Source organism: Suncus etruscus, chromosome 13 (genome assembly GCF_024139225.1).
Source record: "Suncus etruscus isolate mSunEtr1 chromosome 13, mSunEtr1.pri.cur, whole genome shotgun sequence".
Taxonomy (NCBI): Eukaryota; Metazoa; Chordata; class Mammalia; order Eulipotyphla; family Soricidae; genus Suncus; species Suncus etruscus.
The window spans coordinates 90,800,536-90,872,624 of NC_064860.1; the positions used below are offsets into that span (position 1 = coordinate 90,800,536).

A 72,089-nucleotide genomic window follows, 5' to 3' on the forward strand; every position below is an offset into this window, starting at 1 on the left:
TTAGAAGAATTACCAATGATACCAATAGGGACATTGGGCTTTGGGAAATATCACAAAGATCTAGAGAGCATATCTTGCATATCTCTCCCACTTTAATCTCTGAAAACCAATGCATTTGTTTCTGTTGAGCCCCTAGCTCTTCTTATTCTTAAGTGCACTGTACCTTCAGGTCTGAGTATTTTCATGTCTGCATGATGAGCCAAGTATAATTAGCAGAGGATGTATGCTCCCAGAAGTCTTTGAAGACCCCCACATTCACTCAAAAGAGGGCATTCTCTAAAGAATAAGCATCTACTTACACCAACTATGGTGTTTTTCTTGCATACACCTGACACCAATACAATCTTTGTCTCCACATAGGGTGTCCCAAATACTACCAAGAGTGTTCCCTAAGCAGATTTAGAAGTAAGTCTTGATTACCCTCAAGAGATATGAACATATAAAGTATTTACTATCTGAATTCCAGTGACATTCTTCAAAGAAATGAAATTCAATTTTTTTAAAGTGACAAATTATTCTCCAAAATAAATTGATAATAGGAAGTAAGCAAAATTGATAGACAGAACTTTTTTAAGCCTGGAAAACAAGAGATATTAAGACATAATGATCTTCTTTAAATTGTTGAAATGAAACCAACATGTTAATAAATGGAACATAATTAAGAGACTAATATAAAATGACTTACACACAAAAATTGACAGAGAATTAATAGCACCTGATAGAACAATAAATGTCTCACTATATATCTATACTGGAAAATTTTAAATCTACTTCCTCCACATTTTTATCTTGCCAGCTGATGGTATTTATTTTGGGGGAAGCGATTAGGTCATACCCAGCAGCTCTCAGGGGTTAATCCGGGCTCTGTGCTCAGAAGTTGCTCCTGGAAGGCTCGGGAGACCATATGAGATGTGAGGAATTTAACCCAGGGTCTTTCCAGGGTTGCCCACATGCAAGGCAAAAGTCCTACTGCTGTGCCATTGCTCTGGCCCTGCTGATGATATTCCTGCATGTGTATTTTCTTTATATATGTATACATATGTATATGTATATATATGTATATATATGATGCTTAAATAAAGCTATATATATATATATGTATATGATTATAAGCATGATTGTAATTGGCTTTTAGTCATAAACAGAATACCCCCCTTCACCAGTGTAAAATTCCCACAACCAATGCTCCCTCCTCCCCTACCCCTGCCTGTATTTGAGATAGGCATTCTACTTCTTTGTATTTTCTACTGAGAATTAAAAATTGGAAATATCAGAGTACATAAAACTCTTGCAAAACTCAAAAAATGTAATAATTATAACATCAAGAAATAAAAAGTGAAACAACATACACTTTCATAAAGAAGATATATAACTAATAAGTATACATTTTTAAAATCAGTGTTTCACACCATGTTACCAGAAAAATCCAAATCAAAATGACAATAAGGCATCATTTTACATGAATCCTGCATTGATACCTTAGGTCAAGTTTGTCAATGTCTCGCTCACACACATACTCCACATTTATATTTATATTTTATTATTTTTTTATTTTTTATTTTATTATTTTTATTATTATTTATATTTATATTTCAGTTAACCAAGATGGAAAAATTGTCTTAGCTTCTTGACTTGAAATATTGATATTTTTGACTTCCCTATTTTCAAGTGTTCTCAAATAAAAATGAAAATATTAGCTTAGAGTATTGTTCTAAAACTAAGTGATAGAAAATATTTAGAGTACTTAGTATCTGACATGCCATATATGCTTTTGTTATATAACATTATCAAATGCAATAGATGTATACTTTAAAATGTGTAGAATTATTTAAATTCATATAACTTATCTATAAAATATTTTAGAACTTTAAAACTATTTCTTTAAATAAATAATATTCACAGAGGACATGAGAAAAAGAAATGATTAAGCACATTTCACAAACAGTTTTGATATCTGAATTTATAGTTGAATGTTTGCCTAAACATCTCTTTCTATATAAAAAACAATGAAAAAGTTAAATAACTAAGGCAATCAGAATCTAAATTTTTATGTGAATAAAGCAATTTAAAACATATAAATGCCAAGCTTTAAATAATTGCTTTGAAGAAAAGTAATATATATCAGGCACTGCAAAATAAAAAATATGACTTCAAAGAAATTGATATGAGAATCCAAAGAAAATTTATATAATTAGATGAGTTGAACTTACAAGAAAATTTGATGAGTTGCATTTTGTTGGAGTAGAATAAAACCAATATGCTAGAGACAGATTTTATAACATGATTTAGAAGTTAAGTGCGTCTTGTAAGCTAATTTAACACTTATAGTAATAACTTGAATAATGTGTATTGGACATATTTAGAAATAATAATTAATTAGAAAATGACTCAAAAGAAACGTTTGGATATTTTAAATGAAATCAAAGAGGTTCAGAAATAAACTAGGTTTAATTTCAAGGAAAAATAAATATGGCTGCCTTTATAATCTTTGTTAAAACACAAGAGTTTATATTATTTTCACAATCAGAGCTTACAAAGTAAAATTTGTGGACGTTGTTTTAATGGTCATTTGGCTGGTAAACATACTACTGAACAAGCTGGAGTTTCTAGAGAAATTTCTGATCTTTCCCAGAACTATGTTTTTTTATATTCCAAAGATTGACAACAAAACGTCATGTTTTCCTATTCTTCAACAGAGGGTTTTTTAGGGTTATGAACAAGATATTTTCCTTTCTCTGGAGGATAAAATGTTCTGTTCTTCGGCTGTTTCTGTATAAACTGCAAACTCAATGATTCTGGAATTCTCACCTCATATTCTGGTCCATATTACTTATCACATAGCCTCAAGGAGTACATGCAGGCTGAAAAATTTGAGCAGCTACTGTTATAAATAATAACTGTCTCTGCTCTCAAATGTTTGTATTAAAACATCAGTTATGCTGTTTAAGAATATAAATGCTAACAGCTTTACTTGGAGAGTTTGTTGTGCTCTTAATATTATTCAACTTATTTATGTACTTTTATAGTCATAATTAGTAGAAATATTATAAGTTACTTGTATTATAGCATGGGCGCTCTGAGAATTGTATGTCTTTAGGGGCTACCGCAATTTTCTAAAGGGAATTGGAAAAAAATAAAGGCACATAGACTAAGAAAACAAAAACACTTTGAATCCTTCTGGGATTTAAAGCAATAATACTTACCAACATTTAATAGGCTGAATTTGCAAGGTCCACAGAGAAATGGTTTCTAAATAGACTTTGAAAACTATTCAAGGATGAGAAGAGAGAGAGTTAAGGGCAGGTTAATTGTATTGAGTTTGTTCCATAATGAGAAATTAACTCACTCTTTAGATTTGCTTTATACTTTTTGGAGTTAAAACTTTCTTCTTGTGCAGGAGAAAGTACAGAAGGGAAGGCATTGCATTCAGCAATTGCTGCTGCTGTCTTGGGACGAACCCCTCCAGGGTAATTTCTCAACATAGAATTGGAAGTACTACACTAGAATCACTAAGTATGCCACTAAGAACTAGTCCTCAAGAAAAGAAATTTAAAATGTTTTTGTGGGAACCAGAGCTATAGTACCAAAGACAGGATGCTTGCTTTGCACGTGGTCAACCAGATTTAATCTCTGGAAATCCCATATGGTCCCAGGGAGTGATCTCTGAGTGTAAAAGCCAGGAATAAGTTCTGGCTTCTGACACAGGCAATTGTGAATCAGAATCTCTCTAAAAATATTTTGACACTAATGGTAATTGCAATTTATATTCTGATTCATATCTGATAGCAAAATACGACCATTATTATTTAACATTGTATTTACTGTGAAAACATCTCTTGGACACATTCATTTAAAGAATTTTTATTTCTTACAAGGTATAGTATAGTATCTATGAATGAAAGAAATTGTTTTGAACTAGGATGCAGTAGGATGAAACTCAGATTTGGATAAATTAAATGTGATGATATTATTAAATGGACCAGTAAAACAGTGTAGCAGACAACGTTTGCCTTACAGGTGGCAAATGCTTTGTTTGAAAGTCCTGTCACCACATATAACCCCTGAGCACTGTTAAGAGTTCTCTCTATGGACACAGCCAGGAGTAGACTCTGAGTACATCTCATTTCATTCTAATAACTTTCCAAAAATATAAAAGAAAAACAAAAATATCATGATTTAAATGTATAGTGAAATGTGTTACCTTATTAATATGTACAGCTATATTTAAATGCCATTTTAAAATTATAATCAGGGAGACTTATCCTGAAGTACAGAAAAATTAAATCCTCAATAAGTTTATTTAAAAGTTATTGACTATTTTTCCTAAATTTGAGAAATATCTTAACAGTCGATCTCTGAAGCGGTTTCACAAAAATTCCCAAGATTACCAGAGTTTCCAGGTAAGCACCCAGGTCCCCATGGCCACAAATAAATGGTTCATGTGCCAACCTCAGACTCACCCAGTTATCAGAAGTCAATACTTTGGTAACAAACAGTCTCAGCAAATGAGTTTCCAGGCCATACTTCCCCGACCTGTGGGACAGCGGCCCATTATCAAGTTCCAAACTCCACCTGTATATCAGAAGCTGGCACCATAATTCCAAGCTACTGCTGCTAATGTTGCCAAAAGATAATTTCCCACCCTTTAGATCTACCTCAGAGATCTCCTTGGTATTAAGGGGGGACCAAACAAAGTGAAAAGAAAACAGCCCCAGATTATAAAAGCAACTATGGTAAAGCATCACGGAGCTTCACTATACATAGTGGATGAAGATAATAATCTCAAGGAATCAATCAGTAACAGCTATCTATAAAATTTTTTGAACAGAACTTTAGAATGAACATGACTAGATGTTAAAAAACTCAAAGATTCCATGAATCCAATGTGCAATAAAACACAATAGGATATGATGTCAATGAGAGAACAAAACAGAAATGTCAGAAGTGAAAAACTTGGTAGATAAAATAAAGAAAAATCACTGGAAGGTCTCATCAGCAGAGTAGTACATTCTGAGAATAAGATAAGAATAAGAATAAGTACATTCTGGGAATAAGATAGTTCTAAGATGAGGTCCAGAAAGCCTCTAGGCAACAGTGGAAGATGGAAAAAAAAACCCTCAAAATTAACAAAAATATTATAAGCAAACTTTGAGATGAATTTAGGAGGAATAACATAAGAATCATTAGAGTCCCAAAAGGACAGGAAGAAAATCCATAAGAAGAAGAAACAGTCAAAGATATTATTGTTGAGAAGTTCCTAAAGCTAGAGAGTGCATGCATCAATATCCTGAAGGCATGAAGGGTAAAAAATAGGAGACAACCAAATAAAAAATTCTCTAAACACACCCTTATCAAAATGATAACAACTATAGTGATGGAGTTAATTCTTAATGCAGCAAGCTCAAAGGGGGAAATTATATATAGAAAAGCATACATAAGATTTACAGCAGATTTACCAAATGAGATCCTCCAAGCCTAAAACCAAGGATGAGATATTCTAAAAAAAAAATAAATAAAAACAAAAACAAAAAATATCAAACAAAAAACACTCAAAGAAATGAACAGATCACCAAGAATTCCTTGACCATATAGACTTGCATTTAGATTCAAAGAAAAGAGGTACAATTTTATAAATAAGCCACAGTTCAGAAAATTTATAGACTCAAAATTATCTGAGCTACTTTAAGACAAGATAAGGATTCTAATTCACTGCTAATGGGAATAGACTGGTCCAGTCTGGAAAACAATATGAACAGTCCTCATAAAACAGAATTTGAGCTTCCATTCTTAGAAATACCATTCTTAGGAATGTTTTCTAGGGCTCAAAAATACAAGCAGAAATGTATCTGCACTTATATTCATTGCAGTACTTGATAAAATTGTATACTTTATACAATCGTCAAAATCTGGAACCAACCCAAGTGCCCAAGAACAGATAAGGGAAAAGGAAAATTATGGTACATCTACACCAAGAAATAGCAAGCACATAGTCCTTGAAACCACAAAAATTGCTTATACTGGCATAAACATGGAGATTATCATGCTGGGTGAAATAAGTCAGAGTGAGAAGAAAGACATAGTATAAGCGCAATCATTTTCTTGATATAAAAGTAATATGATAAAAAATGCTGTGAGTATAAATAAACCATATATGAGCTTCAAAATGCAATTTGGACAGAGACAGGAAAACTATGATAATATTTGGGAATTATTACAAATATTATTTTTGTAAAAAGAACTTGGTGATAATAGGAGCTAACTGATGTGTATGATATCCTTTTAGTAACAGTATTGAGAATCAAGGGGCATAAAAGGAGAAAAGAAAAAAAGAAAGAGGAAAAAAAGGTATCTGTCATAGAAAAACTGGGGAAGGGGACATTCGGGATCCTGAGGAAATTGGTGGCAGTTAATTAACACTGGTAAAGGGATGGATGTTGAAGCATTAAATGACTGAAACTTAACCATCAACAATTTTTTTATTCTGTATCTCAAAATGACTCAATATCTTTTTTTGATTTCTTAAGATTTTACTTAGTTACATATTGAATTCCTGAGGACTCAATGATTAGATCCTAAAGCTGAGATACTGAGAACACTTAATTAATAAAGTCTAATAAATAAAATTTATTACATTTTGTATTCTTACTAAGTTAGATACAAGTTTCTTTTAATTTTGAAGCTCTATCACACTTAAATCCATTTTATTAATTATTTAATGTTTGTAGAGGTATTTGGAATGTATCTATGCACTTCAAAACATTTTTAGTCATATCTGTTCTGCTCGGTGAATCTACCCAATGAATTTTATAATAAACCAAGAGCATGATCAAATATTGAAAACAAATATCCATTAAACAGTGGTCATACCAGTAACAAATTATAAACCTATGAAGTTGAAGTTACAATTCTGATTTCAAAAATATCTCATGTGGAAATTTATATCAGGGGATTCATATCAGTCAGTGAAAGAAAAAATCATAAAGAATAGAATAATAGCACTAAAACTCAATTTCAAAACCCGAAAGAGATCACAGTTTGAAGATAATGTCATCTACAATATCTCTTGCCTTTCACATTTTTATCTAATATTTTGTATTTCTCAGAAGATACTAGCAATGTAGAAACATTTAATAGTATATCTATCGTACATGTGATCAATGATGAGTATCTAAATTGTATGCATGTAATTAAATTATACAAAACTACTAACATATATTATTTAAGAAAGTCAGGTATTTGTGGTTGCCTCAACAAAATAATTGGAATTTGTAATCTGAAATTGCTCACTGAGTCATCCGTATTAAATACAGGTTAAGATTGAAACACATCATTGAAAAAATCTTAGGATATGCCCTCATTAGTTCAATCCATATATAAGGATAAAAATTTACTTCTACCTGGTAAATAATATTTATGCTATTTTAAGATAATAACAAATTAATTAATAAAAGGTATTGAACTTAAGGTAGAATTTTATATTAGGTCTTATCTCAATTAAATATCAGATTCACATTAAAGAGATTGGGAGGCACTGTAGTTTCTTTTTTTTTTTTTTTTTTTTTGGTTTTTGGGCCACACCCGGTAACGCTCAGGGGTTACTCCTGGCTATGCGCTCAGAAGTCGCTCCTGGCTTGGGGGACCATATGGGACGCCGGGGGATCGAACCGCGGTCCGTCTCCTAGGCTAGCGCAGGTAAGGCAGGCACCTTACCTCCAGCGCCACCGCCCGGCCCCGCACTGTAGTTTCTTAACTCTAAAATTGATCATAACTTATGATAAAAAACTATAAAGTGCTTAAATGCAATTATTACATAAACATCTAAAACTATTAACTATCATTTATATTACTATGATAACAATAAACAATAAAATGTTGCATATGGCTATTTAAATATAAGTTTCTATTCATTTTTGACTGTTGATAAAGTCAAAAATTAAAAACATGGGGAAAATTATCTAAGAACCTAGTCTCTTTCTATCATCAATATTTTCCTGTCTTCTCCCCACTAAAATAATTTAAAGCCAATTAAGTTATTTTTAATATGTGTTTCACACTGTGATTTGGTTTAAGAGCCTTAATATTTAGGAGAAAAGCATATTGAGTTTGTGGGAAAATCCAATCAATGCATTAGAAACTGTCTCTTCCTCTTTCAGTATTTCCACTTTTATTCCTTATACTGACTTCAGCGATCTGATGCTAGAAATTGCATTTATAGCATTCTCAGGGGAAATTTTTTTACAGCTATGTTTTGAAGAAGGCAGTACATTAAAAAAATAGTTGCTCACATATGTGTGAAAAGAAATAGCAAGTGTGTTAAGATATTTGGGGAAATGTGTGAATGCTGTATTTCTTTAGATGGAAAGTGAGTTAGGTCAACTATATTTAGGATTGCAACTAATTGTGCCCATTTCATTCAATTACAATTCTAATTAAAATCTTATCAATCTGAGAGCTCTTTGGGTAAATTAGGTTAACTCTTTACAGCCACTAAGGGTAATATTCACCCCACAGAGTAACACCCAATATTTATATATAAAGACTGCTCGGCAGTGAATTTTCTCTCACAAGTTTAACCAAATGAAAAGAACATAATCATTTAATAATTATGTATCATTAATTCAAACACATTAAAACCCTACAATATAATAGAAATAAGTGGGATAGAAAAGAGCAATACTGAGAAGTAAATTAGTGAAGATCCTATCTGTTTTTATACTTATTGACTAGTCAATGGAATTTTTGTTTGCATTATAAAACTAGGAGTCTTTTTAATTTGCAGATGACTGCAATGTAACAAAAAGTATTTTAGAAAATCAAAGTAATGCACTGACTGGCATAATGTAACTGATCCAAGGACAGGATGAAGCTCATTCATATTTATACTCATACTAATACCACCGGTTTCTCACTTCACTTCTCTTTAACTCTTTTTCTATGATCAACTCTAATTTCATCAATTTTACAGCAGAAATCACATACTATATCTGTTGGCTCTAATTAGATAGACAACAGTGGAAAAAATGGACCAAATTGACTATCAAATATCTGCATATAAATTCAGTAAGATAAAATTATATAGTCATTTGCATTACTAGGTGATCATGGAGAAATGAAGTGCATGTCAGACAAAATGATGAATGAACCTGACTTTTTACCTCTAATGAACTTCCTTAATTTGTAGGTAAACTAGAATTACAACAGAGATTCAAAATCCTTTAAAATTTTTTTGCTCAATAAAAATAGTTGGTCTTCAAGGCAGTAATATTACACAAGCAGATTTGAGATATAATTTTTTGCTGCTGACTAACTCTGTGCCCTAGAACATTGATGTTTTCTATAGTGCCTCATTTATAAAATGGGTACAAAGTAATTTTGAAATAAAGTAATTAATAATAGCCACTAATTATTTAATGGAGTATTTAAAACATTTGGTAGCTATTATGATGAGTTTTTGGATTTCTTTTCCAAGGACCCTGACATGCTTCACTATTCAAACTTGATGACCTAAATATTTTGAGTGAATATTTACACAAAATACCTAGAGTTTCCTGAAATATTAGCAATTTTACATCACTTTAGTTTAGAAATGAAGCAACAATAATATAAAAGGTAAAACTGTCGCTTTCCATGTCACCTATTTCAGTTCTTGCCCTCACCCCAGATGACCCTCGATATTGCTAGGAGTAACCAAAACTACATACCCAGGAATAAACCCCAAGAATTGTTAGTTATGGTTCCAGAAATTGATCCTACAAAATACAAAAAAAAAAAAAAAGAAAGTAAATTGTTTTAATATTGGTGGAAATACTGCCACACCAAGACAGCTATTAAATTAATAGCTATAAAGTCTAAATCTGAACTAAGTATGTATTAACTCTTTAACAATAGTTATTATACACTGGGTCTGGAATATGAAAGAAATAACAAATATGCATATTATGTTTTCTTCTGGTGCTTAAATTAGTCTGGGAGAGAACTATTAGAAAAAAATCAGTAAGAGTCAAAAGCCAAACCAAATCACAATCATATTTGTAATCAAGATGTTTAAATAAAAAAAAAAGTTAAAAAAATAGTCAAAAACCAAGCCACCTGTGTAAAGTAGGTTGTTAAGATCTTGTTTCATGAGATGACTTACTAAAAGGCATCCAGATTACTAAAATGTACAACCTGAGGTCTTTTTTTCAAGACTTTTCATCTAAAAATATTGGAAAATAGGAATATTCTAGGCATAGAATATTCTAGGACTCAACATGTGGCTCATCTAACAAGAATTTTAGTTCTAGCGCTTCTTTCACAAAAGGGAAACCAAAAATTTTTCTAGGAGTTCACTAAAATCTGAAGCTCCTCTTAACCAATCTTCCTTCCTTTTTTCTTCCACGTCAGTCAAACCTGCATCTAGGTATAAAGCCTTTTTTTGTTGCTCATCCTGTATCTTTTTCTCCATTATATATTGGTGATTCATCCATAAATCTCTTTAATAATAAGTTTCATTTTTGTGTTTACTTATAAGAAAAACATTGAAAATGTATGCAGATAGCTATTTAGATAAATGTCTTTAATGGCCAGAGAGACAGTAGAGCACTTCCCTTGCAAGTAGCCACCTAGCAATTGATCCCTATAATCCCATATACTTCATTGAGTCCTGAACTCTACAATGAATAGTCTCTGAGCACAAAGTGAAGAGTAAGCCAGTTGTGGTCCACAGCAAAATAACTCTATTATTGCTATAACAATCATAAATTGGGCCATATAGTGATTTTTGAAAACCTAACAAAAATTACATATTTTTGTACTAGTTCTGTTTAAGTTAGCTAAAAATAAAATTTTCAAGAATATAAGTTGAAGCAGTATTTTGGACAGTTTTCCTAGTTTTGGACTACTTCTGTATTTTGTTGATACATCTATCCATTTACTGATGATCACAGAAACACCAAGAAATATTTCAATGAATATTTTGTATGTCAAACATTACCCTCCAAATTTCAGTGCATAAAAATTATCTTAGATCTCATTGATAACTAGAAGGAATGATCATTTCATGAAAAAAAGTCTTCTTGTTTTAACTGTAGAAAGGGGCATAGAAATAGTTTAAGTTTAGTATTTTCTTTGCTTTGGTTTCTAGCAATAATTTTACCTGAAAACTATTACTTATAACTACCTGGATTGAAAGGTAAAGGGAATTAAAAGATAAATTCTGTAATTGGTTCCGAGGAAAAAAGCAAAAGAGCCATTTTTTATTCCATTTCTTACTTTCCATGTTCATGTGCGCAATAATATAGGGCAAAATATTTTACATTAGTTATTAGTCTAATGCATCCTTAGTTCCCTGTAATGCAGTGTTCTGATCTGGAAAATATTGTCCATAATATGGTACATTACTTGAGACTTGTAATTTAATTATTTTAGGGTGTTAGATTATATACAAACAGTATAACCATCCCATTTTGTATGCTCATTATTCCTTTATAATTCAGAATGAGAATAAGACTCTGTAACAAAACTGTATGAAATTCCATATCCAAAAATAATATATTTTATCATTAAGTTGTCTTATCAGTGGCATTGTGAACAGAAAAACAAAACAATATTCATGGTATGGGACCAGAGCAATAGCCCAGGAGGTAGGGTGTTTGTCTTAAACTTGGCCTACCCTGGATGGACCCACGTTTGATTTCAGTATTCCATATGGTCCTTCACGTCTGTCAGGAGAGATTTCTGAGTGCAGAGTCAGGAGTAACCCATAAGTGCCACCATATATGGCCAAAACAAAACATATATTCATAATAGGAGTCAATTGAAATTTGAACAAAACTGGCTCAACTAGGTTATCCAGTATAACACACACACACACACACACACACACACACACACACACACACACACACACACACGACTGTCTTTAAGGCCTGAGGCAGATTGAACACTAGCCTTTTGTGCTGCTGACCAGATTCAGTCCCCATCAACACATAAAGTCCCTGCCAGGAATGATACCTGAGCATAGATTCAGCCAGCAATGATCCAAACACAAATGAAAAAAAAACCAGCAACAACAACAAAGATTGCTTTTAAAGAATGAAGTAATATCAGTGTCTTCGAATGAGATTCTCGAGTGTCAAGTCAGGCTTAATGCAATGTCTTTAAATAACCATGGATTTAAAGTTAAAAGGAGCTCTTGGTCTTGGTTCAGGTATCTTCTCTACTTCCCTCTCTATAGTGATTCTGTCATTTGCAATGGCATCAGGTGAGTAAAGAGAACTTGGTTATGTATATCTGAAATGACTCAACTTATCCATGTTGTAAATGGTTTTCAAAACTTAAAAAGTTTTGGTTGGAGAAATAATACAGCAGGTAGGGTGCTTGCTTTGCATGACGCTAGTTGGATTCAACTCAAAGTACTCTATATTGTCCCCAGAGCACCTCTAATCTTCAAATATTTTAGTCTTGTTCCTTCAAGTGTCTTTAACATTATCAAAAGTTATTCTTCCCCTGAATGGAATTCCATCATTAAAGTGATCTTTTCTTATATTATATTATCTTCCCACAACAGTTATATAATGATGATCATTAGGGCTATAATTCTGTAGTTTAAGCTACAGAATTTGTAATGTATGCTAATGTAACAGCAATTAGAATATATATTGATAAGTTTTAACACTACTCTATCACCTAAGCTAAAATAAATACAAGAATACAACAGATACATATTTCAGAGTAAAAATATAAAAACATATTATATCTATATATTAGCCATAGTTATATTTTTGGTGGAAGAAGCATAGATATAACAGAACTAGGTAACATGCAAATTTGAATTAACTATGTAAATAATCTATTTTAGCCTTCTGGGAACAATTCAAAATATATCATTTTCGATATGCAATGGTTATTATGCCTATTGACTTCAAGATACAGAGAATCAAATAAAAAGTTAACCTTCTGTTGTATAAATTTATTTTCATTGTCATCTAATTTTATAGCTAAATTATCAACAATTTTAAACTCCAGAGAACTTGTTTCAAGAAAACATCCAAAGTCAAAAAAAGTATCCAACTTTATGTTTTTGGAAAATCTAATGACTAAATGTTGCCCTTAATACTATTTTTGTTTAGTCTATAAAAGATCTTTCAGGTAAATATTTTACCCTCTTATCTAAGGAATAACATATGGTCAAAGGTAATAGAATCTCACTGGCCCACAGAACTGAGTTGGGAACAAAGGAATGTGTTTGAGTTGAGGAAAACTGAGATGGAAAGAATAATGGTGGAAAGAAACTTACACTCTAGAGGAGATTGAGATGCTAGAAATTTACATGCATGAAATCCTTTAATTAACAATATGATAAATTATAACCTGTCTAGAATTATATTTAAAATTCTAACCATTGTACTAATTTAACATAGCAATCATACCAGAATCATTTGATTAATTAATTAATCTATTGAGCTTATCTAATTCTAGACCCTTATTTTTTTCCCAGAAGCAATGAAGATGAATGTCTTTTTATTGTAGTCTTCTATAATTTTTTTTTCGGTTTTTGGGTCACACCCGGCAATACTCAGGGATTACTCCTGGCTCTATTCTCAGAAATCACTCCTGGCAGGCTCGGGAGACCATATGGGATGCCAGGATTTGAACCATCGACCTTTTGCATGCAAGGCAAACGCTTTACCTCCGTGCAATCTCTCCGGACCCTAATTGTAGTCTTCTAAATAAAGCTATCTCTGTAATTGTCTACTATATTTTCTCTTTTATAGAATTTAGTCTTTCAAATACTTTCATAGTATTCAGGATATATCATCTTACAAATCAAGAGTAGTTCTTCATTAGATACTTAATATTTTTAGTCATTTTCTATTTTTAGATTTTTAGTTATTTTTACATTAAGAGTTTTGTTGATATTAAATAATCTTTACTATAAATATTGAGATATTATTTTTCTACTAATTTGATATGTTACATGAATATATATTTATATTATGTAAAATTATGAGTTTATACTTATGTAGATTAATCTTTAGCTGAATCTGAATTCTTAGCATTATCATATTCTTGCACATGCCAATGATTTTTTGTAAATGATCACATTTTTATCAGGCCAATGCATTGGAATAATTGTATTAGATTCATATGTCAAATTGTGACTTTTGCATTCTGATTAAATGTTATGTATGTAAATTTATTAATTTCTCAAGAACATTAAAGAATTAATATATATTTTGGCTATTATATTGTGTTTTCAACTTGATATTTTTCTCTTAAACATTATTAAAGAATTTTTCAATACTTTTTACTAATTGTCACATTTTGAGGCTATTTTTCAATATAATTTATAGATCATAAAACATTTATAAAATACTAAATACATACATTTTAGTGTACATTTGTCAGTACTATCAGATGTCTGTATATGTCTTTGCTTATTATCAGGAATATTAGTTACAATGTTAAGTAAAATAATATTATATTGCAAAATTATAAATATATTTAACACTTTGGCACTGTAGAAATGACTATTAGGTTACATAAAATATATATTAGTGCATATATATAAGTTTTCACCAGTTAAATATACTAATTTGGGCACTGGATATACTATATAAAGAGTGTAAGGTACTAGCTTTGCAAATATGAAAACTGTATTTGATTCCTGCAATTTCATTTGACCACCTGAATAGCTCCAGAATTGATTCCTGAGTTCAGAGCCAGGAATAATTCCTGAGCTTTGCCAGGTAAAGCCTTAGAATAAAAATATAAAGAAATAAAAGCCTATTAAAGGTTGTCTAATCACTCAACACATGAGTGGAAACAAGACTTCTCTTTTTAGTAAATATATTTTTTTAAATCATTATAAATTGCAAGTCCTCCAAAGTTGGATTTCAGGCATACAGTGACAGTGAATTAGGGCCATTTCCACTACCATGTTGACTTCCCTCTACCAAAATTCCCAGTATGCATTCTGTGCTTCCACCCTTGGCCTGCCAGTGTAATAGGCCCATTTTAAGTATAAATTGTTATCGTTTGGATCTCTTGCTTTTATTGTTGTCAACTTTGGCTTGGGTATTTAGTCCTGTTCTTTTTTATCTCCACCAATGCACCCAAGACCACTTGACACTTGGTTCACCTCCTCATATTTTTTCTTCTAAAATTCGTAGAAAAATACAGAAATATGATGTAAAAGTACTTCATGCTTTAAGGTTCTATGAGAAAGTCAGGAGCTCCTATCCATAAGATACAGATAAAATTTAAGGAAAAAATTTTTTGTTTTGTTTGCCTAAGTGAAGAAAATGTTAGGAAAATTAGAAAGTAAATACCTTTGGTCTAAAAAAATAATCAGGGTGTTCCTACCCATAAAGTATCCTGTCATAAGACCAAATACAGGCTGTGGGCATACTAATAGTTCAAACCCAAAGTTCTTTTTTTTTTTTTTTGTATTCCCAGAAAAACTTTTCCTCAACTAGGGTTGTCACAGTCAAACTACTGTAATCATAGATTTAGGGTTCTGCACAGATCCTATATTGAAGCTGGGGTGTCACAGAGCATCCTCTGATTTCATCTCATCTCTAGGTGGCAAGGTAGGGCAATCTTCCCTGAAAGCAAGTTTTTGCTGTTTCCTACTCATCAGTGTGTCATATGAGCCCATGCTGGATCAAGTCAGTGCCAGGGCAGTATTAGGGCCTCTCCTGGTGGAAGTTTGATTCCTGGTGTAGAAATCCTTGCTGGTTACTAGCATGGGATTCAAGGTTCAGGGTTGGACCATCAATGTTTGATCAACTGAGGCCTAAATTGAGTATCTATGACAGGTGTTCAGGGTGAAAGGTCCCCCTGTACTATCAAATTTGAGTTCCTATCCCTATTAGAAAAGAACTTCGGGGACAAAGCAGTGGCGCAAGCGGTAAGGCATCGGCCTTATGCATGCTAGCCTAGGATGGAACCCAGTTCGATCCCCCAGCTTGATCCCCCAGCATCCCCAATGACCCCCCAAGCCAGGAGCAATTTCTGAGCCTATGGCCAGGTGTAACCCCTGAGGATCACTAGGTGTGGCCCAGAAACAAAAACAAAAAAAAGAAAAGAAAAGAACTTTCTATACTTAATATTTTCCCCATTTTAATGTGTCTATGCAAACAAACAAACAAACAAATAAAACAATGCCACATGATAGTACTGGTGCATATAGGGATAAAAATAAAAGCTCAAAAATCATATAACCCAATTCTAACCTGAACTCAGATTCCAAGAGAAACTTATCTACTAGAATTTCTGCCTAAGCAGATGCAAAAAGGAAATGAGGAAAAGCTATTTCTCTATAAGAAAATATACACTAAGAATTATAATTATTAAAGAAATACATCTACAGAAATATACAAAGAAAACATACATATCCTGTTTAAGTCTTTTGAAATAAAGAATTTTCTTTCTGACAAATTTCCTGACAATGACACCCTGCAATCGATCCAAGTGGCGGCACACTGCAAAGTTTCATCTTCATTCATAGCTGAGTAGAATTCCATGTGTACATAGGCAGTTTCTTAACCAATTCACTGATTTTAGACCTCTTGGTTGTTTCTAGGATTGGTTATCATAAATAACTAAAATAGGTGTGCATATAATCTATTGAAATAATATTTTGTGCTCTTTGTTTGCCCTCCCAGTCATAAAATTACTGGGTCGTAAGAAAGAAAAATTTTGGTCTTGGTCCTTGCACTGATCCTAGGATGGAGCCTGGGAAAGCGTCTTTCGTTATGTTACCAGAAGACCCATTTGTTGCTACTGTCTCACTCATACCTCTGGAATTGAAGATCATGGTTGTTTTTTCTTGGTCCCAGGATACATACTGCCCGGTCATGGTTCTATCAGCCAGTCATCTGTAGATCGCGATCTTGGCTTTTGCACAGACCCAAGAGTGACAAGTCTTCTGATTTTTGTCTCATTGTTAGCTGGTGAGGTAGGGTAACCTGCTCTTAGATCAAGTTGTTCCCAATTTCCTCGTTGTCAGGAGATCCTATTAGAGTTGGGCCATGTTGGGGTTTGAGCAGTGTTAAGGATGTCTCAGATGGGATTTGGTTCCTGTAGCTGTTGTGAAGAACTGTATCGTTTCTATACCTGGGATCCAGGCTGGACGATCGGCGTCTAATCACCTGGGGTCTAACTTGGGTCCACGTGACATATATTCAAGGTGGGAGATGCCCCTGTGTTGTAAAAAAGTATGAGTTCTTATCCCTAGTAGATAAGAGCCCGTTTTTTAAATTTTACCTTACCCCTTTATTTAGTGTGCCATTGCAGGAAGAAATGGTGCTACATTATATTGCCGGTGTATTTGGGGGTGAAAAGAGAAGAAAACAGAAGCAAGTCACACACCCAAAAAAGATAAAAATATATATAATATATATAAAGAAAAAAGTGTTTTTAATAAAAATAAAATAAATAAAATAAAAAAGTAATTAAAGAAAGAAAGTGATGCAGGAGACTACCTTATATTTGGGAAGAGCAGGTAGTGTTATATAGGACTTATACTTATGATGGAACTATAGGTTTCCCCATTGTCTTTTGAGATTTTCTTGTGGGCTGTGGGTTTCTGGGTGCCTTTTCATCACAAACCCTGAACTTCTTGAGATTGGCAAAAGATTTACGGCAGGGAGGTCTTGGGTAGAGTTCTTGCATTGGGGGTCCTTTTAGAGCTAAGTCCTGTATCGAGCAACAGTCCACGTTAGGATGAGACGGATTAAAATGACACTAAGGGAACAGAAGTTCTAGAACCACAAAGAAAGACTTCACCATAAATTCCATCCTTGACCTGTGCAGAGACAGAGATCTCCAGGTACAGAGACCTGATTTTACCACCCAGGACGGAGCAGAAGTCTTTCATACACCACAAAAGCACCAATGGGAGAGTAAGTGAACTAGAAAGGAGTCTATAGTTAATCCCATGACAATATACTCCAAGGATGGAGAAACCCTGTATCTCTTGACTTAGGCCAAGGAAATTGTTTTTCGAATGACTCCAATGTTTACTGTGCCTATGCAGGAGAGGGGGGGGGGGGAGAGAGAGAGAGAGAGAGAGAGAGAGAGAGAGAGAGAGAGAGAGAGAGAGAGAGAGAGAGAGCACAAAATAATCCTTTTTTAAATTTTATTTTATTTTTTTAAATCTATCTAGCTTCTGTCGATTTCTTTGATTTGGTGTGGATATTGAACTGGTTGTCTCCATTTTTATTTATTTCTTTTCTTCTTTTCTCTTCTTCCGTTTTGTGCTCTGTCATATTTTTTTATCTCAATGTCCACGGCAAGTATGTGGTGCCTATCTGTATTGCTGTAGTGCTCACTGGATATTTTATTTGGTACTACTTTTTATTTTTTAATTTAATTTTTATTTTGATCATAGCGGTTTACATATTGTTGACAATAATATTTTAGGTACATATTTACATAAAATCAGGGGGGATTCCCATCACCAAATTGTCCTCCCTACACTTCTGTTTTTGTCCTGCCTCCCATATGCTCTTCCCTCACCCTTAGGGCTGCCAGAATATGTTGTTCCCTCTGTATCTAGCCTAATACTTAGTAGTCTTGCACCTGTTTGGTCCTGGTGCCTCCCTTATTTCCCCCTCTAACTGAGGGGCAGGAGTAGCTAGTTCATTTTACGTGGTTTTGTTTGAATAAGGGAATAGTAGTAAACAGGGGTAAAGGTCTAATATGCAGAAAATAAGTGGAATTCTTCTAGAGGGTCTCCTCCTCAGAGAGACGAAGGAGAAAAAGGTGAAACACTCCACCTCCACCAGTACAAAAAGAAGTGTCAAATATCCAGTGAGGACTCCAACAATAACGCTAAGCACCACAAAAAAAAAAAAAAAAAAAAACTGCCACGGTCTTGAGATCAGAAACATGGCAGAGCATATAATGAAAGAAAAGAAAAGAAAAGAAAAGAAAGAAAAGAAAAAAAAAAGAAAAGAAAAGAAAAGAAAAGAAAAAAGAAAAGAAAAGAAAAGAAAAGAAAAGAAAAGAAAAGAAAAGAAAAGAAAAAAGTGTAAATGGGGGCAACAGCTTCAATAACCACACCGGAGTAAAGAAGTCAACCAAAAATAGGTAGGTAAATATAATACTGATAATAAATGAAGATAAAATAATATATATAAAGAGATGAATAATATTTTGTGTTTTGTTTCTTTCCCTCCTGCCTTGGCACAGTAAGCATTGGGGTCATTCCAAAAGGAATTCACTTGGCCTAAGAGATATGGGGTTTCTCCGCCCTTGGAGTATATTGTCACTGGATCAACTATAGCCTCTGTTCAGGATCCTTTACTCTCCCAGTGGTGTTTTTCGGTACTTCTTTTAATACTGATGTGGTGTTCCACCTTCTTTTTCCCTTTCATCTCTCAAACCGAGGATGAAAGCCTCTCAAAGGACTCTGCCCATTTTCGGCATATTTGATTTTTCCCCCATTTTATTACTTTTCTCTTCTTCACATAAAACCACATAACCTTTACTATCTAGTCCCGCTTCCCAATTAGAGAGGGATATAATGGAGGTACCATGGCCAAACAGTTGAAAGATCACTAAGTAGTAAGCTAGGCACAGAGGGGACCACTCATTCTAGCAGCCCTGGGGGTGAGGGTGGAGGCTATGGGGGCAGGACGGGAGAGGAGGTAGAGGGAAGAAAATTCAGTGGTGGGAATTTCCCTGATTCAATGTTAATATGTACCTAAAATATTACTGTGAACGATATGTAAGCCACTATGATTAAAATAAAAATTATATTAAAAAAAGAAAGAAAAATTTTGAAAATTTTTGAGACGTTTCTAAACCCTTTGAGCTTAAAGCAGAACTTATTTTTTTATATTCCACCAATGCTTATTGTTTTTAAATATTTTATATGGAGCATTTGTTAAGGTATAGGAATGTAGTTACATATCTTTGAATTTTGATTTTTAATTTCCTGATTACCAGGATGCATTATAATAACCATCTTAATGTAACTTTTGAGGGATTGTTTATTTATCACCTATTCTCACTTTTTCAGGGTCACACACAACATTGTTCAGAGATTACTCCTGCTTATGAGCTCAGAAAACACTACTGGAGTGGTTTGTGGTGCCAATGATCAAACTTCTATTGGCCAAATGCAAGGCAAATGTACTAGACCTACCCATTTAACTAATTCTTTATCTCTCCACCAGCTTTGAGATTTAGTTGGGCTATATTCCAAATTTTTAGGGTCTTCTCATGAATAACTTTGTGCTCAGAAGTTACTTCTATTGCTACTTGTGGGACTATATGTGATGCCAGAAATCAAATGAGGTTGGCGAACTGCAAAACAGACACATTAAATCGTAACTACCTCTGTGACCCTACTGAGTCATTTTGAATAATTTCCATGTCTTATAAATCAGTTTTTTTCCCTAATTTACTACGTGATATTATTTTCTCTCATTCCATATTTTAAGCTTGGTTTTCTTAGTATTCTGAATATGTTAAGTTTTACATTGTATTGTTCAATTTTTGCTTTGAATTTACAATTAGATCATAATATTGAAGCTTTTTGATTATTATTTATTAAAGCTTTTTATTATTATTTAAATAAATAATTTTTTATTAAAATTATTGTAATTTACAAAGATCTTCATAGTTGGGTTTTAGAATACTACGTTTTAGGATTCACCCTACAACCATTGTTAATCTCCCTCAAACAATATTCCCAGAGTGTATCCCATGTTACTACTCTCTGCTTTCCAGACTGCTGACCATAGTAGGAAATTTTTAATTTTGTTTGTTAAAGTTTGGATCTATTGGTTATATTGTTATTGACTCTAGCTCGAATATTTAGTTTTGTCCTATTTATTTTCTTATTAAACTATGTTTTAATGGGCCTCAAAATTCTGTGGCAGGTTTTTGGTCAAGTTGTTTATATTAAAAAGTATTGATTTTAAAAACTAATAACAAACTGCAATGCACACAGAAATAAAAAAAGTTGGTCCACAAAACATTATTGTTTTCTTTTGAAGGTTTTATGGTGCATCATTATCATTAACTAGAACTGTACTATTAAATTGAAATGGCCAATTGAGTTAAATAGTTCTTTTTTTTTTTTAAGCCACACCTGTTGGTGCTCAGGGGTTACTCCTGGCTCTGATCTCAGAAATTGCTCCTGGAAGGCTCAGGGGATGGAACCAGGATCTGCCCCAGGTGTGCTGTGTGCAAGGCAAATGACATACCACTGTTCTATAACTCTAGTCCCATATTCAAACAGTTCTGAGACTTTTCTTCCATCACTGATGAAGGCTATTTATTTAGTCTTCTGAGCCTTCTGGGCTAACATTTTTTGAAACAATTTCAGTTCAAGGTGCCTTCTTGTCTACTGCATTGATGACACCCACAGCAACAGTCTGTCTAATGTCAAGAACAGCAAAACGATCCAGGGGAGGATAGTCATAGAAGTTCTTAACACACATGCACTTGCCAGGCACCATATCAACAATGGCAGTATCACTGTACTTCAGAAATTTAGAGCCATCTTTCATCTTTTTCCCAGAATGATAATCAGTTTTCTCTTTTCCTTTAGCTCAACAAACATGCAAACAACGTGAGATGTGTGACGACCCAGTGCAAGTGCATAGCAGATACTGATTTATTCTGGATGCTTCAGACTAATCACCTGAGCAATAAAGTCTGCTGCTTCCATTTGACGGTCATTTTTTGCTATCAACAGCCACATTGCCAAGATGAACATCTTTAACAGATATGTTCTTGACATCGAAACCTGAAACTACATTGCCCCACTAACCTACATTGTTCACTAAGAGCTTCTAGGAGCATTTCAACAGACTTTACTTCAGTTGGAATATAGACTGGAGCAAATGTGACCATCATGCCAGGTTTGAGATCATCAGTCTCATTTTGGCTAACAGAGACGGTGTCAATCAATACCTCCAACCTTGTACACATAGTTAAGGGGTAGGCTCAGGTGTTTGTCATTTGAACAAGTGGGTGGCAGAATGCAATCCAAGACTTCAAGCAGTGAAGTTCCACTAGGACTGCCATCTTTATGGATGATTTTCCATCCCTTGAACCATGGCATGTTAACACTTAGTTCCATGCCAAGTCACAGTTTCAACCAGAAATTGGCACAAATGTTACAGTGTCTGGCTTTTAGCCAATTTTCTTAATGTAGGTGCTAACTTCCTTAACAATTTCTTCATATCTCTTTGGACTGTAGTCTGGCCCAGTGGAATCCATTTTGTTAGCACCACCACCAACAAGGTGCTTCACACCTAAAGTGTAAGTCAGAAAGGCATTTCTCATGGGTCTAACCTTTCTAGGAAATAACAGTCTCAAATTTACCCACACCAGAAGCAACCATCAAGACAGCACAGTCAGTCTGAGTGGTGCCCTTAATCATATATTTGATAAAGTCTCTCTGTCATGGAGCATCAAAGATTGTCACATAACACTTGCTGGTTTCAAATTTTCAAGGGAAATATCAATGGTGATACCATATTCATGCTCAGCTTTTAGTTTATCCAAAACCGAGGCATTTAAGGAGCCCTTTCTTATCTTGTCAGCCTCCTTCCTGAATTTCGCAATGGTTCTCTTGTTGATGTCGCCACATTTGTAGATCAGATGGCCAGAGGTGGTGGATTTGCTGGAGTCAATGTGCCCGATGATGACGATGCTCACGAGTATTTCTTTTCCCACTTTGTCTTGTGTTTAGTTGTATAGTTTTCATGAAAACTGTATTTTGGTGGCAAAATTTTGTGGAAAAGGAGTTCTGACTTTTCTTAACACTACAAATGCACCTGAGATTTCATGGTCCCTACCACCCATCTTTTCATATTTGTGTTTTTTCTTCACTCAATTTGTTTCCTTCTTCTCACTATATGCCATGGGGCCAAGAGTGTTCTACACAACCCCCTTTATATCATCACTTATATCTACATATAAGTGATCCCATTCTGTTTATATCCTTCATATTCTCCATTATTTCATTTAACATAACTTCCATTTACATCTATGTTGCAGCAAATTGCATTATTGAGCTATTCCTTGAAGTTATGTAGTATTCCATTGTATATATGTCCATATCTTCATGACTCACTCATTTTTTGTTGGACATCTAGGTTGATTCTAGCTCTTAGCTATTGTACTGAGTAATTCCATGAATATTGGTATGCATACATCCTTATGCATTGGTGTTTTCCTTTCCTGGGAATAGACACCAAACAACCTAATTGCTGGATCATACAGCAAATACATTTGAGTACCATCCATACTGTTTCCATAAGATTTGGAGCAAGTGACATTACCACCAGTAGTGGATGAGAGTTGTATTGCATGACACCCCACCAAATTGTTTCTCATATTTTTAATATGTGCCACTCACACTTGTGTAAGACGAAAGATATCTCATTGTTGTCTTGATTTGGAATTCCCTAATGATAAATGAGGATGAGTAATTTTTATGTTCCTTTTGTCAATTTGTTGAACTTCCTCAGAGAATTGTCTGTTCTTTTCCTCTCTCCATTTTGATGTTTGGGTTTTTTTTAGATTTTGTGAGGTTAACCTTTATGAGTATTTTGTATAGCCTATAGATATCAACCCTTAATCTGACGTGTTGAGTATAAATATTTTCTCCCACTCATTTTGTTGTCTTTTAGTTTTATCGCATGTTTCTCTTGCCATATAAAAATGTTTAGTTTGTTATATTATCCAATTTGTTCAGATATTATATAACACTTGCCTTTGGCATTCTGTCATTAAAAACTTTCTTTGAGGTCTATGTTTTTCTTAAAAAAAACTTTATGGATTAAAGTCTAATCTTAAGGTTTCTGACCCACTTTGAACTGACTTTTGTGTGAAGTGTGAGCTATAGATAAATCTTTAATTTTTTTTATCATGGTTACCCAATTGTCCCAATACCATTTGTTGAAGAGAATATTTTTATTCCACTTCATGTTCTTGTGTCCTTTACCAATGATTATTTTACCATAGACTTGAGTATTTGCCACTATTTATTCTATGCTGAACCTATGGTCTGAAAGTATGTCTTTTTTATAACACCATGTTGTTTTGATTACTATGGTTTTATAGTAGAGTTTCGAGAAAGGTAATGAAGTGCCTCCCAATATCTTATTTTCAAATATTGTTTTGTATTTTATGGTTCCACACAAACCTTATAATTGATTGTTCTAAGACCAAGAAGAATATTTAATGAATTGAATAGGGATTTTATTGAATCTGTATAGTAATTTAGGAAGATGATAATTTTGAAAACATTGATTCTTCAGATTCATGGGCATGACATATTATTCCATTTCCTTAGATCTTTTATTTCTTTGAGTGCTTTATAATTTGTATGGTATGTATGGTTCCCTGAACACTACAATAGGTCTTTCCTGAGAACAGAAGCAAATGTGATGCCAAGTAACTTCTCTCTCAGTAAAGATAGTTTTTAATATTTTTAATAAAGACCTAAACTGTTAGCCTCTTCAATTTCTGTATATGCAGAAGTTAAGTAACAGCATATATAATATTATTATTTGTAATAAAGAATGTCATGCTTACAATATAAAAAATTTGTATGGTATAGGTCTCTTGCCTCATTGGTTAGGTAGATTCCTAGGTACGTAGTGGTTTGGACACTATTTTAAATGGGACAGACAATATGACTTCTTTATTCTTTGAGTAATTGTTTGCATAAATAAATTAAAATATCATTTGTACATTTATTTATTAGCCAGCTAGTTTTCTGTATTGGTTTATTGTTTATAGAAGTATTTCTGTGGACTCTAGGTTTTCTCAATGTATATCATCATATCATCTGCAAATAGAGATAGTTTGACTTTCTGTTTAATAATTTGGATTGCTTTGATTTCTTTCTATTTTTTGATTGTATGGTAGAATACTATGTTCAATAAAAGTGGAGAAAATGAACATCAATGCCTAGTGCCTGACCTCAATGTAAATGCTTTCAGTTTATGACCGTTAAGAATTATGTTGGTGGGGACTGAACACTTGGTCCAGGAGACTGGGACCCCCCAGGCCAGGCGGGTCTTAATGGCCGGTACTGGCAACTTGGGCCCTGGGGGGGCAGGCGGAGGAGGGAAACCCCTCCCTTTCACTTTTCAAACTGGAGAGGGAGCTCGAAGTTGGACCCAGCAGAGCGCACATGCCAGGAAAGCCGTCCCTCTGTTTTTCTGGTATGTTAGGGTCGCTGGTCAGACAGCGGGCTACAGATCTCCTGGTCTGAACATTTGGTCCAGGAGACTGGAACCCCCCCACACCAGGTGGGTCTTCATGGCCATCCCTGGCAACTCAGGCCCTGGGGGGCGGGGTGAGGAGGAAAACCCCTCCCATTCAATTTTCAAACTCCCCTATGTATATTGGACCCCCTGTTTTGTTTGCTAGTAATAGTATTTTTCAAAATCGCGCATGCCCGCAGGACAAATATACTTTTTAAGCATTATCCAAAAATGTTCCTGATCCTAGGAATAGAACCAGGATGCCCAAGATTCTGATAAAATACTAGACAATAAAGGTACTTTATTGTCTAGTCTTTTATGTATTGCCTCTTCCCTCACCCCTTTGTCTCTCCTACCTCCTCATACCCAAACCCTGAAACATTATCTTCCCCTTATTCAACCCTCCTTATCCTCAGTTCCTAATTGGGTAGACACCAAGACTGACCTTCTGCCCCAACACCACCATCCAGCTCCTCATTGAATGACACCCTCTCAGTCCCCAGCTCATGCTATACTAACAACTACAACCAACACGCCTGTTGACCCATGCTTGGTGGCCCCTCATGCCCCCATCAAACTATGGACTGTTGCATGATACCGGAATCAGCTTCAGCATAACCCCTAGTTCAAGGACAATATAGGGTTCTGTAATGCCACAAAACTTATCACCTGTTGTCTTCAAATACCCTTGTTTTCATTCTTTTTTTTCTTTTTAAAACGTAAAAGGGTCACATGTATCTCTTTTGTATATCTCAGATGTATTCCTTTAACATCTATAACTCTTTTCAAATATCCTCATATAGTGACAAGTTTGCCCACTAGATTAGTTATTTGATTGTTTGATTTCCCCCCGTGAGATCTGTTTTATGAGCAATACTGGTAGGAGAGTAACTCTGTATAGATTTCACATTTATACCAAGTTACGGGAAATGTTGGACTTTATTTGTTGGCCCCCAGATGCACAAAAAATATCTTGTGGCATTGCTTCTCTTTTGCATAGGCACATTAAAATGGGAAAATAATACATATGCAAACAAGTTCTTATCTAATAGAGATGGGAACACAAATTTGGTAATGTAATTAGGCCTTTTAACCTGAACATTGGCATAATGATTTGGCTCAGGCCTCAGAAGAATGGGCATCGCCCACACACACATGAACTACGGAAACAACCACAATTGTCTTTAACATTCCCAGGATCCAAGCCTCTACCAGAGAAGACCTACCACTGCTTTGGCATTGACTTAATCCAAAGAGTACTCCCAACATCCAGGCGACTCAGCAACAGTCTGCATACAGAGCAGATAGCTCTGCATTTAATGATATGCTGAAACTAGAGGACGCTCCACATCAGTCTGACATTGACAAAAGAAATGCACAGAATCCAGAGTCTTTAAATATAAAATTCTGATACCAACTATAGCTAAAGTGTGAAAAAGTTTCACTGGGACCTTGAGAATGACTGGAGTTGGATAGACTGGTATGCCTGGAACCCAGAGTCTGTCTTATGCCAATAAATTTCTGGGGTGAGGTCTTTGTGTAATCAGGTCAAGGATTTTTTTTCCATTTTCTCCATTTTTCTGGACCTATGCAAACATTGGTGATTGCCAGTATCACACCTTTACTATATATTTTTTACTCTTATCCTTTAAGGAAAAAAATACGACCTACTGAACTTAAAAACAAATTACTGTAGTAGAATGCCTGTCTCGAATACAGGCAGGGGATGGGAAGGGGGGAGGGGTAATGTTGCACTGGTGAAGGGGGGTGTTCTGGTTATGACTGTAACCCAAATATGATCATGTTACTTAAATAAAAATATATTAAAAAAGAATAATGTTGGTTATTGGCTTTATATATATATATATATATATATATATATATATATATATATATATATATATATAATTTGTTACTATCTTGTGGAAGCTAAGGATTTTAATCATGGATGAGTGTTTAATCATGTTGAATGCTTTATCTGCGTCAATTTATATGATAATATGATTTTTATCATTTCTTTTACTGATGCAGTGTATGATGTTGATTGATTTGCATGTAATGGACATCCTTGCATCCATGATGTGAACCCACTTCATAATAATATATATCATATATATTTCTGATATGCTGTTGGATTTGGTTTGCTAAGATCTTGTTAAAAATTTTGTATCCCCCAAAATAAAGAGAGAAAAAAAGAGGAGCTGGAGTGATGTAACACAGCAGTAGGGCATTTGCCTTGTACGTGGCTGACCCAGGACAGACCTGGGTTCTAACTCTGGCATCCCATATGGTCCCCAATCTAGGAGCAATTGAGTGCATAGCCAGGAGTAATGACTGAGCATCACTGGGTGTGGCCCAACCCCCCCCCAATTATTGTTGCGTCAGTGTTCATCAGTGACATTGGTCTATAGATTTCTTTCTTGGTAGTATTTCTGTGAGCTTTAAAAATGAGCATAATGCTAGCTTCATAGGAAATATTAGAGAGCATTCCCATCTCTTCAATATTTTGGAAAAATTCAAGGATCACTGGTAGTAATTCTTCTCTGAATGATGAAATATACTTGTAAACCCGCTGGTCCTGGATTTTTATTATTGGGATGATAATTAATTACTGTTTCAATTTCTTTGTTTATTATTGGCCTGTTTAGGCTATTTTCTTCTACTTCATTTAGATTTGGGAGATTACATGTTTACAGAAATCTGCTCATTTCTTCTAGTTCCTGCTTTCCTCAATTCTTTGAACTGATTCTTTGTTTCTATATCATTGATTACTGCTCTGGATCTTACTATTTCTGTTTTCCTATTTGTGTTTGTGTTCCTTTGTAGTTGTTTTTTCAGATGTTTAAGGTCATTGATTTTTATCATTTTCTTCTCTTCTTATGTAGGCCTGTATCACCGAGTTTGCCCCCAAATCAGTGCTTTTGCTATTTCACACAGTTTTGTGTAATTTGTTTGTTCATTATCATTAGTCTCAAGAAATTGTTTCATTTTTTCCTTGATATCCCCTTTGATCCAGCTCTTATTGACCAGTATGCAGTTTAGTCTCCAGGTGTTAGATTTTTCTCTACATCCTCTTTTTATAATCAATATTGATTTTTGTGGCATTGTGGTCTGATTGAATTCTTGGTCTGATTCTTATGTTGTTGAATTTTTTTAAATTAGAATTATTTCCTAAAATGTAATCTATCCTAGTGAGAAGAATATATATGTATATATTTGTTGAGGATGAAAAATTCCAGTATAAATCTATTAGTCCCAGCTCTTCTAATTTCTCATTTCGGGACCTTACGTCCTTCCTAATTTTCTGCCTAGTGGATCTACCCAATGGAAAGAATGTTGTGTCATTCCACTCTTTTCTTTTTTGGGGGACGGGGGCACAGCTGTTGACTCTCAGGGTTTACTCCTGTCTATGCACTCAGAAATCACTCCTGGTTTGGGGGACCATATGGGACGCTGGGTGATCGAACTGCGGTTCATCTTAGGTTAACGTGTGCAGGGCAAACACCTTACCACTTGCACTACCACTCCAGTCTTTCCATTCTTTTCTTGCCTAGATCATTTTATAAGGGAGAAATTTTTCCTTATTTTTTCCCTTTATATTAAAGTTGTCTATTCTTCCATAATGCTTTAAGGTGTCCTTCATTCTCTTTGCTTTTTTATTGTTCTTGTTGGCACATTTTTTGCCTCTTGAATTTGTACTTTTCAGAGTGGAATATCTCTCAGCTGCTTTCTCTCTCTACTTGTTCTTACCATTTCCCTTTTTCCTCCCCTTGTGGTTTTCTATGATTAGCTTGTTTATCTTGTCTTTGTTCATTTATTACCATATATTTTCTTTCATCTTTTTTGTCTCTCTTTTCTGTTTTGATGTATTTTTCAATCAATGTTGGCTTGAAAGTTGTTTTAAAATTTATCTACACAATTCTCCACTGTATAGTTGGCTATTATAGCTTGCTAACAAGTTCTTTACTTCCATTGATTTCATTTGTATGGATTCTATCATCTTCTGACAAGGTTTATCTTTGAGTTGGTTGAATTGTTCATTTGTTGGCTAAATTTCACTAGCTAGTGCCTCCTTAATTTCTGCTGTTAAAGTACTAGGTTTGGATTTCAAGTTGTCATCTACCTCATTGATTAGGTTCAGGACTTAAAGATTTGCCTAGATTTTTCTCCATATCCTCAACTGCTGTTGACCTCCATAGTTTCTCATTGTTCTTTGTGTTTTGTGGCTTGGAATGACAGAGTTCCAGGTTCCCTATCACTTAACAAACCTGAGCTATTGTATTTATTATACAAAAGGTGGCTACAAATACATCTGTCTTATGGGTAATTTTCCTAAACATGCAAGGTTTGTTAGTATGAAAAAATACTGACTAATTACTTGGTTTGGTAGACTGAGTTTTGAAGCTATATATCATCTGAGATAAAGAAGTGCTAAGACCCACTTGCCATAAATATTTAATATAAACTGTGCAGTTTGGGTATAGGATATTAGATTGGTTAATAGGTTGCACCTAGATCTTGGGGGAAGATGATCAACAAGTCTATTAAATTTCTTTTGAGGTCAAAATCTTGGGCATTCCTGTTTTCCCCAATGTGCTTTATAAAAACAGATTTGATATTAAAGTCTTTAATATATTTTGAATTCAATTTGTGTTTTGTGTAACACAGTGTTCTAATGATATGATCAAGAGAGCTGTGTTCATATCAACACTTTTTCTATCATGTCATAAAAAATAGCAGTAAAGTAGTTTTTTTTATTCATACTACTGAATTTTATCCATGCTAACTTTTCTTTTTTTCCCTGCCAATAAATTCCCAAGGTAACTTTTCAGATGATCACTATTTTAACATTTGTGCATACAACTATTGCCCTTACATGAATGAGTGAAAATTTGAGACCTGCAAACATTTGGCAAATACAAAAAAGATAGATTGTATATTGAAATATATGACCATTTATGCTCTCTATATATTTGCACTTGAATTTTTAAAGAAAATCACATTTTTATTCCTGATAAAGCAATTGTATAGTAATATAGAAAAGAGCGTGATGAAGCAGAAAAAGCTCACAGATGCTTGTCAGAAAAGAAGCCCTTTGGTAGAAAAAAATGTCAATTTTGCATTGCAATTCCAAGGACATGAAATCCACTGTGATTGGCCACATGACTCCCCTTAGACCCAGCTGAGATACCGTTGCCATAGCATTGAAAGGTAAAATTTAGCAACTAGCAACTCTCTTCAAATACTATCTGCAAAATGCCATCTACCTTTAAAAAAATCTAAATATATATGTCAAACAAATCTTGTATCCATTTAATATTGATTACTAAGTATGCATAGTTATTTAAAATAAATATAACATGACATTTTTGTTTGCTACATTTATATTGTTTACTATAATAAAAGTGTATTTAATTGTGAGTGGATTTGTTTAATGAGAAAAAATTAAAGGCCATGTGTGCAAGAACATTTATAAAGCAACTTACTGAACCTTTCCACTATCCCTAAGTTTAAAAGTTGTCTAATATTATTTAGGACATAATGAACACCAAATAATTATTTTTCCTTAGTTATAGTGTTTATAGTTTCTCTGAAACTGATAACATATTTAGTATTTAATGCCTACTAGCATGAATTCTAAAAATAATTACCTAAAGTTAGATTTTCAATAGTGTATATTATGTGAATACAATTTGATTTTATCTTAAATTTTTGAAATGGTCATTTCTTAACTAATACAAAACTGTTTCCCATACTATAAATGAGAAAAAATATGAGCAACTTAAATATCCTAAGATATTATAAAATCTCTTCTCTCCTCAATGGTTGTGTCTAATCTGTCTTACTAGTTGCCTCTAAGTAATTTCCAATAAAAGAATGTCACTCTCTGAATTTTTTAAGAATTTGTTGATATTTAATCTACCTTTCATACTTTGGCAATTTTATAGTTCTCAATACAGTTATAGTCATAACTATAAATAGTCAGAAGTCAGATGATTACATTTAAATAAAGTAATTAACAGCCTAAGAATCAGCACAGATAATTCATATTTTTAAAAATAGACCTTCTAGACAAAATTAAACCACAGTAAATTTTATTTTTTCCTCTTTTAAACTAGGTAAACAATTATATTAGTTTTCTGGCATTTTCAGAGTTGTAGCATTACTTTATTTTTACATATTTATACATTGATTAAAGATTTTTTAATTTTTTGTCTAAGAGAGCAAATAAAATAGTATTTTCTTCTAACTTATAATACAAAAATAATTTTAATTAGTGTTATTTTCTTATAAATTTTAAGTTAAATGTATAAGTTTGACATTTGCATTTATGTTGATAAGTTTAAGTACTTTGTGTATTACAATCATCATATTGAAGAGTAGTAAACAGTTCAGTCTTAATTTGAAATAAAGATGAAGAAATATTACATTATTTACTAGTTTGTACATAATAAATTTTATATCCAAAACTTGTATATACATTCTTTAAAATATATTTTGGGCACTGTGGTTTACAAAACCGTTAATGATATGATTTCACACATAAAACATCCCAGCATTACATCTTCCCCCAGAATGTCTACTTCCTTCAAACATGGTTCCAATACCTCCTTCCATTTCCTACTGGTAAACTTCCTACTGTAGCCCTTTATATGAACTGATTGTCCATATATTTAAAGATCTGATTTTCAATTCCATTTCGTTCGTTTGAGTTCTATTCTATTACAGTGCATGTGGTTTTATTATTAGAGTTTTAGAACATACTGTATTATATATATCGCTAATATATATCTAATATATTTCAGACTTTTAGAATGTAGTTTGAAGTTAGCAAAATAGAAGTCTTCCATATTTTTTCCAATACTTTTTTAGTATTGCTTTGTCTATTTGGGTAATGGGTTGTTATTGGTGGCTATAGTTATTACTATATTTAAATTTCAACAGAATCTATGTTTTAAAATATTACAGGTACTTCATAGGTATTCTGAGATATGGGGTTACGGTACATAGCAACAAAAGATCACAATTAGTAACATATTGTAGGCATCATTTGTATATAACTTTTTATAAGGCTTCAGTATATAAAATCTATTGATTCTGCTCTATTTATTAAACAGTTTTCATATCTATAAAATACACTGTGATTTCATGGAGATTATGATTGCATGAATCATGAAAACATGTTATCTAGACATTAGATTGAACTTATGTCATATCAAAAGGAACAACCCCACCAACTGTAAGATAAATTAGAAATTAACCATGATGAGTATGGGCTTTCTAGACATTTGATTTTGCTCTTGTCATATAGGAATAACCAACTTCACAAGTTGTAAAATAATATAGATTTTAATTAATAATCATGAATAACCTAATTTTAAATTTTCTTAGTACTATGTTATGGGATAGATAGTACAGTAGGAAGGTTGCTCCTTGCATCCAACCAAACACTGTAAATTCCCAGTAACAGGTATTATGTTGCATCTGCATAATGATTAAGATTATTTTGTATATTTTTCAATATTAATGCTTCCCGTCCATTATCAGAGAGTGCATTTGTATTTCTTCACATCCTCTTTCATTTTTAATACTGTCTTAAAGTTTTTTTATGAATATTTAACTTTTTGTAAAACTGATTCCCAGATACCTAAAGTACCTTTCTTTAAGCAAATTATTTACCTACATAGTTATTTCCTTGCCCATTCACCTACTTATCTAACTAGCTAAATAGCAAAGTAACTTTCTGAACTTACCATTATTATAGTACATTCCACATAAGCACCTACCCTTTCCTTAATTCTACTTAAGAAATCATAGTATTGAGAACAGTTTTGTAAAAACTTCATTATAAACTCATTTTTTCAAATGTTTGCTCATATAATATTTCAGTTAGATAAACAAACATCATAGCACAATATCAAAGAAAGCTAATGCATTGTAACAAATACAACATACTAAAATGATCATTTAAATACTATAATTTTTAGACATAAATGCAAAGTATTGCAAACAGAACGTTACTCCTAGAAGTTCTCTAAGGGTCGTCTGCAGTGTTGGTGATAGGCCCACTTTGCATCTTGGAAGTTTCTTAACCCTTGTACTATACCTCTGTAACAAACTTTAAGAAGTGTCAATATTTATTACTTTAATAATGAAGTTACTGTGTTTCTCACTATCAAAGTGTCAGAGGCCTTCCACCACTGGTTTTATGTCACTTTTAGTTCACTTATTCCTTCCAAACCCAACCCTCCTGCTGTGTTAATTCAGTTATATTTTTAAACTTCAAAATTTTTAGTTGATAATATTATCATCTTGCTTTGTTTTGATATATATATTATAGATGAGCAAGATGATCTGGCATTTGTTCTTCCTCTGACTTACCTCATTTAGCTTGGTAGTATACATACCACTAAGTGATATAAATAAATAAAGTCATGTTAGGATCAGTAAAAGCTTGTAGGCAAAATCATTTCTAATTTTTTGTGTCTAGAGAAGGAAGCAGGCTTCTGTGACTTTTCAGGGCCCTCGGGGTATTTTAAAATGTAATACTGCAGATCCATACAGCTGTGTTTTGAAAGTATACGTCTGTTGACTTTTTCAAATATATAATATGTTATCTAATTACATTTTTACAAATTTTCTAGGATAGTATAATCATGATGATGATTATAATTATAATCATGATCTTTCTTTTGTAGATGATGAGACCATGGCTGAGTACACAAACTAACAGTTAAGTTGTTATTGAATACATACATACTTGCCGTTACAAACCATATGATATAAATTTTGGAAATTTGACTGAACATAACAGCTTGACAACTTTTCACCTAATTTGTAGTATTGGAAGAGTAGTAGTGGTAGGAATTGATATGCTGAATTCATAAATTTCAGAATTATGTATGTGGAATGTATTGAATACAATACTGAGCCAAATAGAGCATTTGAAACATGAAGGTCTCCAAGCTGATCAAATCAGAGATTTATGAGATATGGGATTAAGGTACATAGCAGCAATAGATCACAATTAGTAACATATTGTAGGCATCATTTGTATATAACTTTTTATATGGATTCAGTATATAAAATCCATTGATTCTGTTGCACACTATTCATTAAACAGTTTTCATATCTATAAAATACACTGTGGTTTCATGGAGATTATGATTGCTTGAATCATGTTATCTAGACATTCGATTGAACTTATGTCATATCAAAAGAAACAACCCCACCAACTGTAAGATAATTTAGAAATTAACCATGATGAGTATGGGCTTTCTAGGCATTTGATTTTGCTCTTGTCATATAGGAATAAACAAACTTACAAGCTATAAAATAATATAGATTTTAATTAATAATCACAAATAATCTAATTTTAATTTTTTCTTAGTATTTTATTATATGGAATCGATAGATAGTACAGTAGGAAGGTTGCTCCTTGCAAGCAACCAAACACTTTAAATTCCCAGCTACACTGCGAGTAAGCCCTGAGCACCACTGGTTGTGGCCCAAAAACTAAAAGAAAATTTTAATTACCTGGTATTGTCAGTTTTAGAGGGACATTACACATATATATTTATTTGGTAAAAATATAACTGGACAATTATTATATAAGTATATTTTATATTTATAATCCCTCAATTACTTATGATGTACTTTACATTATGATTACATATCTTATATTTTGTATTTTATTTATTTTACACTTTATTAACAAAATTTCTGAATACTTTATTAGCTTAATATAATATGTAATCTGATCCATTGTATGCTTCTGAGAAATTTAATAGAAAAAGTGTATAAAATACTAGAAAAACAAAAGCAGTACTTATTAAAAACCATAACTATCTTTGAAGTATATTACTTAAAGCAATAAACAAAAAGATATGTAATGCAGGCTAAGACACAGAGGCTTATGAATAGATGAAAAATCATGGTACATAAGTTTTTGGTTACACAATGTTCAAATTTACCCTTAGCTACTAAGTGCTTTCCTACTGAGAACTGATTTTGATCATCAAAATGTAAGTATATTTATACATGTTCCAAAGCCAGAGATACTCACTACTCTGTCAAAGACATATAGTGACAAATGTCTTGTCAAACAATAAAATTTCTATCTGTCATCAGTCATTCCTAAGAAGAATTTATCTGGGTCCATGATGGACCTACAACAGGGAGCAAGAGAAATAAGTGAACAGGTTGAGCACATTATAAGCCTACAGGAGACTTAGGTTCTATCTCCGGCAACACATGGTCTTTTAAGTACTACCAGAGTAACTCCTGAACATGACACAATGAATAAGTCCTGTTATAATAATTCTTTCATTTATTGACAGGTCATAAAATATTGACTACTTATATTTTAGCTTATTAATTCTGTCTCTATCTTATATGGTACTTTCTTATTCCGTGGATTTTGCCTACATATCATTGTCCACATATTTATTATCTTGACATTACTTTTTATTAGTAAAATTCATGCAATTTATTCTTATTCTTTATAAAGTTTTCTTATTCTCTATATATTAAAAATGTTCCCAATGATAAAACTCACGTAGTAAGATATTTTGAACTGATACTCTGGCATCAATTTGAAGACTAGATTTCTCACAGAAAATTATTATGCTAAATGTGAGTAGCTCAGCTACTAGTTTACTACCACACTTGGCTTTCTATTAGCACATATTGCCTCCTGAAATGGTGCCCAGATTCTGCTTTTCATGTTTCCCCACATCAACCTTCATAAAACATTGAACATTTGAAACACCATCATCTTATGACCAACCAGCCCACCTACTTCCTGTTGGTGGGAAATCCACAGAATCTTTTTGGCTGAGCTAATGTATAAGTATCCTGCTCCTACTGAAATAAAGGCACTCTCTCTCTAATGCTGCTATGAAGGGTTACTCTATGACTCCTCATACCCGTCCCCTCCATCCACTCATTGCTACTGCAATAAGAAAAACTAGCCAGAACCAGAAGATAGCACCAATGTATTCATTAGCATCAATTCCTATCTCTATTGTCACTTCCAGACTTACTTTCCTTCCATCCAAATTTTTCCATCTTTTTGATTGACATTGATAGTTTTGGTGCATATAGTCCCTCCCCTAGCTACTAATAAGATATTCCAGATCTCCTATTTATGTTCACATAATATTTTATGCAGTCTAATTATTCCACTACACAACCCACCATCCCAACAACCAACCCAACAAATGTGGCTCACTCAGGTCTGTAATTCATTGTTCAGTTGATTATTTACTGATATTGTTCATTTATTTTTTACTAATTTTTCTATGTTTCACAGGTGACTCCTTTCACTTTGAGCTTGTGCTTTTATGAGTCTAGCGTATTTTTCTCAGCACAATACCACCAATTACATCTGAGTTGCATGACATTTTTACTTGTGGCTGTATTCCTTTGTGCAATATCTGGATATAAGAGCAACCTAAATGACAAAAAATGACTAGATGGAGATCTATTATACAGTCTTACATTTGCTGCTTCATAACCATAAACTTACAGATTATGATATTCAGATTTGATGTATCCATTCCAAGTGTTAATTTTGGAGAAACATGAAGCAATTTCTGTGAAACGGCTGTAAACTTTTTCTGCAAGCAGTCCAATTAGCTGGAATATTTGATCCATTTCTCTTGCCAGCTTTGGGAATAACTATAAAATAAAATTTTATTTTACTGCTTCAAAAAAGCAGGGGTCAAGAATATCGTAGTATAGTGGTGGTACAAAGGAGTAGTATATCTAAATATCCAAACCAAAATCAACAACACTGAAGACAAAGATCAAGAAGTCAAAAAGAGAAACTTTTAGTGAAAAAAAACTTTAGAAAAGAAACTAAAATGTATCTGTCAATGTGGAAATGAGTGGATGTTTGAGAGTTGGTAAACCTGGGAACCCTATTGGAGCAAAGAAGACTCTGGTGATGGGATTGATATTGAAACATAGTCTATAGCTAAAATTCAACTATGGAATGTGAGAGATAGCAGAGCATGCAGGGCATTTGCTTTGCAGGTGGCCAACCAGGGTTCGATCCCTGGCATCCCATATAGTTCCCTGAGTCTTACAAAGAGTACTTTCTGGGGCCGGGCGGTGGCGCTAAAGGTAAGGTGCCTGCCTTGCCTGCGCTAGCCTTGGACGGACCGCGGTTCGATCCCCCGGTGTCCCATATGGTCCCCCAAGCCAGGAGCAACTTCTGAGCACATAGCCAGGAGTAACCCCTGAGCGTTACCGGGTGTGGCCCAAAAACCAAAAAAAAAAAAAAAAAAAAAAAAAAAAAAAAAAAAACAAAGAGTACTTTCTGAGTGTTGAACTCCTAAGAGCCACCTAGTATTGTTCCCAAAACAAATCAAAACAAGCCAAAAAAAAACACCTCAGCTATGAATAACGGTAAATAGATCAATAAATAAGTAAAACTAATAAATCAATAAAATAATGCTCTAATAAAATGTATTAATTAATAAAATAAATAATGTAATAAATAATAAAATAATGATATAAATCTTATGAAATAAAATCAATAAATGAAATAAATCTTATGAAATATGAAATAAATCTTATGAAATAAATCAATAAATAAGTAAAGCTAACATAATACACTGGTAGTGAGATTGCTATTGAAATACTTTATGCCTAACATTAATTTACCAATAACTTTGTAAATCATGGTTCTTTAGTTAAATATTTTTTAAAAGAAGTATATCTTCAACTTCCAGTGTACTGCTAAAATATTAGTATATTTTCTTCTATTCCCTGTCATTAAAAAGCAAATTTTTATGCTTTACTTTCTTTTAACTAAAATTTCTATTTTAACCTGAAACTGTCTCTTACCTTCTACTTTCCAGGCTGAGCCAATTTGCTCATTTCTTTTTCAAGAGAGTATCACGTACTTAAGTGTTTCCCTAGCATGCTTTTCCTTATTAGTATTCAAAACTTGATGAAATTGTACTATGCAGTCTCAGAGTCTCCTCAGGTCATCTTCCTGCTTGTACTTTTCAATTTTACTGTAACCTAATTTAAAATATATATTTCTTAATATTATTTCTCTTCACTTCCTTTGAAAACAGGGGACTTTCAGCTTTGCTAAGTAATAACCCAACTTATCAAAAATTCATTTAATACAATTATGTCAGATCAAATATTGGTTATTTTTTTCTTTATAATTACCATGACTATATGATTTAAATATCTTCTTAGGAAGAAGGAATTATTTTTATTTGGTGGTTCAAATGTTCTTGTTAAGAAAGAAATTTGTTATACAAAGGCAATAGGACTATATAGGCTATCATCACCAAACCATCTTATTACATTAATTTTTATTTAATTTAATTATTTTAAATACAATAATATTGTAGAAAATCAATATGTTTTGATTAGAAAGAACTTGATTTAATTGTATATGTCTACTCATTGGCTATGTTGCTTATGGATTTCACTAAATCTCATTACAGATAGTGACTAGTATATGCACTTTGTCAAATAATTAAAAATATATTTAAATAGTTTATATTAGCATTCAATACCATTTATAAATCAGCTTTAAACTATCACAATAAAGCTTTCACAGTAATAAAGGGTAGTTTAAAATGGTAAATTAGACAGCACATAAAATATATTCAAAATAACTTTTAAATGCAAATTGTTAAGTAATATCTAAGACATTAGGAGCAAGGGCCGAAAGTATAGAACAGTGGTAGCATGCTTACTTTGCACGTGGCCAACACAGGTTGGACCCTGCTTTGATTCCTGATACTTCATATGATTCCCCAAGCCAGCCAGGAACAATTTCTGAGTACAGAGCCAGGAGTAACCCCTGAACACTGCTTAATGTGACCCTAAAACCAAATTAAGAAAAAAAAAAAAGAACAAAGAAATAAGGAGCCAAAGTTCATAAATGTTTTATTTCAAAATTAATATAAGGTAAATTATAAAAATAAAGATATAATTTCTCAAAATAAAAAAGTATAAAACTATATAAATAAATATAAATATATATAAATAAATAAATGAATTTGAGAAATTATCTTGGAATTTTAGTTATAAAAATAATAATAAAAATCAATCAGATGTCTCATAAAGTAGAGAAATGTGAGAAAATAGTGAAGAATGAGAAAAATGATTTTTGTTTAAATAATATATACAGTCTTTAAAAATACTACTTACAGTGAAAGTACAGTAGCTTTATGTTTTTTGACTGAAATAAGTAAGTTGAATCAGCTTTGACCAAGGCATATAGTCTTTCAAGAAGTTAGTCATCCATATCTATTACAGAAAATGTGGATGCAAATTTTGATTTGCTAACTTGTAACTAGTTCTTAATTTCAGATTATTTGTGAATTGCTTTAAAACTAAGCTTGATTTTAATAATACCTAGAGGCATTTTATTGAAGCATAAAAATAGATGGAATCAAAAATCATGTTTAACCTTATTCATCTTGTAATTACATATGAATAGTTACCCAGAGTACTTTCAACATATATGCATACATAACCCTCTATAATTAATAAATACCAAATGAAGCACACTTATGGCAAATGAAATACTTGCAATATTATGCCATCAGGTATAATTTTTCAGTTTAAGATATTGGTAATAAACTGAAAATATATAATAAAAATACTTTGAACATCTAGAATAGGTTATATGAATAAAAATGTAAAATTTGAAGACAGAAATAAGAGATCTTACCAAAATAAGGCTTCATTGTTTCTTATGATTTTGTACTTTCAAATATTTTCTAAATATCGTACAAAAAAAAACAAACCAAAAATTCATGTATCTTTAGAGAATTGGATGAATGTTGTGATGAAGTTAATGTTAAGATTTTAGGAATTTGATATTTCTAAGAATTCATATAACTGGAATCACTTGGTGACAGAATAAGTCTACTGAACATTGGGAAAGCATTAAAATTCAAAATTTCTGCTTCTCTAGAGAACAAGTTTTTTGACCTGAACATTCTTGCATATTAGCATCACAGTTTCAATATGGTCCCAAAGTAATATCGGTAGGTTTTACCACTTGAAACTTAATAATGCATGCTTTACATTTGAATCATATTTTATCAGTGATAAAACACAGTGATCACTGCAATTTTTTGTGGTAGTAAGTCACTCTTAAAATAGTAAAGGAGAATTATTTGCAAAAACAAAGTCAGTGACAAATGGCTTTATTTTATTTTATCAAATTATCTGGTAGGAAAATTAATATCTGAACTCATAACACAAGAACTTTCCTGACATTATTTTATAAAAATATTAAAGCTAAGAAAGTATTAGAAATCACCCAAGAAATCTTGTACATAGAATTATCACATTTTCTTTGAGAAGAAAATGATATTATTTAGATCTAGATCAATAGTATCATTCTTTTTTTTTTGGGGGGGAGGGTCATACCTGGCAATGCTCAGGGGTTACTCCTGGCTCTATGCTCAGAAATCACTCCTGGCAGGCTCAGGGGACATATGGGATGACAGGATTCGAACCACTGACCTTCTGCATGAAAAGCAAATGCCTTACCTCCATGCTATCTCTCCAGCCCCAAAAAGTATCATTTTTGAAACAATTTTGTTTAAAAGTATTTTGCTTGACATACATTTACATATGCCAACATTTATAAAAAGGAAATATTAATTATTTGAATTTATTTTATTTATATTATACATTCTAGGTAATTTTGCTTTCATAAAATTTATATATACATTATTTCCTCTGTAAGCACTCCATTTTTTTTTAAATGTAGACCACAGGGGCCAGAGTGGTAGCACAGTGGTAGGACATTTGCCTTGCACTCGGCTGACCCAGGATGGATGCGGATTCGATCCCAGCACCCCAGATGGTCTCCCCAGCCAGGAGGATTTCTGAGCACAGAGCCAGGAGTCAACTTTGAGCTGGGTGTGCCAAAAAAGAAAAAAGAAAAAAAACGTGGATCACACCCAAAAGTGGTCAGGGCTTACTTCTCACTCGGCTCGGGTATCACTCTTCTCATGCTAAGGAAAACCATATGTGAAACTAGTAGTTTCAAGAGTGTCAGTGAGGTGTAAGAAATTGCCGTAAACCCTGTGCTATCTAACTGGTTTCAAAAATATATTTAAGAATGAAAGTAATCACTCTAAATCCTATTATACCCCTGTGACATAGTTATACACAGTAACCTAAGATTCATAGATTGTGACCACTATTTTATTTGTCAAATTTGCAATTAAAAATCATTTCTAAATTTAAAAGAATTTAAAATAAAGAAGAAAAAATAAAATGCATGAGATAGAATTTATTAGTCGGGTGGGGAGGAGGGAGATTTGGGACATTGGTGATGGGAACGTTGCACTGATGATGGGTGGTGTTCTTTACATGACTGAAACCCAAACACAATCATGTATGTAATCAAGGTGTTTAAATAAAATATATATTAAGAAAAAGAATTTAGTATATACAGTGGAGAGAGACAAGAGAGAGTGATAAAGGGAAGCAGGTGAGATCATTTGGGCTTCTCTAGATATAAGGGGAAAAACCCAAGAATTTAAAGAAAGAACTTTTCATCCCAATTCCAGACTAGAGTTACAGTTAAAAATATGAGCAAATTTTCATGTAACCTACATTTTGCTATTTTACATATGATTTAACTCATACAGTGAATTAAATGGCACTGAAACAAACACAAAAAAATTCAGAGTTCTTGTAACCAAATCAGTAATTGTGTAGTTTCATAGATGTGAGAGACTGATAATTCTGTAATTTACTAGGAGAAACATATATTGTCTAAACAGATGGTGATTTTAATGAAACATGTACTAGTAATATAGAATATTATTTAAAAATTAAATTAAAGTAATTAAATATAAAATATCCATTTACCATCTCCCTCTCCATATGTAGTATTCCCATTTATTTAGGAATGTGATGCTCTGCTAATAACAAGATTGTAGATTCTCCAACAACCTTCTTCACCAACTTGTACCTCAGGTCTCTGCACCATTCCCAATTCAATGTAAATATATGTATTCTTACCAGAATACCAAAATATAGTTTATATATAATTTTATACTATATACTATATAATAGTATGATATATAAAGTATACTATATACTATGTTATTATGATAAATATATTCAAATATATATTATATATATTTGAATGATCTGTTATTTTAAAGATTTTTTTCTAAATCAATAAGAGCAATGAATGGAGCAGAAATACTGAAAAAGATATTAGCGTTTTTATGTTATTCTGTTACTGATGTAACTCTAGTCAGGCAAATTTGGTAATGCTTCAAGTTTTAGAATTTACTGGCAAAATCTTTAAAGAGATTAAAATTTGGTAGCACCACTGAAGAATAGTTTCCAGTAATTCTTCCTTACTGTATACAGTCTTGAGGGTCAAAGAGAAGCGCAATATCTGTCTCTCATTTTAGGCAGGATGTAAAACTTTATAGATATTTACATGAAGCGTTAAAAAGATGTTTTACCTCCTTGTTACACTTTTTTTTATCTCACATGGAAAGATTATCTCAAAGAACTACAGAAAATAAAAAAAATTACAAGCACAAGAAAGCTATCATATATAACTTTTTTTAAAATTAAATGAACGTCTTTTGGCAATGATAAATGTTACATATGTCTGAAGCTCTCTTGACAGGCAAGGCTGCTGTGTTTTAATATAAATTATATGAGGTATTGCTTCTTATTTGAAAACTGGAAAAGTTTTAGTCAGATAATAGTCCTTACTTTCTGTGTCTAGAGAAAGATTCATGCAAAAATGAAAAATAAAAGCCAAAGGTAGCATTGTAGTCTAAGGAAAATTACTGCTGGATTTGTCTGCTTTTAGCTCTTTATATTCTTTAGAGAGAGACTAGAGCACACATTGTATATTGTGTCACTATTCAGAAGGGATATAATGTTTACGTAATTAGCTGACTAAGACTAGAAGCTAATTACAAACTATTTTTAATTTGGGGGGTTTATTTGGGCCACACCTGGTGACGCTCAGGGGTTATTTCTGACTCTGGGCTCAGAAATAGCTCCTGGCTTGGGCGACCATATGGGACAGTGGGAATTGACCTCAGGTCCGTCCTGGGTCAGCCGAGTGCAAGGCAAAGTCCCTGCCGTTGCGCTATCTCTCTGGCCCCTATTTTTTTTTAAACCTGTTTGAAGTTATTATGGTAATATTTTCCCCTGTTTTCTAACACATATACATCCTCATAAACACAAAAGTGAAGTACACAAATTTATGAATAGTAGTAAATAAAATATTTTCATTCTATTTATTTTTACATTTTTTTTTTATTTTGGAGACGTATTCAGCTGTGCTCAGGGAACCATATGTCATACCAGTATGTTGTTTGAACAGCAAGAAACGCATGCACCTAAATCTCTGTATTATGGTTATGGCCCTATTTTTAATAAATTTTTGAGTCCATGAACCTTGAAGAAAAGCACACACATACACACACATTTAGAAATAGAAAACAAAATTTCTGGCTCCTGATTTAATGCTATACATGAATAATATATACTCTGGATTTAGATATTACTAAAAACTAATCATTTTCCATACACCATGAAAAACTTGACAATTGTAGATTACAAAATCAAAGAAGACTAAAATTACATATTAGTGTTAAAAATCTGTGATGCATTATGCAATTACATACACTCCAATTCCCCTCCCAGCATCATGTGAGTTTGGAGAATTTGACTGCATATTCACAGAAGAAAAATAAACTTGAACAACAAGAAAAGGGAGAGGCATTTGGGAATATATAATAAACAGGAAATTTTGGAGAATATCTGTTTACTGATTTTTATTAATTAGTGGCCCATTTTCTTTTACTACATCCTGTTTAGAAATCTATAAAATAAGTTTATATCCAGCATTTTTAAAGTGATAATATTTTTTATTTCTAAAAAGAAGCTAAAATTTTCTGTTTTAATATAATAAAATTTAAAGAATTCCCAAGAATAAAGTATTTATATTATACTACAGTGAATGCTACAAGTTAGCAAACTATGATTATTCAGAAAATTTCTAAGAAATGCTTTTTTGTCTCATTCCTAAATACAAATATAGAATTTATTTCATAACTTTATGTTACAATTTAAGTTCAATGACTTGTTAGGAACGACCTGAGGGGCTCCTCTGAGCAATTTTTGGCTGAACAGAAAAATATTTAATTGCAAGAACCTAAGAAAGTAGTTACGCAGTTCCCTCTCTACTGAAGATTATTCAGTTCAGGCTAGCAATGCTAAGTGGTTCAAGGCCTTGCCTTGTGGTTCTTGGACTCCTTGGCTGTAGTGATTATGTTTTAGCAACTATGTGGTGCTTAGGTTAGAACTTGGGTCAGTCCCATGCAAGAAACACAACTAAACTACTATTTTTATTTGTAGCTCTAATAGGGTAACCTTTAGCATTTCATATTAGAATACCTTCTCCATTATAATATGGATATTTTTGAAGGATACATCTGTCTATGTTCAGGACTTCTTTCTGACTTTGTATTTAAGATCACTCTTGGCAGGCTTGAGGAATTATAGTTAGTACTCAGGATAGAACATGAATTGACAACTTGCAAAAAATAGTGTCTAACTACTGTACTATTGTTTCATCCCCATCATTATTCTTGCTATATCATGAATATATTTTTGCTTTACTTCTTAGTCAGGAAATCTAGGAGACATATTGCACTACTCAGTTAAGATCAGGTTTTAAGACTAAAAGCTAACAATGGTAAACAGTTCTGCAATTTTTTATTTATGTTTTTCCTATGAGGAAAATATCACATGGCCTCATATGTGAAAAAACAACACCTCCTAATTAGCAGTATTAGCAGACCAATAGGAACACAGCAAATGAGCATGAAAATTCTATGGAAGTACTCTAAGTTCAATGAGAAAAAAAAATAACACAGAAAGTTCACCTAACAGTTCAGTAAGTACTTAGACAATGACTTTAGTTAACAATATTGTGAGATATATGTCATAACAAGCTTTAGATATAAAGAAAATCATTTAGTACCTGTTAAGAGGATAGACTGGGGTGTGAGAAAGTGGTTACATTGGTAGAGGGAAGATCACACTGGTGGTGGAAATTGTGCAGAAAACTGAATAACTGAAACAACTTTATATGAGCAGCCTTGTAAATCAGGTGCTTAAAGGTTTTAAATATTAAGAAATAGAAATATGTGATGAGTGCTATGAAGAACTAATATTCCTGGTTTTAAAAAATATGCTCTACTTGCTTCCTCTTAGCTAGAAATTCTGCAAGATGGACCTTATCTGATGAGACTGTTTTATCTGACTGCCAGTTTAAAATATTAACACAAAAAAACCAAGATATTATTTAAAGCTATTCCTCTTAAAAACCCTCCATAAGAATAATAGGCCAAGAAATATTTAAAGGACCAGTCACTCAAAATAAATTTAAATATTACTTGTGTTTAAAGAACTTTCTGTACGGAATACAGACACCATTTTAGGGTTTGAATCAGAAATTAATTCCCTTCTCTGATTAATATAATGCATCTTCAGTTTGTTTTTAAATCTAGAACATTCAAAAAAAAGACTGTTACATGTTTTTCAATGCTTTAGCATAAATTTTCCAGGTAGTCTAAACATTAACAAATAATTGAACCCAGGTAAGAGGAAGTGACCATTTGCAAGTAGAAATGAGTTTTCAAATGTTACTGCAATCTAGTTTATGTTACAATAATCTTCTGAAAATTGCCACTCGGACCTTTATATGCCATTTATAGGTAGTATATGTGTGAAATATATAACTAAAATAATAAATAAATATGTAAATATATTTATCTGTAATTAATTTTACATATTTTCCCACTGTTGTTGAACAAAAATTATAGGAAACTATTGTTCATTGATTTTTATTATCTATACCAGCTTTACATTCTTTGATTGTAAAATTTTGTAACTTCAAATAATTTTCCTTGCTTTAATCAACAATTCAAAGCATAACACTAAGTTAATACTATGTTAATACAGATTTGCTGTATTATTCACAATATCCAGAATCTTGAAACAACTAAAGTGCCCAGAAAAAGATGTGTGGACAGAATAACTGTACTGTATCTACACAATAGTATACTATGCACTGTTAGGAAAAAATGAAATCATAAAATTTGCTTATATATGATGGATATGGAGAGTATTGAGCAAATTTAGCCAGAGGGAGAGGGATAGACATAGAATAATTGTACTCATTTTTGGAATAAAAAGAAAAGATAGTATTGTAGTAATATCCAGAGACAATAGAAACAAGGGCAGAGAGACCAGTCCATAGTAGGAAGCTTAACACAAATAACAGAGAAGAGCAGTAAGGACAGAAAAGGGAGCATATTACAATGACAGTTGATCACTCTGGACAAGAATGGGTGCTGAAGAAAACAAAGTGATATGCATGATACCATTTCAATAATTATATTGCTAACCATAATGTCATAAAAGAAAGAGTGTTGCCAGAGTGATAGCACAGTTGGTAGGTTTTGCGTTACATGCTGCCAACCTTGGTTCGATCCCCAGCATCCCATATGGTCCCCTGATCTGCCAGAAGTAATTTTTGAGTGCAGAGCCAGGAGTAACCCTTGACCACTGTTGGAAGTGGCCCCCAAACAAAAACTAAGAGTGAGAGAGAGAGAGAGAAAGAGACAGACAGACAGACAGACAGACAGACAGACAGACAGACAGAGAATGTCTGCACAGCACCAGGGAGGAGAGCAGGAGAGAGAGATGGACTGTAACTGGGTATGTCCATGACAGGAAATATGCACTGATGAAAGGTATTAGGCATTGTATAAGTATAACTTGATCTCAAAATAAAATAACTTTGTAACTGTGTATCTTGGGTGATTCAATTAAACAAGTTTTAAAAATCTCTATAATACAATCTAAATTGAATTAGAATTGCCCCATATATACATACATACATATATATGCTCTTAGATTAGGTAAACACAATATAAAAACCATAACTACAAGTCATGATTGAAAATAACTACTGTATATTCTATTACTTTATGCTGACTAATTCACTTTAGAAAGGCCACATCAAAAGGATGTGACATTCTTAGCCCAATGAAGACCTGTGTTGATATATAATTTCTAAATAAAAAAGTTTATAAATTCTAAGTTAGCATAAATTTCATATATACACATATGTAAATATATATTTATTTACATATGTGTAATATATATATTTGCAAATATATATTTACAGGTTTAAAACTGAGATACAAAAAAGATAGATCAGTCACCTGATTTCTCACAAAAATATACTAAAATGACCAGATATTAATTATGTTATCTTTATTTCCATTTTAAAAAAAATTTTTTATCAATTTTATAGGCCTTTAAATCAGCAACAACTCTGAATTTTGTTCATTTAGGGATTTGAATTTTGGAAATCAGACTGATTGCAAGATCGGACCAAAAGATGCATTCTGGCATCAGCGTTTAACATAATGCTAGAGACATGTGAGAAAGAAAGAAAGAAATGATTTGGAGGGTGATATGTACACAGAAATGCAAATGAAGAAGATCCAGGCAAAGCAAAACAGAGTGATTCTAATTCAGTGTTCAAATTAGTTTTGTAGATAGCTAGACACTTGTCTCTCATTTTCAATCACTCCTCTGTTTGTAGAGTACTTTTATGGCATGTCTTGATAGCAAAATTATACGCAATTAAATTTAGAGAACTAATCTTTCCAATGATTTCAACTTCATAAAAGTAAAATAGGAGATAACTTAAATACATTTGATGCAATTAAATGGCATTTGTTTAAAAGACCCAAAGTATTGTCTCTAAGAAAATCAAAGGACCTAATCGAAGAATAAAAATTTTCAATTTTTTAGTTTTATGGCAGAAAAAGCATTAAACTATCTGCAGTAAGGTGTTCTCTGTGAAGAGAAGATGGGAAAGTGTTTCCCAACAGCTGCTAAATCATCTGTAGAAAAAAACCTCTGTCTTGCTTCATCTGTTGAATTGTTCGCATGATGCAGAAAAAAAAATGTTTACTTGCTTATTAATTGTAAGATACTTTCTAGACTTCAGAGATTGTTTGAGCATTAAGGTCATTAAGGTCATTGAACAGTATGGCATCAATGATAGTCTCACATATCTGTAATGCCTATCCAAAAATTGTTAATTTAGTACAGAATGTAAGGCTTTTGTCTTGCATGTAGCCAACCTGGGTTGAATACCTGACATTATATATTATGGCTAAAGTACAGCCAGAATGGTTTCAGAGTGGCGTCAGAGTGTAGAGCCTGAAGTTACCTTTGAGAATCACTTTGAGGTGTAGTCACCTCAGCTCCCCCCGCAATTAAAATAAAGAACATTAAATTAATTACCTGAAACAAAGTGAAAATGCTTAAGGATAAGAAATTCTCGGACACCTCTGTAGTGACCATTTCAAATGCTGTAATTGAACTTATTTTATATAAATATTTATTGAAAATCACTGTGATATCAAAATGAATTTCTAAATTTTTTTCACAGATTTCTTCTGTTCTAAAGAATGTGCTTCATAATATCTGCTGATACCAAAATCTATTGGCCAGAGTCTCTTTTATCCTAAAAATTAATTGCATTTATAGTGGTGAAGGAGGGTGTTCTTTACTTGACTGAAATCCAACTATAATCATGTTTGGAATCGAAGTGTTTAAATAAAGATATTAATAAAAAATAATTGCATCTCCTTGTATTTCATGTAAACTAAGACTATATTCTTTTTTATGATAGAAAATAACACAACTGCAAAATATACCAAAGAATATCATATATCTTAAAACTAAAAGGAAGTGGCACATGTTTTAAATAGAAATGTACTGGGACAAGGACAAATCAATATCTAGATGATCATAATAGACAGTTACATAATTAACATTAATAATAATAAGAGGAAATATATTTATAATGGCAAAGATAATAAACTGCATAAATTTAAGAATATATTTATAATTTAAAAGATGATAGATTAAATAGATTTAAATGTATTTAAATTAAAGAAATGGTAGATATACCATGCTAAGTTTTCCTGATATAAAAGTTCATGCAAGGGGCCTGAGCGATAGCACAGCGGTAGGGCTTTTTTGCATTGCAAGAGGCTGCCCAGGAGGGACCTGGTTTTGATCCTCGGTGTTCTATATGGTCCCACTAGCCAGAAGCAATTACAGAGTACCACCGGGTGTGACTCAAAAACCAAAAAAAAAAAAAAAAAAAAAGAGGATATTTTGATTTAGGTGACAGTGTACATAAAGCCTGCAAGCCTGCGCATTACCAGGTGTGTCTCTCCACCCCATAAAATGTTCATCAATTATTTTACTCTAAGAAGCATACAGCATCATCTGAGATTTATTTTCTTTTTTTTTATTTAGCCATACCTATCAGTACTCATTGCTTACTCCTGACTTTGCTCTTAAGAATTACTCCTGGTAGGAGACCAAATAGGGTAGTAGAGATCAAACCCAAGATAGTTGTATGCAAAGCAATCTCCTACCAGCTCTACTATTACATAGGTTTCTTACTCTGTGTTATTATATATTATTTTGTTTAAATACAAATCAGTTTAGTCTATCTATTTAAAATAAATTTTATTTTAAAGCATTATATATTCAGAGAATAGTTAAATGTTTTCATAATTTCTCTACCCATATTTACCTTCCATCATTATATCTTCCACAGAGTAATATATTTTAAATGATCTATAAACATATTAACATACATATTAACAATTCAATGTTAATAGTAAAATGCATTATTGATTTTGCATATTCTGAAGTTTTTTACAAATATATATTGATTAGTTCCAAAATACAATATCAAAAATAACTTTACTTGCTTTACAAATTTTTTGATTCTGCTTACTCATCTCCTTATATCTCAATATTTACTTTTTTCTTGTTTTACTATTCATATTGACCTCTATATACTCTGTGAAACACTTTTAATATGACTTATATACTTATATGACTTATAAGGCATATTATCACGGAACTTGAATATCTGAAAGGAATTTTTTTCTTCTTGAGCTATCAGAAATAACAAGACCTCTAATGCAAGATGAGTGAGACATTTGTTAAACAAGGAAATTTGAATATTTGCTAAAGAACAATTGCCTGGGTTTCTTTGTAATTAATGTATAATATTTGGCACAGCATAGTATGATTTGGTATACTTCAGAATTACTTTATAGATTTGTGCATTCACATATATGATAAATTTATGTTTTAATTATGTATAAAATGTGATGGTTGAAGTTAGTATATTGAAGGATAGCTGCAGTTTCAAGAGTAAATCAAACCACACAGTATTGGGGCCAGAGAGAAAGCACCGTGGGTTTGCCTTGCACACAGGTTTGATCTCTGGCATCCCATACAGTCCCCAAGTCTTTCAGGAGTGATTTCTGAGCTCAGAGCCAGAAGAAAACCCTGAGCACCGCTAGGTGTGACCCAAAAATGAAATAACAACAAAGAAAAAGCAGAGTAGAAACATATAGAACAATATAGACATAACAATATTAAAATATCCACATATTCTGGTAACTTTAATATTTTATCTTGCACAGCTAAAGAGACTTTGTAGCTATGATTATGATTATGTGCCTCTCAGAATAGAAATCTTGTTTCTACAGGTGGACCTTATCTATCACAATAGTTCACATTAAATGCAAAAGAATTTTTAGATTTTGGTGAGAGAGAGAGACATGAATTAAGATAGATTGGTCAGAAAAATCACAGCTTTATAGCTTCTTTCTTTGGTTTGTTTGGGGGCCACCTCCAGCAGCTCTCAGGGGTTGCGTCTAGCTCTGTGCTCAAAAATTTTTTCTGGCAGGTTCAGGAGACCATATGGGATGCCGGGATGCAAGAAAAATGCTTTATCTGCTGTGCTATTAGTCTGGTCCCAGAAAAATCCAGCTTTGAAGATGAATGTAGTAAATCTCTGGAATCTGGAAAATATAAAGAAAAAATGTTTTCTTCCAGAGGTATCCAGAATAACACAATTTTTAATTTGATATGAATATACCCGTTATAAAATTTTTTCATAGACATGTACACAAGGAGGATATCATGTAAATATTAGAATTACTCTTCCACAAGCAAAGGATCTATCAGAAGGTCATAGAAAGACAGAACAGATCTTTTTTCTAGAACATTCAGATGGAACATAACATTGCTATCATCTCTGAATTCTAGCTTTCAGAATCACAAGGAATACACTCATTTTATTTAAGCAACTAAGTTTATGGTGTAACACAACAGAAACTGCAGAAAACTAGCACAGAACATTCTCTGAGTTATGCTGTTATGGACATGATTACCATTGTATTAATGGTAACAGATTTAAGACAATCATAACCACATTTGTCTTCCAAACTCCACAACTTTCAAAAGAAAAGGAAAACCATATTCTAGTTTCCTGTTAGTCTCAGCTTCTTAATAGCATATATGTAAGTTTATTTCTGTCATTTAGCTTTATATTCTCAATATTTTTCTAGCACCCGCAGAGAGCATTTAAGATCCTCACAAACTTATTAATGTTTGATTTACCTAAAAGCAGTAATTAAGTAGCTAGTTAACACTATTAAATAATATTATGTGGAAACACATTTTAATCAGCTACTAATCTGTCATAATTATTTTAAACAAGGATAGTCCAGCAATAAATGAATAAATTATAGATTGTCTCACACCTCAAGAATCATTAATCTATTCACAATTGTACACTGTACCCTAAAAGAAAAATTTCTAATGACAAATATAAAAAGGCAAAAGTATTTTGAATAACAAGCTATTAAAAAAAGAGGAATATTATGCTAGAACAGAAATATATCAATATTATACAGTTAAGAGAACATATTTAAAATAGAGAGAAAAGAGTATAAGAATTATAGTCATTGTATTTCAATTTTAACCATTCCAATTTTCATGACAAGTTCTAAAAGAACTCATAAAACATTCTAACATTACATTAATATAAAATTTATTTATTCTATTCATGATAATTAACATGTATGAGGCAGAAACAGTTTTGAGTAAAGAACATTCACTCAAATGGACATATGCACACCATTTTTATCTCAGCACTTAATATAATGACTAACGTTTGGTATCAACCTAGATATCTATCAACAGATGAGTTAATCATGAATATGTGATACACAAAATGGAATTCTACATAGCTGTAAGGAATTATGAGATCATGCAATTTGCTACATGAATACAAATAGAAGATATCATGTTAAATAAAGTAAGCCAGAAAGAGAATGATAATATATGTGGCATTTTGAATGATTACATGAAGGAATGGAATTTTTTAAATGGGGATTTCTGAGAACTCTCTAAGACTCCAAGTACAGTAAGGATGAAGGAAATAGAACAGAGGGGGGAAAAACAGATGGCAAATAACAGAGAAAAGGGGTAGATGGAATTCATGTACATTGGTGGTATTTAGGAAGGAAAGAACTAAATGCCTAAACCACACAGTCTACAACACCAAAATTATAAGACCAAACTTCAACAACCAAACTTAAAATGACACATGTATAGATGGCAGGCTAGGAAGAGGAGATATGGGTTAAACACTAGGAACATTTGTGAAGGGAATTTTATATTGGTGGTAGAATTGGTGCTGAAACACTCTATGTCTAAAGCTCAACTATAAATAACTTTCTAAGTCAGCAAGTTAAATAAAAGCTTAAAAAATTTTCTATATGTTTAACACACTAACATCTTACTTTAGCTTTATCCATACAACATCCAATTTACCAGAATCATCCATATTGAACCTTCTATTTCTTTTTTTGTTGCTTCTACTTTATTTCAAGTTAACATTCTATTTTCTTACATTTTATGACTTTTTTTTAACTGATTTATCTGGGTTTTTATAGGTAATTATCTTCTTCTTAGCAGATCACATCATATAACTGGATATCAGGAGTGTCATACAGTCATGTATGCAGTCATGCAATTCAGAAGCTTAGAAGTTGAAACTGTTTATGCTTAAATAACAAATGTGGAGGTGGGAGGCCTAGTGAGAGAGAAAAATGGAAACTGTTCATCCCAATTCCTAAAAGGCTAGAGATTTCTCTCTGTAGATTTTGTGAACTGATTTTATTTTAGACTTTTCTTCTAATACTTAACATTTATTCTTAACAAATTTTCAAGTATTTATTACTGTATTATTATTTATAGTAACCTTAAGGCACACTTGACTATTACTGTTAATTTTTTTGGGGGGAGGGTGCCACACTCAATAATGTTCTAAGCTTACTCTTGGCTCTACACACAGAGATCATTCATGCTGACCCAAAAGATTTGGTGCTAGGATCAAAGCTCCTTGGTCTGCCCTATGTAAAGTACGTGTCCTACCCAATGTATAATCTCTTGTTATACAAAAATTCATCATATTATAACTAAAAAGGTATGCCTTTTGACTGATGGCATACAACCCAGTATATGCTAACCTCTATTCTAGTCTCTATTTCCATGAAATTGCCTATTTCCTCTTCAAATCTCTATAAGTAAGATAATACAGTATTTGACTTTGAGTAGTTTCTCTCACTGATTTTCTAGGTTCATCCTTATTGCCTCAATTAAATGGATGTATTTCTTTTATATCAATGCACATTTTAGTGAGTGTGTGTATGTGTGTGCATGGATTTTCATTTATTCTTGAAAGTATATTGAAGTTACTTCTATTTCTATACATTAGTAAATTTCTGGATCATAAGCTACTTCAATTTTTTAAAGAAAGTCACCTACTGTTTTTCATGGAGTAATCCATATTTTATTACCATCATTAGCATATATTGCTTCTTCCCAACTACAGATTTTTTATTTCTTCTTTATAATAGCTATTCTAACAGGTATAAGGTTATGTCTCATTGAGTTAGAGGTAGATTTCATAAGTTATTAGTAATGATGAGTGCCCTTTATTATATGCTGTTCATTTGTATGACTTTTGGAAAAGATTAGCTATTTAGGTCAATTTTAAAATTTTATTTGCTGGGGCCGGTGAGGTGGCGCTAGAGTTAAGGTGTCTGCCTTGCAAGCGCTAGCCAAGGAAGGACTGAGGGTTTGATCCCCAGTGCCCCATATGGTCCCCTCAAGCCAGGGGCAAGTTCTGAGTGCTTAGCCAGGACTAACCCCCGAGCATCAAACAAGTGTGGCCAGAAAAACCAAAAAAAAATAGTAATAATTTTATTGTGTTATATACTATTGAGTTGTATGTGTTCTTTATCTTTTTGTATTAACTATTTATCAAATATACAATTTAGAGATGCTTTTTTAAAAATTCCTTTGGCAAACTTTTTAGTTTTTGTTGTTGACATTTATAATGCTAGTTCGATTTCTTTATTTTGATATTTTGTTGCTTGCAATTTTGATATGTTTACCAAGAAAAATCAAATAAGAACAATATCATGATCTTTTGGGGGACCACACCTGTTGACACTCAGGGGTTACTCCTGGCTATGTGCTCAGAAATCACTCCTGGCTTGGGGGGACCATAAGAGTGCCAGGGGTTTGAACTGCTGTTTGTCCTAGGCTAGCACTTGCAAGGCAGATGCCTTACCTCTAGCACCACCATTCCAGCCCCAATATCATGATCTTTTATGTTTATTTTTTCTCCTGGGATTTTTTTTAATTTAAATTACACATACAAAAATTTTATATACCTGGAAGGTATAATTTAGGATTTGAGTTTGATTCTTTTTGTGAATATTCAAGTTTTAAACACAATATATTAAGTTCTTTATCTAGTTGGAACTATTGGCATCCAGGTAAAAATAAATTAATCCTTAAACATAACTGATTTTTCACTGTTTTATTAACTATCATATATATTATTTTTTAAAAATACCATGATACGGGGCTGGGCGGTGGCGCTGGAGGTAAGGTGCCTGCCTTGCCTGCGCTAGCCTAGGACGGACCGCGGTTCGATCCCCCGGCGTCCCATATGGTCCCCCAAGAAGCCAGGAGCAACTTCTGAGCGCATAGCCAGGAGTAACCCCTGAGCGTCACAGGGTGTGGCCCAAAAACCAGAAAAAAAAATACCATGATACTTTTAATTACTGTAACTTAAAATCTGGGAGTAAGATGTCTTTAATAATTTATTCTTTCTCGTAATAATTTTTCTCATAGGGTTCTCTTAAATGCAATACAAAATTTTAATTTGTTTTCTCTTAAAAATGACATTAAAATTTAGATTCTGATAGCACTTAATCTAAACATTTTAGCAACAACATTTTTACATAATACTTATTTCATTTGAATATTTAAATCTTAATTTTTAATTCATTAAGATTAAGTAATTAAGATTTTAAAATCTTATTTTTTGGATATTTTAAATTTTTTATGAAATATGAGAATTTTTACTGTGACATATCTATCACACATTGGTGAATTTCTATCTAAATAATTACTATATTTGGTGCTATTATAAATAAACTTAACCATATCTCTGTTTTACATTGAAGTTTATATAGAGAAATACAATTATTTTCTGTAAATTACATATGTATTATGAGAATGCTAAATTCATTCTTCATTTTAACATACTTGGCAACATACCATTATGTATTCTTATATGGTCATATATACTTAAATAATTTTTTATATTTACTAATTTGATTAGTAATATAATTTATTTATTCTCTCATATTAATTCATTTTTATTAACTGTAATGTCTAGTAATCTATTTTTTAATAAAATTGGCATTATTTCCCACATTTACCTTAAGTAAAATGATAGGAGATTAGATGAAACCATGATATACTAGATAGGGCATATTCCTTTTAAAGAACTGACCTGAGTGGGATATGTGGTATCCTTTGTGGTACCCTGAGCACTACCCAGAGATATCCATGAGCAAAGAGTCAGGAGTAAACCCTGAGAGCACATTGTTGACCTGAAAACAAAACAAAACAAAACAAAACAAAACCAAACCATATGGATAGGTGCCTTCTTTTTCCAGCTTTAAACTATACTATAAAACTATGACAATTAGGATAATTTGATAGTAAATTAAGACAAACTCTCAGGCCAAAAGAATCAAATCAAGAGTCAACAGATAGACTGTTTTATAGATGGGTAGTTAATGGTGCCAGAATAACCTCTTTCCTTGGAGAGTGGGTGCCAAGTATCTACCTACTAAAGCCATGCCTGCTAAACTCGTCATCCACAATCATCTTTTTATTATTTGTCTTTACCATTTGTCTATGGTTCTCTGCAGTAACATCAATCTGACCAAAATCTGGTGTGCCTGCATTTAGACTAATATCACCGGCCTCTTCCTTCTGCCTTCTCATATGTCTGGAATCCAAAACCATGCCCACAAATACTGCCACCAGGTCTGCGACTAACCATTCCCATAGATGTGCTCTATTATTAAAAGAGATGTAAACTTGAAAAATTATGAGTGCAGCCACTATCAAAAGCTGACAATATCAAGAGGAGATTGGCAGGCCAAGTCCCTACCCTGCCAGAGACATGTCTGCTGCACAGTTCACCCACAATCATCACTTTGCCAATGGCCCTGCTTCACCACTCACTGATGATTCTCTGAAAAGACATCAATCTGACCAAAACTCCAGATATACCGGTATTTGGGCAGATACCGCCAGGACGTTTTTGGAATGAGTATAGGCAACCTCCTCTAGCCTTCTCGTATTTTCAGAAGACCTTGCAGCCGAAAATACATCCCAAAAAAGCCAAAGTGTCAGCAATGGTGCTTTGATTCCTTGACCGCACTCTCACATTTGTAGCCTCAGAACAACTACAATTTGGTTAATACTGTTATTCCCATAGGAAAACACCAATTTGGATGTCAATGTGTATCTGAAGCCCCCTAATGTGTAGAAACAAATGAAGTAGCAGAATGGTAAATTAGCAGCAAGAGTTTACTTAACCTTCTGATAATGTCTTAATAACCTCCTTGTGAGATACAATAATTTGCAAATTTTCTTGTTGCTATACTCTTTTTCTTTCTTTCTTCTCTCTTTCTTTCTTTCTTTCTTTCTTTCTTTCTTTCTTTCTTTCTTTCTTTCTTTCTTTCTTTCTTTCTCTTTCTTTCTTTCTTCTCTTTTTCTTCTTTCTTTCTTTTTCTTTCTCCTCTCTTCCTCTTTCTTTCTTTCTTTCTTTCTTTCCTTTTTCCTTTCTTTCCTTCTTTTTCTTTCTCTCTCACTCCTTCCTTCCTTCCTTTCTTCCTTCCTTCCTTTCTTCCTTCCTTCCTTTCTTCCTTCCTTCCTTCCTTCCTTCCTTCCTTCCTTCCTTCCTTCCTTCCTTCCTTCCTTCCTTCCTTCCTTCCTTCCTTTCTTTCTTTCTTTCTTTCTTTCTTTCTTTCTTTCTTTCTTTCTTTCTTTCTTCCTTCCTTCCTTCCTTCCTTCCTTCCTTCCTTCCTTCCTTCCTTTCTTTCTTTCTTTCTTTCTTTCTTTCTTTCTTTCTTTCTTTCTTTCTCTTTCTTTCTTTTCTTTTTTTAATAATTTTGCTTACATGCACATGGGAATAAATGCATTATTATCAACTGTGTCAATTATGTGATACATGCTCTTTAAATAAAGTACATTAAAAACTTAAAATAATAAAAAACAAATGGAGGTAAGAATACAGATCAGTTACAGAAGAAGAGAGTTAACTCAGATTCTTATTTCACATATTACAGAAAGTCAATTCCAAATGAATTAAAGTTATCAGCAACATATCTAAATCCATAAATTCTATTGAAACAATAATGAAATTAAATCTATAATCATCTTCAGTGGTTCAATGCCATTGATCAATCAGAGGCAAAAAATAGAAAATGTGACTGCATAAAATAAACAAATGTATGTATTACAAAATAATGATGATTAGAAGAAAAAGATACCCCAGAGTCTGGGAGAAAATCCTTTTTCTAAGCATAGAGATAATTCAGCAAGAAGGGCAATTGACTTGCACAAGACCAACCTTATTTTCAGTTCTTGACAATGCTTGTTGTGATCCAGCATATCTAGAACAGTGTTATCTCAATACTGATCCCAGAGTAAGCCCTGACTGAGTGTAGGCAGATATAGCTCAATTTCCCCACTACCATTTCTTAAAAAAAAGAAAAGAAAATCTTTCCAATTTTCTGACAGGGGTTAATGATATAGTAGATCTATATAAGTGCTTCTAAGAATGGCAATAATTAAAAAAAGCAAATAAGCTTATCAAAAATGAGAAGAGATGAAAAATACTTCCTCTAAGAAAAGAATGTCAACAAGGCTATGCAATTTTTGTTTTAATCATGTGTGGGCAGAAAAATAAACCTCAAAACAATAATGAGAAATCACTTTGCATCAGTTAAGTTGAAACATAAAAACAAAATCTAGCCATGCAATCAGAGTTGGCATGCAGTGTTGGTGTTGAGGAATTCATCATTCACTATTGGTGTGGATATTGACCAATATTAGACTTTGTAATAAACACTATGGAGACTTTTAAAATATTGATCTTTCATTATATATAGAAATTCTACTTAATGACAAATATCCCAAAGGCCCAATACCAGTATTTTGAAAAGACATTTTACTCTATTTTCTCTTTACAACTAACGATATATTTGTATTCTTATAAAATTTAGAGATAAAATATAGTACAATTAGCAACATGTGTAATGTTGATATATAAATAATATAATTTAGTAACTTAAATCCATTTGCTATTTCTTTTGTTTTATACCCATGTGATCCGTAATCAAAAGAAAACAAAATTATTAAAACTATAATCATAAGCTCAAGAACAAACAGAAATTTATTGTTCCTAACATGTTAGAAAGTCTGTAAATTTATAAAAATAATTTCTGTGTGATAATCAATGCAATAAATAATTGATAGTCAAAATGTTATAAGATTGGATATAATTCCAGGAATTGCAGCATTGTTTCGATAATAATGTTTACACTAGTTTAATGATGTATCCAAATAAAACTATTTCTTAATTCAGTAATACATAGACATAGTTGAGATTTGGTGCCTCAGATCTAACTCAGATTCTCAGAAACAGCATCAAGATGAAATTTTATAAGAAAATTATGAGGAATATAAAAGAAACAGTAGGCTAAGAGTTCATGCCTCTCATCACTAATTGGCAACAGAATCTTCTGATTTCTGCTTTCCTTGTTTTGTTAGGTTTTATTTTGCTGTTCTTTTCTCCTTATCTTTGTCCACATCCAGTTTATATAATTGCTCTTTTACATTTCAATTCTACAGAGATTTTTCCTGGCTTACTCTCTCTAAGTCCTTCTCTCTGCCCTTATCTTAATTTATGCTGGGCTTGTATCTAATGAAGTTTTTATTTTACACTGTGTTTCAAAGAGTTGTGAGTGCTTTTAAACATTTATTTTAATTACATTAGATTTAGTTTTAATAAATACCATAAAATCTATCCTTGAGATTTCATTTGTCATTGATGTTAAGAAGTTTGGTCGGTCTTTTTTTTTAATTGAAGACTTTTCTTACTCTGTTCAATAGCATAGAATCAAGATTTTGTTCAATCATAGTCTTGAATTAAATTGCTTACATTCAGTGTTTAGGTTCAAATGACCTCCCCTGGAGAGAAGCAACATTTTCAAGCTATCACCATCACTTCAAGTTAAACACAGCACTGAAGATTATTACATGACTTCCAAAACTATAGCCTTAAATATAAGGCTATAGGGCTGTTTCTCCAAACCCTGTATTACTTTTCTGTTACCAAACTCTGCACCAACTCTTAATTTATTATAGCTTGGTAGCTTGAAAATGAACCGAGACAAAAATGAATGTAGTACCTAAACTCAATTGCCTATACAAAGAACTAGCTTTCACCTTTACAAGTTTAGCTTTTTTTTTTTCTTCAGTCTTTCGGTAACACCTGGCAGCACTCAGGGGTTACTCCTGGCTCTGCGCTCAGAAATCACTCTGACATGCTTGGGGACCATATGGGAAGCCGGGATTCAAACCAAAGTCTGTTCTGGATCTGCTGCTTGCAAGGCAACACCCTACCGCTGTGCAATCTCTCCAGCCCCCAAGTTTAGCTGTTTTAAATGTGTTTCTTGTCAATAAATGTTGATATTTATTTTTCTTTTGGGGCCACACCTGGCAGAGCTCAGGGGTTATTCCTGATTCTGCACTCAGAAATCACACCTGGGAGGCTGGGGTACCACATGAAATGCCGGGGATAGAATCCGGGTTGACCTGTGCAAAGCAAATGCCCTACTGCTGTGCTATCGCTTTGGCCCAAATTTGAGAAATTATATTAAAAAAATGTAAACCAATGCTTCGACTATGATGATATAAGAATATAATTGAAATGTAAGGAGAAGAAAATTGTGAACATATCTTAAAATTAAGTGACTACTAAATTTGAAAAAAAAAGAAAAACAGTGGGTTCTGCAGAACTTCTTTAATACCTTCTAAAGTAGGATGATTTTGCAATTCAGAAATATAAGAATCAAAGTCAAGGTCCCAAAGTGATCTGTAGGCTTGTTAAACCTGAGGAACAAATCTATAAAACAAACTCAATTTACTTATTTAGGAAATGTAAAGCCATTTGTACTTAGATAAGATGCCTCACTCTGAGAAAAGAGAAAGATGCTTATATTTTATGTTTTAATCTCTTATCCTTGATAGAAATCATACATACATACTCAAGGGGAAAAGATAAACAAAATACTCTTTTACTTGTTAAAAGAACAGGTAAAATATGCACCTAATATGAAATTTCCTTCTTCTGACAATAAGTCAAAAATAAACTACACAAAAGTTAACAGTCTGTGCATATACAAAGACTTGATTCAGGCTCTGGCACTGAGACCACATAACCACTTTCCACAAAGATAATGAAGGAAGGAAGAAAGAAAGAAGGAAGGAATCAAGGAATGAAGGAAGGATGGAAGGAAGGAAGGAAGGAAGGAAGGAAGGAAGGAAGGAAGGAAGGAAGGAAGGAAGGAAGGAAGGAAGGAAGGAAGGAAGGAAGGGAGAGAGGGAGGGAGGGAGGGAGGGAGGGAGGGAGGAAAGGAGAAAATGAAGGAAGGAGAGAGGGAGGAAGGAGAGAGGGAGGGAGGGAAGGAAGGAGGATGGGAAGGAAGAAAAGGAGGGAGGAAGGGAGGGAGGGAAAGAAGGAGGGAGGTTCATTTTGATAAAAGCACAATAGTACTTATAAAAAGAAAAATAAACTAATGAACAAGTAGAAATATCTAAAAAAGCTGAATTTATAGATTTAAGATTTTGTTTACAAATATAAAATGCCAACTTGTTCATTTAACAACTGATCAAATAAATAGTTGGAGAATTGCTACTTACCTATTAATTCAGTCAATTGACAAGACAACAATTCTTTATATACTTTTCGCAATATACTTGGTTATCCATATGTAGACATATTTAAAACAGACCATGAAATATATATACATATATATTGGTTGTAGCAGCATTTAATTAAATGTATTATCAAATTTATTATAAAAATGTATTTTAAATAAATTTTAACAAATTAAAATATCTTCTGATTAATCTCAAATCAGAACACTCAGTACTTGAAATGCACAAAAATCAAGATCACTAATTACAGAAGATGACAACTGCAACTGGGCAGAACTTTGCCTGGGTCCCTAGCCAAGGCTTCAGTTTAGGATTTGAGCAGAAACCACGATCTCTAATTCCAGAGGTCTGACTTTGACAACTATGACAGAGCAGAATCTCTGGAACCATAATGAAAGGCTATAACCTAGGCTTCATCCTAAAATCTAGACAAAAACCAAGATCACTAATTACAGAAAACTGACTAAAAGAGTGATGGAGCAAAACTTCTAGAAACATAAAGAAAGTCTTAATCCTAGACTTTGTCGTATGACTTGTGCAAATACCAAGATCGCTAATTACAGATGAATGATTTTGTCAGCCATGACTGAGTAGAATGTTTCCTAGCACCATAAAAAGATTTTGAGGTTCAATAATGAACATATCAGGAGCCTATAGTTTTTCCTGTGATAGTATGCATCAAGGGTGGAGAAACCCTGTATCTCCTAGGCCAAGAGAATTCTCTATCAAATTTCCCCAATACTTACTGTGCCCATGCAAAAATAAATAAATAAATAAATAAATAAATAAATAAATAAATAAATAAATAAATAATAAAAAGCACAAAACCTCACCACACCAGCCCTTTTTTCCCTCTTTTTTGTGTTGTTTATTAGTTGTTTATTGTGCTTTGGGTATTTAGTAGTTTCTTCTTCTTCTTCTTCTTCTTCTTCTTCTTCTTCTTCTTCTTCTTCTTCTTCTTCTTCTTCTTCTTCTTCTTCTTCGTCATTTTTTTTCTTTTTCTGCCCCACTTTTTCTTCTTTTAAATTGATATTGATAGCTCCTAGATGTATTCCTTTCAGTTTTTTCCCCCTATTTTTCCCAACAGAACCACAGATCTTGAATCATTTTGTTCTGACTCATAAAATAAGGGGAAATTATAACAAAAAGTGGATGGTACCAGGAACAAATAGTCTCATGAACATTGAGTGGAAATAATGATCAGGCCTAAATACCAAACCCAAAATCAATGACAACAGAATCAAAATCTTCAACAAGTTATATACAAAGAGAACTGGTTACACTAACATTCTAGGGGTTAAAGGAGAGAAATATGAGATGCATGCTGGGAACAGGGGCGAAGGGAGGTCAACACTGGTGATGGGGAATTGCCCTATTTCACTATCACTATGTATCTTAAGTATAATGGTGAAAGACTTGTAATACACATGAGTCTTAATAAAAAATTATTAAAAATGTAAATAGATACATTCCAAATTTAGTAGATTATAATGTAGGATTATTCTTTTACTTTGTCTTTTTTGGGGGGATGAGAACACACTTGACAGCACTCAGGGGTTATTCCTGGCTCTGCATTCAGAAATTGCTCCTGGCAGGCTCAAGGAAAATATGGGATGCCAGAAATCTAGCCCAGGCCTGTCCCAAGTCCACTACATGCAAAGCGGACACCCTACCACTGTGCTATAGCTCAGGCCCATAATGTAAGACTTATATACATTACTTTTCCTTTTTACATTGAGTTGACATTGTTGAAATGACTTATGATGACCTGCAGTAATATATCATTTCTGCCCAAAATAAATTCTATGAGATGAGCATTAATATCAACAAATATCTCAAAAAATCTAACATATTAATTGCTAGAATAACACTAACAAGAGTTATTAAAAGTATCTTCAATCACTTAATTGTGAATTATTCTGATGATATTTTTTCCTAAAAATAAGATAGTATTTATCAAGGAAGCCAAAGATATCAGAATTTTTGTTTGACCTATTGTATCTTGAGGTGCCATAATTCAGTATTGTAAAGGTTTGTCTTGCTACACTAACTAAAATCTAAATTGTGTGAAAAATGAAACTCTTTCCTCTGAACAAGTCTTGGTGTGATCACTTAACTACCAGAGGATCCAGAAAAGGAAAAGAAAATTACCATTCTTACCACCTTAAACTCTCTTTATTTGGTAACTTGCTTCTGGAGATACCAATCAAGTATATAATTTGCTGGGTGGTTAACCTACTGAGTCACTGACATTTTGTTTACATATCTGTAGAACAAAAATTAATTTGAAATGAAGGAAGTTTAAATGTTAAAAAAAAGTTGGTCTTAAAATGATCACCTAAAGCACACATTAGTATTTAATGGATATATTGGTTCAGTATAATAAAGTGTATAAAAGAGAACATAATCGGACTGAAACTAAAAATACTGTTGTTTTGCTTATTATCATCACATTCAAGTAGTATATAATATCAAAATGATAGCATTCATAACTGTTCTGAAGAGATCAAGATATATTTATTTTTTGCTCTTTGGGCCACACCTGGTGACACTCAGGGGTTACTTCTAGCTATGCACTTAGAAATTGCTCCTGGCTTGGGGATCATATAGGAACATGATGGAATCAAACTGCAGTTAGTCCTAGGGTAGCGCGAGCAAGGCAAAGGTCCTAATGCTTGTGTCACCGTTTCAGCCCCAAGACATTTTCTAAGGCCTTTGAATAGAAATACAGGTGCTGACAGGTTTCTCTTAAGAACAAATTTCTCTTGAATGTTGAAAATTGAATAGGTGACACATTTTGACTTTTTGAAAACGGTGAGTTATAAAAATCAAGTTTACTACCAACCTTTTCAAATCAGCTGGACAGATTCCCAGTATATTGCCTCTCCTGGAATGGTATAGGAGGTTAGTTGAAGTTATGTGCTCTCCAGATGCCAGAATATTCTCTTTGACCTGGAGACATCTGTTCTTGAATTTGCTGCAGCGGTATTTTCTGGGTCATATAACTTGACTCTTCAAATTTACTGAGATGTCTGCTCTTTGTTGGGACTCTTCAGTGCTACATTGCTTCCCTAGACACCTGGTTGGAAAGCATCTGGTTAATATTGGCTTCATTCAAATGTGTCAAATTGAATAGTGAATCAACAGGCCTGTAAATGTTTATTATCAAATTCCTGCAGATCTCATAGGATTTGATTGCGTGTCTGTATAAAGATAGCTCACCCTTTTACTTAGATTGAACATGTAAGACTTGGTGTCATTGTATAATATGAACCAGAAATCCACTATGTATACCAGATCACACTATAGATTGGAGATAGATTGAATGTAGATTAGATCTAGCCCCCTCTACAAAATTTATTGCATATTTGTTGATTGCTGCATATTTCTTTCTCTCAAGGGATAAGAATGCTAAGTGGTATCATAAAACTCATACATACAAAAATCAAAACATTTCTTGGCTTATACTTGCAATTGTTTATTTTGCTCTAAGGTTATCTTCAGTGTGATAGACTTCCTTGTTCATATTAATACCATGAAAGGTTGTTATAAAAATATTTGACAAAGCAAGTTATAATGAATATTTATAAGATAAGAGACTTAATTTTTATCATTATTTTGCCAAAAGCTCTTATATAAAGTTAATGTAAAATTTTCTTATGAGAAATCTGTTTGTCTTTTCCCCTCAACAGTTTTCTTTTATAGTAATTACTACAATTTTTACAAATTTGTGTTGAAAGAAATGAGGAGTGTTAGTCAAATCATAATATATTTTCTCTTTTAATTAAGATTTCTATTATGTATTTTCAAGTCATTAAAGAGAAGGCCTATATATGCAAATATATAACCTTTTTTTCTTATTAGGGGAATAAAGGGCTTGGACTGTTTTTAGTGAATATTAAAATTTCTATTTTTTCCTTTTCTCTATGTCACAGTGGCACATATTTTGATGCTATTTTGCAAATTATGAAAACACAGACTCTCTGTGACTGTGAAGAATTTTCAGGCATTTAAAATTTAAGCTCTGCATGAAGGAGTGTATATTTATCTAATTTCACACTTGAATAGTGTGAATCATTAATCTAGGATGAAAATAGACATTTGCTTATCTAGATTCCCTTCTATTTTAAAGTAGCCAATCAGGTAGCTTAATTTTTTATTACTTAAACAAAGAAATAATATTTGGAAATTGTTTTTTATAAATCTCATTTATCCACAAATACTTTAATCAACCCATATGAAATATAAAGTTATTTATTTGCCTGTACAAAAAAAACTGCTTTCATTTTCCTATTTGACCTTTCTTTAATTGTTATTTATTCCCGACTACTCTGGATATGTGTGTATGTATGTTTGCAAGTGTATTTAACCATTATGCTGTTTTTCAGTCTATATTTCTGTCAAGGTTAGAATATTTGTGTGATATTCTTTACATTATAAGATTATGCATAGATATGTAATAGCATGATAAATGTTTATAACTTCCAATTTAGCATCTTTATCTCTCACTTTCTATTTCTATAAAAATCATTAAATAATTAAATTCTGGTTTACCATATGTCCAAAAAGCTAAAAATGGTTATATATTAAAACCAGTGTGTCCGGGGACTCAGAGCCACGACCCCCGACTCCTGTCTGGGGCAAGGGCCGAGGGCCCCCTCACCTGCCCAGACAAGCAGACCCTACCACACGCTGATGCCCTCCCTGACTGGTTGTGCCGCCCCCATGTGGGACGTGGCACCTCCCCTGGTGGTGCGGGGATGGGGTTCCCACTTGCCCCCCCCCAGACATTCGGTCACGTGTGGGAGGCAGTGCAGGCTGGGGGGGGGCCCGCTGTACAGATTGTAATAAACATGAACTGCCACTAAAAAAAAAACAGTGTGGACCTCACATAATATAGTTGGAGATAGATTAAATTTAATAATGATCTTTAAGCCCAACAAATGCACTTTTATAAGACAATATAGGATTATCTTGATGTTTCATCTCATGCCCCTCATCTACCTATTGCCTTTCCTTCCTCCTCTTCACTAATTTTCTCTAAATCTTCCATTCAATATCTTTTTATATCAGTGTCAAATTCTGGGGGGGGGGAGGGTGGAGTGTGAAGAGATACTCTAAGGTACTGGATTACATAACTGGCTTGAGCTAGAGTTGGGATACAATCCTTTGAGCCATGGTGAGCCCTGAGCACCAGTGGATTTAATCTTGGCTCCCCTGTGGCTAAGCAAAACCTCATCATTGGATAGAACAATAAACCATCTGTTCCACACAGCCAAATAGAGTATCTTCCTTGGCAGTAGACCCTGGGCATCTGAGGGCTGCTTGCAAACACCCCTTTTCTTCTAAACAAGAAGCATGCAAGGGTATACTTGATTAGAATTGATTCCTTATTGCTTATTTCCTTTGAAATTTCTCTATAATAACTTCAGGACATGGAATTTTCCTTTGTCTTTTCTTCTTCTCTGAATACGATCCTTTATATGTATTGTAACTGCTGCGATGTTTATGGGAGTTTTTTTCTAAGATGTCATATAGTCCGTGAAGTGAGTAACCTATCTTATATCTTGACAATAGAAGTGTTCAACTCACCTTTGCTTAAGAATAAAAGTTAGTGAAAAATATCAATAAAAACTACAGAATTAAACCACAATCCACTCTTAACTAGAAATGTTAATTAAAAGATGACTCCCAGCTATCTGGTCTTAGGCATTCAGTGTATTATTAGGAAAATTTTGATTTCATCACTGAAACGCTAAATATACTCTACTTATGGCTCTCATTCTCCTTTTAGAATGCTATCATTATTTCCATCATCCTGTGTTATTGTAATGTTACCCCAAAATGCCTGATTTTACACCTCTTCCACATAAAATTTATAGGATTTACCAACTCATTAAGTAAACATTTATTACATTTAATAATTAATCAAATAATGTAACAATGAATAAACAAAAAGAGATGACTTTTATATGTTGTTCATTTTAATTCTGACCTTTTTTCATCTTTTGTTATTTTCTAGATATTTCCTACAACTCATTGATATTTTCCTTAGCAACATTTATTCTGCTTCTCATATCTTATATTGAGATTTTTAAATCTCATCTAATGTATTTTTCTGCCATATCTAACTAGTCTTTTCATTTTTGCTTTCATACCTATGGTTTGCCAACTATCATGTCACTGTGTCTATGTGCTTATTAAACATTTTTTATATTCTCAATATGGTGTCAATAAAATTGTTCCCTGGTGATTTACAGAGTTTTTTGGTACTGGTAGCCTTTGCATTATTATTGTAACTCATTTATCTTATTAAGGGTCTATGTATCTTACTCATTCTATTTGTTGTGCTCCAACTAAAAGATTGGAGGAGCAACCTTCAGAGAGGGTCAGAGATATGGAAGAGGGCCCGCTAAAATGGTAGATGTTGACATTAGGTTTGAAGGACCCAGCTGGAAGAAAGAATGATGAGTTTCTGTTTTCCAAAACTTCAAGAATGTTATCTGGGAAGTTTACCTTATTTGAAGGTTGGAGGAGAGTACACAGAGGGTCACTAAGTCACTCCCTTGCCAGTGAGTGGCATCAATAGTATGGTTCTTTGATGCCCTATCCATATTTTTCACATCTTGGTCTTGTCTCTGCATGCTCTACATGTCTTTCATATATATTAGCTCGGTCTTGTCTTTATGCCACTTTTAGTCAAATATATATGTTTTTGTTATGAGTTCTAATGATGGAACCCTGTAACTTGTTCCACCTTCTAGAATCTGTTACAGAGCCACTAAATGGGCACAGTCCAGTGACTCCCTGTCCAATTGACTTTCCTTAGTTCTCTAACCATGTGTTATCTCTCAAAAGGACCACTATTAATAAAGGGCTTATTATCTTCCTGTCTTCCCATTTGTTTCACTATCAACTTTTCTCCAAATATATACAGTTTTGCAGAGAAATACAGCATACATAAAAATCACAGAGAAAGCAGATACATAATTTATTAATGAGTGATATCTATTCTTTCTTGCCCAACATTTAATTCTAATTTAGAAAAGAAGAATTATGATTCTTCTGATTTTTGAGCTTTAATTTTTAGGTATGGTAGGAGGAGTGGCATAGTACTTTGGGAGAATTAGCTAAAATAAGCAAGGTAGACTGGGAAAGAATAAGAAATTATTGTCTAATATAATTAAAGCTTGACTATGTTATTGATTAAATATATAAAAAACATAATAAAATGTTATAACATAAATATATATATTATTCTAAGATTTCTTATAACATTTACATTTTTAGTAAGCTAAAATTTTTATTCACTTTATTGAGAAAAGAATGAAGTTTTTATATATCTAAGTTACCAAGGTTAGAGGTTCAGTAAGGAGACTAGATAAGTTTCAAATACCAACCTTGGGTGACTCCAAAGTTTATGATTCTGTCTTTTAAGGAATTGTATTATTTCTTCTATAGAATTTTTATTTTAAAGTAAAAGGTACATTTTAACTTACTTATATTTACTTATTTTAGGACCACACCTAGCTATATACAGGGCTTACTCCTTACTCTGAACTCAGGAATCAATCCTGATTGTGCTTAGAAAACATTAAACATCAAACATCAAATCCAGGTTAGTTGTGTGCAATGCAAGTGCCCAACCAGAAGTACTATCTCTAGGACCCAAGATATATATATATATATATATATATATATATATATATATATATATAATATATATATATAAAGGTACATTGTTTTAAATAACTTTGATTAGCTATTTTAATGTATTACCCCTAGACCTTTAGTAAGTCAATTGAAGTTTCTATTTGCATTCTTCATAGCAAATCCTATCTATCACATTTATACTGTTTGTGATATGTATAACATAAAATACATTTACTTATTTAGCAAATTTATTGATATCTACCTATGTGTTAGTTAGGTCTCTTAAGTCTATTTTAGCTACAGTGTTGATAGTAAATTTGAGTTAATTCTTTTTATAGAATTTTCATTCCATTAGGGCCAGTGAGAATTAATAAAAGAAGTTTAAAGCTTTAGATAAGAATGTTAATTGTTGAAAAATAACAAACTAAAATAATAGCTGGGAACTAGAAGGTATAGGGCTCTTATCATAAAAAAATTTGCAACGAAGTTTGTCACTTTGCTTCAGTCCAAATTGGATTAGTATATTGGGAAAATTCTTACCAATAGTATATATTTGAATTTTGTGTTCATTTATTGCTATTTTTTTAAATATTAAAAATAGCATAAAACACCTCAGATGTTGGATTGAGTAAAGTAAGTACTTTTTATTTCCTTTATTTTTCACAGAGGTATTTTTGTTTTTTTCTGGTTCGTTTAAGATTTGGAAATCATTCGCATAGACAATTCAGGAGAAAAATTTAAAGCTACACTTGGAACCCAGTTTTTCAGTCCAAAAACATGAGTCCCTTTTTTCTAAGTCACAATGTGTAATTTCATGAAGGTCACTGTAATTCTCGTCTACCTCCTGGAGAAAATTCTTGACATCAGCTTGAAGGTGCTCTTATAAGAGACTCACTATAGGAACATTCATTTCTTTTCAGTGTGTTTAATTTTCTTCTTTGACACTGGCTAGTTAGGTGACCTTGGAAAAATTGCTTTCTTTCACAAAACTTCTGATTTTTTCCTGACAAATTTCCTTTTCTTCATCACTCAAATGGGTCTTGAAATTTCATCTTCTTGCAGGAAGCCGTTCTAATGAATTAGAGAAGAAATGATTAATTCCAATATGTCATGTCCATTGTGCTCCGCTTCTATTTCTTATAGCTACGCACTTATCAAATCCCTAGTTTACAGCTGGAAAAAGAACATAGCTATTTTATTTCCTTATTTAAAACTAATTGGTTTCATTGTCATCCAACCTACAGACTCCCTTATTTTGTACATTATATTTCACAATGAATAAGAAATATTTGCCTATCTTTGTTGATAGAGATTACCCCTATCTTGATTAAATTTCACATTATTTAACTCACGGTTATTATTTGTTTCAGACTCACCTAAAAATGTCATTTGTAACCTAGTGGGATGTTTTTTTTTTTGCTGATAGAAAAGCAATATGCTTTTAATATTTCCCATTTTGGTCTACAATCCTTTAACACATTTATTGTAGGTAGGAAGATAGGGAAAACCTGGTAATGTGTGTATGGGGGAAACAACAGCTAAACCAGAACCAGCCAAAAGTCAGGTAAGGCTTTGAGATAAAGAACTCATTTTGGGAACCCAGAAAGCCAGTGATGTCACAATTCCAGGCCAATTTCCAGGAGGCTTCCTGAGAAGATAGGTGGCTAGAGCCTCTGAGAGGAGAAAAGCCACCACAGCAACACAACAAAGGTCTTGAGAAGAATGTCAAAACCATTTGGTGCTCCCTATGGCAGCAAAGAGTTAATTTTGGAAAGAAGGGTATGTAAAAACTAATTTATAGAGAAAGAGGCCTCACATGGTGACAGAGCATGTGTTTCCAAAGCCCACAATTCCCGAACATGTTACCTCTCCCCTTTTGAGATGTGTATTTTCATCTTTCATGTCTTCATGGAGAAGTATCTTCTCTAACTCTCTCCTTTCTTCCCTTTATTTCCCCAGTAAACTTATCAGACTTCATGACTTGTATCTCCTTCTGAATTTCTTTTCTGTGAAGCAAAGGATACAAAGGAATAAGACCTGGGTAAGATGAGCCCAGGTTTTCCTTTCCTGCAAAAAAATTTCTTGCTCTATTCTGAGTTCACAACTCCTTGAAATTGAATAGAAGGGATCAGTATGCATAAAATAATTGGACTTTAGGCACAGCTTCATGGTTGCCTCCTGGGACTGGAGGAACATGAGTGAGTAATAGTATCATGCAGAGGTTCAGAACAGACTTTTTTCAGTCCTGAATCCAGGGCACAAATGTGGGTGATAGAAATGGCTAGAGAGGGAGCATTAGATTCCTTTATCAAGGCTGCCTGCCACCTGTCAAAGTTCCATTTCACAGAAGTCAACCAGGAACCTTCAATGGCAACAGGTTGGATTTTTCTCATTATTCACTGGTCAGAATTTTCTGAAGAGAACCAAAACATTGGGTCTAAGGTTTCTGTCAAGTTTAGTCAAAGCTTTGTTAGACTTTGGAGAATTTAGGTGTGGAGAGACAAGGCATTCTGGAATTCAATTTGATTTCCTCTAGACAGGGGTCTCAAACTTGCGACCTGCGGGCCATTTGCGGCCCTCCGTACAACATTTTGTGGCCCGTGGCCGGCCTTCAAATATCGCAGTATTGGTAATTATTCGCTTACTGAATAATCGCAATAAAAATCACATTAGTAAGAATAAATCGCATTAAACATTCGTATACCTCCAGCAGTTCCATTCTGGGTATGCAAATGTTTAATGCAATTTTTTGCGATTTTTTCTTACTAATGCGATTTTTATTGCGAATATTCAGTAAGCAAATAATCGCTAATACTTTGCGCCTAGCGCAGATGTCATTTTCGCTGTGCCTGCCCGCTG

General features: G+C 33.0%; 1 pseudogene; it reads right to left on the minus strand.

Annotated features, from left to right (window-relative positions):
* Positions 1-21,326: 21,326 nt before the first annotated feature.
* On the minus strand, positions 21,327-56,588 carry LOC126025878 (elongation factor 1-alpha 1-like; annotated as a pseudogene).
* Positions 56,589-72,089: the final 15,501 nt, after the last annotated feature.